This window comes from Astatotilapia calliptera, chromosome 1, assembly GCF_964374335.1.
Source record: "Astatotilapia calliptera chromosome 1, fAstCal68.1, whole genome shotgun sequence".
NCBI lineage: Eukaryota > Metazoa > Chordata > Actinopteri > Cichliformes > Cichlidae > Astatotilapia > Astatotilapia calliptera.
This window is the reverse complement of record NC_137422.1, coordinates 40,559,702-40,622,375: the sequence shown is the minus strand read 5'-3', so window position 1 is coordinate 40,622,375 and position 62,674 is coordinate 40,559,702. Positions and strand designations below refer to the sequence as shown.

The following is a 62,674-nucleotide window of genomic DNA, read 5'->3' as shown; positions in this document are numbered from 1 at the left end:
ACCATCCTTTTTGTTCTTTCCCCCCACACCACCTTCATTTGTTTCCACAGGATGTGTGAGGAGTTCCCACAAACGCCGTTTACTAATCACGAGGACTGTCAGACCATGAGCTGAGCCTGTCCTCGTATTCCTGCCGGTTTTCCAATTTCCTGTCCTGAGATGCTCTGTGATCCAGCCCTCGTCCAAAGAGGTCTTTTTAGGGAGGCGGTCTCGCTCTTTATTAGTTTTGTTTTTTAGTTGAGATTCATCACAAACAGTAAAAAAACAAACTGGAAAGAATCAAACGAGTGAAACTTCTTCTGGGCTGAAACCTCAGCTTGTCTGTAGCTTTGTTGCCTCTAAACAAAATCAGAGCAGCGTGTTCTCTGCTGCACACCGCAGGGCTTTCTGCACATATTTCTGGGTTTGTGAAAGTCACACAAAGAGGTCGTGACCTGTGTGTGTGTGTGTGTGTGTGTGTGTGTGTGTGTGTGTGTGTGTGTGTGTGTGTGTGTTGCTAAATGCAGTCCTGTGTGCATCCAAACCCAGATGGGGTGGTTTGTGTGAAAGTCCGTGGTTTCTGCAGCAGGATCCCTCCCTGCTCCCTCCTAACGTATTGCTGCTCCTCACTCTCGCCTTCCCAGACCTCCCCCAACTATTTCCACATTCCTGGACCCTTAAACAATCACGATCTCTCGACTTATTTCACAATCCCGCTCGTACCCCTGTTCAAAAGTTGCTAAAGAAGCACAGAAGCCAGCTAACTTTCTGTCGGTACACATTAGAAACACACGTCTGAGTGTGAGCACGTTGTTTTTGTGAATCGACAGTCGAGTTTGGAGCTAAACGTCTGACCCCGGCTCGGCCCTTCTGTCGGCTCCTCTCATTTATCAGGATTGGGTAAGAAGGGTTATTTTCATCGGCTTGCATAACGTACAGATGTGTAACCCTGACATCATGCTTCACCAAAACTGATGACAGACACGTTTTCTAACTTCTACTCATGTTCACGGCACCAAAGTTCAAAGTGACCATTTTTCTTCATGAGTCATTTACAGCCGCTCTCAAAGGCGGTTAAACTCAAACCTACTCTTTGTTTCCACTCATGTATCTCCCGTTCCACTGGTGGATGTTCATATTAAACAACACTCAGTTTATCAGGTTGTTTCCACTCCTCGACCTGAGAGATGAAGCCAACTCTGAAACTCGAAGCCTGCAGTTCCTCTGGTGTCCAGCAGAGGCAGCAGTGAGTCAGTCCCCATAGACTCCAATGTTAAAACAAACATGTTTACAGCCTGATACACAAAATGTTTGGTCTCTATAGGTAATTTAGTCCTTCATAACACCTGTTAGGGGGGGTTATGAGCTCGGGTGGTAGAGCAGGTCACCGACTAACTGGAAGGTTGGTGGTTCGATCCCAGTCTGCCTGCCAAGAGTCCTTGGGCAAGGTAAATGGCCTGTATTTATATAGCGCTTTACTAGTCCCTAAGGACCCCAAAGCGCTTTACACATCCAGTCATCCACCCATTCACACACACATTCACACACTGGTGATGGCAGCTACATTGTAGCCACAGCCACAAGGTATCAACCCCAAGCTGCTGTCGGACGCGTCCATCGGAGCATGAATGTGTGTGAATGTTAGAAACAGCACAGACAAATGTACTTGTGTCAATGAAATGTCCAAGCTGTAAAAGCTTTGAGCCTCAGAGTAGGAAAGGGGCGTGGCCTCTTTGACTGGTAGGTGGATGGCTTCACCTGAGTTTGACGTGAAGCAGGTATGTGGTCTCTACACTGCTGAACACTAATCTGTTTTTATTTGGGTTCATGTTTATTAATATTTGCGGGAACGGAGAGGTCACGGGGGCTGCGGTGACGTAAGCGTGTGAGGTCCGACCTCCTGTGTACTGGTTGTCTTGACAGCAGGTGGATTTTAGACCCCCCGCCCCCCACTCTCGGGCCCCGCCCACAGACGCTGGGCTGACGGAGCGCCGTTTCTTTGCAGACACTCGGAGCTGCGCTGCGCACCGGACGGTCCGCTGTTCGCCGGAGTTCGCCTGGAGCCTTTTTTCTTTGTTCGCTCGGTGAAGCGTCAGGATGAATGTGGGGATCCCGGAGGGCTGCTTTCTGTCCGCCCTGCAGCCCAACTCCTCCTGCACCGCTTACGTGGTCCCCTCGGACGGCCCGTCTCCGGACCCAGTGGCGAAAGCTCGGAGGGTCCGGGAGCAGGTCCGGATGCGGCTGGCTGAGAGGAAGTCGTCCTCCCTGAGCAGGCTGGAAGGATCAACAGGTGAGAGCTTGAAAGTGCAGAGTAACGGGCTGAGTAAGTCTCAGTAAAGTACACCGTGGAGTATCTGTTACCTCCTCCTGGAATTCAACCAACACCTCCCTGAGCTCATTGCCCCCACCCGAAAGTAGCGGTCAGGGGCGTTTCCAGGATTTCTTTTCAGTGGGGCCACAGGGGTCCCCACAGAAACATGTAATGAGTTGGCTTCAGTTTTAAAAAGAGCAGCGAGCATAAGAGCAGAGGTGACGATGATAAACACAATATTCCAGCATGTGTTCACACAGAGAGCCATTTAAAGTCTGTCAGTTATTGATGGGGGGGGGGGAGAACTGAAGCAGCGATCGCAGCACAATAAGCCACGGATTTAATGCTTCACATCCTTCTGTCCACGGTCCCGTCGGTTAGTGCGTGGAAGTAAAAACGAGGAGTAATGTAGTGATCGGATCAGGTGGTTCTGGGGGAGTCTGATGTATAAGCTATGACTCGCTTGGTGCTAAAGGGTTAAAAATGTGCACTCACTGGAAAATAGTTGTTGTAGCCAGTGTGAGCTTCACAGTAACCTCCCACGTCAGAGTCATGATGATTGTCAGGCTTTAACCTGCTTTAACTATCATGTGAGTCTCTGCTCACTTTTGTTCTTACTTTTATTCTGAACTTTTCCAAACTTAAGGAAGGAAAATGTGGTTTGAGTTCAAAGATAATAACTCCCCCTGACAGTGATGATCAGACTGATACCAAAGAGCTCGTTTCATGTTACACACATTTATCTCTGTGAGTTTATCCTTCATTATTCATGGTCAGTCGCTTTAATGTTACAGCTGGTTTTAGTGACGCATGTGCCGATGCTGTACGTACAATAACACATTACCACGTATTAGTACCGGGCTTGACTTCCATACTTTGAGTTTGAGGTGAATTCCCCCCACAGGGGTGCTTTATCCTCCGTGGGGGCTAAATCTCGTCAGCCTCACACTCATCCTCGTACCGCTGCTTCACCTAAAAATCACCTCGAGCGTGTTTCCCATCAGCTGCCAGTCCACGTCTCACATCTTTGTTGCCCTCCGTGTTTGCAAGGAGACATCCTGAAACATCAGGGAGAGCTCCAGTTGTTGTCCAGGTCAGAGGTCAGTGCGCGTCACGGCGTCCAGCTGGTCGCTCCACGCCTGTGATTGTGGCTAGAGCAGGGCGATATGACCAAAAATATTTATCACGATATATATTTGAAAATTTGCGATAATGATATAACCGACGATATAATTGAGACGAGACTCCACAACTTTATTAGTAAAAAAAAATCACTGTGTTTTCACTTAAACAAGCAGCTGTTTTTTATCTGCATTAAAGTTATATAAACATTTAACAGTGCAAATGCAAATTCTTTGCTGACAGTTTAACCAAAAAGCATTTCCAGTGGAAACTGGCCGACGTATCCTCAGCATCACCATGTATAATATCCACAACACTTAAAAAGAGGTCATACACACACAATACGGTAATATTATGTTGAACCACAGTACGTATCACTCCGCGAGGCTCCGCCTACGATAGCCGTAACACTCCGACAATCCATCAAGCGGTGCGGCTTCGTAGCTTAGCAAAGTCGTACTGAAGCATTTGACAGATTTTCGAGCGCCGTGCACATAAAATAGTTTCGAGGTCAGTAAACACAACCAGAGTTCATACATAAGGCACACGGGGTTATAAGGGGCTCTGTCGACTTTCAGAAAAATCAAAGGATGATTTTAAGTGCGCCGTATTTTCCAAACAACACGGTAATAACGACGGCCCGCTAGCATGCGCTACCAAAAATAGTGCTTTGTTGTGTGTCTGAGGGACGAAAGCTAAACCAGTTCCACACCAGTGAAGTTGCAGCATTTTTACAAACCAGTTCAGGTTCATTGGTTTCATTCCTATCGTTGCCCAACATTACACCGGTATCACCGTGAACGGTATGATATGGCCCAGCCCTAATTGTGGGAATTTCCTCCACTATCTGATCTGTGGGAATAAATTACCACTGGCCCTGTGCTCAAATCCTCCAGAGCTGTAATCCAGTAGCTTTGGGGGTAAATCATGTCTGAAGGTGTGCTGATGCCACCCTGGTACTCGAGCCCTGGTGAAACAACTGTCATGTGTAGTTTCTCTGAGGAGTGTGCGGTGAAATGAAAGGTCAGCTGATGGTGTGTTTGGACCTGCTGAGCGAGGCTGTGAAATGTTTGGCAGCTTAGACAGAGCCTGAAACTCCTCCAGCTCCTTCCCTTTGTTACATCTGTACAGAGCATACGGCAAACACACTGCTCACTGTCAGCGTTACCAAGAAGTGAGTATCAAGCATATAAAACATGGCAGCCCTAAAGAAGGTGTGACTGTGTAAATACTTTGGGCTGCAGATCATCGTTCTGCAGAGCTGAGACACCAGAAGCTCGTTCAGTGTGGACGGATCGTTTTCCCACCTCAGTATCTGCACGTGTTCAAAGAAGCAGACGCAGAAATCTGCTTTTGGGGCGGCTGTGGCTCAGGAAGTCGAGCGGGTGATCTGGTTGTCAGAAGGTCGTGGTTTGATACCCGGTCCGTACGCTGTCTCTGGGTGAGGTGCTGAACCCCGATACCAGCAGTACTCTGAGTCAGTACTCGCCCACTTTCAGTTACACCGCAGCTTATGAGCTACAGCAGCACGATAATATTAATATAAGAAACCACAGACCCCGCCCCGCCCCTCTGTATGATGCAAATAAACATGGTGAATGTTCATGTTCTTCTTTCAAGCTGAAGGTTTGGCAGGTTTGTTTAATCCAGTGTGAAACATCTGGACTGTGAGCTCATTTCCCAAAACTCTGTGACTTTTGCTTCTAACGGTGTCGTTCTGGATGCGAACCCAGCGGAGGCAGTGGCGCTTCTTTAGAAATCCTGCGTCTCCGAGCTCTTCCCGACACGTTTGAATCTTTGTGCCAAACGGCTCCTTCAGCCTCTAATCGCCTCCACCGTGTGTCTGCTGGATCTTTATTCCATCACTGGACCCGGGCAGGTCCATATGTTCACATGAGCCAGTTTTACTGAGTTAGTCTGAGATCTGAGTTGCAGCACGAGCTCAGCTTTCGCTTTGTATCCAGAAATGATGAGCTGCGTGTTAGAAGAGACCGCAGAGCTTTAACAGACTCGACCTTCTTATCAGGGTCATCAGCAGAAAAGGTCACAACTGGAGTTTAAAAGTGGGACGGAAGTGATGTTTAGGGTGCACAGAGGGACTAATGAACGACGGGATCCAGCTGGCTTTTGGGAAATTGAACATTTCTTCTACTTCTTTGAAAGTTTTTCTCAGGAACTTTCAGGATTTATTCGAGCCTGTGCAGACAGATTGAGGCTAATCTGACAGTTTGCAGTGAACAAAGGAAAGTTTAACATGACGTCAGAAGTGTTGGCGTCTTTTTAGAAAGAAGCAGCAGCCGTGATGGGAAACTGATGCTGCCTGGGTGCAGCAGATAACACTGTTGCTTTAGAGACGACCAGTCTGTGCTGGGTGTTCACAGGGGTGGAGGCGGGCGAAGCTCGCCTCTGTCACGTTGGATGCTTTTCGTTTTTGACTCTCTGGTTCGGGTAAAAACGAGAAGAAGCTCGATGGTGTGCTGTGGTCAAATACAGCAGCAACCCTGCACGATGAAAGCAAAGCTAAATGCTGAGCGGCTGTAATTTGCACTGTGAGCCCAACACAGGCGACATCAGTCTGTTTATTGTTCACAGATGTGAATTTGTGTGAAGCCGTGTGGGTGTTATTTCCACCGTTTCCTGTTTTTTCCCCTCTTTACGGAAAAGTGCAGTGTGACATCACAGATTCCCGACCGGATAAAATGTTAAACATGGATGTTCGACCCCAGAACGTTAATAACACAGAAAGAAGAAGAAAGGCGGGGTGTCTGTTTGGACATCAGCAGTCGGTGAGGAGGGGAACTGTGATGATCCACATCTGTTTTCACAAAGAAGGTCTGGGAGAGGAAGGAGACCCCCCTCCTGACCTCTTGGCTGATAAAAGAGGCCCTCGGTCTGACCCACAGAGTCAGGATGTGTCTGCATGGAAGCACATGTTAAATATTCTCTTATTAGTAAAAAGAGGCGAATCTCCTCATATTTAATATCAACAATGAAATAACTTCGCCTGGTCCGAGCTTACGGGGCTCAAGTCCTCAATATTCAGTAAGCCTGTTTTTCAGGAGCAGCCAATGGGATGTGACTGATGACGGAGCCCCTCCCTGCTCCGTTGGTATTTTGAGCACTGCTTCAAGGAGCACGTAAACACAGCGGGCCTCGTTCACGACCAGCGTGAGCGCACTAATGTGCGATTCATCGCCTCTTTCTCACCTGACCCCGACGTGATCTGGCGGCGTTCACAGAGCCTCTGTTTTTGTTTTGGAGTAAAGCTCCGTGGGGTTCAGGTCAGGGGTCTGTGCTGGAAAGTCCTCTTTGTTCTTCAGATATTGAGGTGTGTTTGCTTTGCTTCAGTTTCCTTCTGCGTAAAGATCAAACTGGAGGCTGGACTGATGGTTCTCCCGCTTCTCCCTGCAGCCACACTTGAACCAAGATTCATCAACAAGCTTCGAACTCTGGGAAAAACCCTTCGGTGTAATTAACGTCACTCAGCGCATTTGTTGCACACCCTGGTTGATCAGGAAGAGGAAACAAGAAAAAGGAAGCTAAAGCTAATGCTGCAAAGGCCACAGATGAGGAAACAATTATTAGCCCACCAATGAAATTCAAAGTTTAGTCTAAATTCTCCCAAGTGCTTTTTTAAGACAGAGGAATTTTCATCACTGTAAAGGATCAGTTATCTCAGTTTGTACATGATAACAAAATCATTTCAGGATAAACTAAAATGACCAAAGTCAATATTTTTAGCCCCTCAAAAACGAGTGGGAGGAGTCTCTGCCGATTCTGCAGCTGAAGCCTCCTTTGGTCCTTCTTTGTTTAACTTGCGCCTAAACACAACAACAGTCGCCTCAAGGAGCTTTATATTGTACAGTAGAGCCTACAATAATACACACAGAGAAACCCAACAATCATATGACCCCCTATGAGCAGCACTTTGGTGACAGTGGGAAGGAAAAACTTCCTTTTAACAGGAAGAAACCTCCAGCAGAAGCAGGCTCAGGGAGGGGCGGGGCCATCTGCTGTGATTGGTTGGGGTGAGAGAAGGACGACAGGATAAAGACATGCTGTGGAGAAAGGCTCCAACAGCACAAACACGGTCCAGTTCAGGGACTCCAGTTAGCTGAGGTGAAGCCTAGCACACAGCTAGCAGCTACAGCAGAACCAGGCTCAGGGTCAATCCCCCGGCAGCCTACGTCTATTGCAGCGTAACTAAGGGAGGATTCAGGGTCACCTGGTCCAGCCCTAACTATATGCTTTATTAAAAAGGAAAGTTTGAATCTTGAAAGTAGAGATAGTGTCTGTCTCCTGAATCCAAACTGGAAGCTGGTTCCACAGAAGAGGGGCCTGAAAACTGAAGGCTCTGCCTCCCATTCTACTTTTAAATACTCTAGGAACAACAAGTAGGCCTGCAGAGCGAGAGCGAAGTGCTCTAATAGGGTGATATGGTACTACAAGGTCATTAAGATAAGATGGGGCCTGATTATTTAAGACCTTGTATGTGAGGAGCAGGATTTTGGATTCTGGATTTAACAGGAAGCCAAAACAGGAGAAATCTGCTCTCTCTTTCTAGTCCCTGTCAGGACTCTTGCTGCAGCATTTTGGATCAGCTGCAGCAGCACGGGGGTCTGAGCCCGTGGACAGCGAGCTGCCACACGACTTCATGTTTGCGGGCTTGGAGAAAACTGTTATATTCAATATTCAGTAATACTCGCCCTCTCTGTCCTATAACAACACTGACCCAGAGCTCTTACTGCAGGGAGCAGGACTAACCTTACGCTTTGGCAAAGAGCCGGTGTTGTTAGAGTCTCTGACCTGTTTGAGAATTTGAGATTTAAAGCATCTGATTCACTGGAAGCTCAGTGCGACATATCAAATAAAGCCTTCAGCGGATATTTACAGATCAGTGAGTCCCAACAGTCTCGTCCTCTTTATCCAAACTCTGTTCTGAAGCTTGAAGCTTGAATCCTTTCACGAGTTTGCCTTCCATAGTTTCAACATGCAACAGGTATAAAGGTGTTGAGGGTCGGTCCTCGATTCTCCTGACCTCCGGCCTTTTCTGATGTATCGATCATCCGGCTCTGAATCCTGATTCAGATGGTTCACAGAAAGAAAGAAAGATGCAGAGCAGCTTTACTCAGGCTGTGAGAAAGCTCTGAGCACTGATGTCATGTTTCCTATTATCACTGTGCTGCTTAGTCAGCAATGTTCTGCTGGAAACTGGAGGCACAGCTGCGTCTCTAACAGGTGGACATGCTGCCAGATTCAGCCTGAGCGAAGTGGAAAGCAGCGATCCGGACGGTTTGAGGTAAAACGTTCATTAAGTTCGACGACCTTCACGCAGTGCAGGCCAAAGAAATGAAAGTAAAGGTCTCTGTGTAAGCTCATGGACCACCTCCTGTGGGGAACATTCCTCTCCAATCTTCACAGCATGTTATCACAGCCTATTTTAGACTGTTGGTCGGCTGCTGCTCTTCCACAGTGTGGCTGGTATTTCTCACTGTGTGAACTTTCCACACACCTTCAAACCAACACAACAGCAAGGCCTGATTTTCTCTGTTTTACCTGTTTTCATTCATCTTCAGTTTGAGTTTGTAATTTGAGTTTTAGCATAAATTCTGTTCACGGCACCACGTTTTTATTTCTGTCATCAGCTCAGGAAGCCTGCAGATTGCAGCCAATCAGCTGAGGCTCAAACCTCTCACAGTATGAATTATTGAAGCTGCTTTTGCCTCCATACAGTTGCTGCATTCTGCAAGCTGCTTTGTAACCCACCTCCACCCCAGCTCCTCGTTTTCGTGGTGTTTCTGGTACCGATGGAGCTTTTTCCACTCTGAGCATTCAAAGCACTGTTTTTATTGCAAGCCTTTTTCAGCCAATCACACGCATTGACACATGGATGCATCGCGCACAGCTCGGGTTCAGCAGACTGGAGTCTGGATCGATCCACCACCTCCTGAGCCGCAGTCGCTGCACACACGATGTCATCTTTCTGTTTGTCAGCTTTATGAAATAACTAAACTGCATTTAATCTGAAGAAAGGTTTATTTTGCAGGAATTTGTCCTTTCAATCAAACATAACAGAATTAAAGTGAGCCCCAGTTCAGGCTGTGCTGCTGCTGCCAAAACGAGAATAAGATTCATTTTGGGATTAATAAGTTTCCATCCTGAAGTCTCAGCTGGTCGAGTTTATTTCCATCTTTTTGCTTTGAAGATGATCTTCTGCAGGTGGATGCAGGTATGAGCCCACCTCAGTTTCATGTGTCTGTTGCTGTGTCATAATTTATGACATCTACACAAACCCATAAAACCTTTGGGTCTTTGCAGGCGCCGTGTGTGTCGGGTACAGACGACCTTCGCTGACCTGCAGGTCGATGCTTTCTGCTTTGATCTGGTCTGGTTTGAGTCCCGTTTGTATGCCGTGCGTGACCGCCGCTCCCTCGTCTCTGACGTGTTGATGCTTGCATGCCCCGCGGCCTGCCCAGCAGCATTTCCTCCCTCCTTCCTGCTCGGCTCGATTGTGTGTGATGTTTTCTGTTCGCTGTTTCACTGCGTCCAGCAGCTTGCATCACGTGTTAGGATAAATGGGCTTTGCTCGGGTTTCGCGTGGCGGCAGCTGAAGCTTGTGTTTGAGGCGTGTGGTGTTTGTTGGACGGCGTATTCCTGCACACAGACGGTCTTTCAGTGGCGACGCTGGTCCACCTTCGGCCCGAGTTGGGGACGTTCCCGGTGCTTCTTCCTCTTGTTAAATGATGACACACTGAGTGTATTTGTGCGCCTCCTGGCCTCCTCTTTCTAACACGTCTCTTATTCTCTGAGTGCCCCTCTGGTTCTTCTCAGCCTCTCCAGCGTTTCATGAGCTCTGGACTGAACTGGTCCCAGAGGCAGTTCCTCTGACTGTGATTGGTGCTCGGTAACCTGCAGCTGATATTATGCACTGCCACATGATTGGCTGATTGGATGAGCAGATGTACATGTGTTCCTAATAAAGTGGCTGGAGTTTGTGTGTGAAGGTTAGACTGATGGTGCATCAGTTGTAATGAGAGTGACTGTCTTCCTTCTCTCTGCAGACCCTCCTGAGATGAAGAGCTACGGCCACGCTCAGGGTTTCAGCTCCAGATCCATGATAAACACGCCGAGCCGCGTCATGGCCGTGAGTACACGCCACACACACGATGAAGAGCTTTAAACACACCGCGTGAGTCACTGTGGTGGGAGCAGCTCCACTGCAACACAGAAGGGACGTCAATAATTAGAATTTGAATGTAAATAAATATAAAAGTCGTTTTCCTCTTTGTGACATGGTGGAGGGGGGGGCTGACATTTCTGTAACATCCAGCAGGGGGCGCCTTTTAAAGACGCCCGATTGGATAGAAGTCTATGAGGAGATGAGCCTCGTGCTCAGAGGAAAATAATAATAATAATAAAACGTTTTTCTTATTATTACTAAATGTGATCTTTTAGGAATCCTGAAGCAGCACAAAGCTTCGGCTGAGCTGCTTCTCCTCACTCCTGGGATTTGAAATAATTCCCAGTTACACACAAGCTGTCGTTTGGAGCGTGACGCTCCGTGTTAATGAGACGCTGCTGTCCTCGCACATTATTATTTAAAAACAGGACCACAGGTGTGCAGTGTGTATTTTAGCCAAAGCCGCCATCTTTTCCATCGCCGAGTAGCTTTTAGTGGCGAAACAGGAGCAGAGGGTGAAAACAAAAGGAGGTCGGCAGCTGACCACGTCAGGCACCAAACAGCGCGAAGATGAGACTGACGATGATTTCTGTTCAAATTCAACTCGGGTGAGGAAGAGGTCCAAGCATCTTCATCAGCCCCACCCACAGCAGTGTCCCGCGGCGTCTCTCCCTCTGAACTCCAACAGAAGCAAAGAGCATTGTTCTGCAGGACGCCACCAGCCGCTCAGACGACCTTTCAAAGTTTACCGGGGCGGGACTCATGAAACCGTGAAGAGAAACGTTCTGAAGAAATGATTTTTCATCCACTCAGCTCCATAAAAAAGCAGCAGGTTACATCTGCCTGCGCCGTCTGGAAATGTGCGGCAGTGTTTGTTACTCGACCTACGTGTGCTGGGAGCACGGCGCTCACACCGAGCAGCCATTGTGTTGGGCTGTTTCCTCTGTGTGTCTGTCAGAGTTCAGAACAATGCAAAGAAAAGCAAAACACAAACAGGACATCGACCCGCTGCTGTGCCTCTGCAGCTTAACAATACAGAGGCTGCACGGCGTTTCCTGCAGATTATAACGAAGGAGAGGAAGAGCCGTAAAATGCTCCTCCCTGCGCCCGTACAGCTCCGTGTCACTCCCTCGCTCTGGCGTGCAGTGATATCTGCACAAACCTTGGTTGCTGTGAGCAGTTTTGATACGACTCTGGGGAACGAAAATAGTTGCGCCTTTAAGCTGCTCGCAGCAGAGTTTGGATTTCTGGAACGAGACATTTGTATTATTACACATTCCTTTTAGCTGCCACACATCTCCACAGCCAAACTCGCTCCGTCTCCAGGCCACCTCCTCTGTCCAGGTCCCATCCTGAAGAACATCTGAGTTCCTCCTGAACGACCGAGATCTTCACCTTATCTCTAAGGAAGAGCACCGACATCCTTCAGAGGAAGCTGCTCGCATCCTCAGTCACATTCTTTCAGTCCCACTCACAGCTTGCGGTCATAGGTGAGGGTAGGAATGTAGATCGACCAGTAAATCAGCAGCTTCGGTGTCACGCCAATCAATCACGCCTTCCTCTCACGCCTCACCCGGGAATAAGACCCTGAGATACTTAAACTTGAGGCTCCTCTGAACTCCAGAGAAGGAACTCTGCCCTGTGAGGCCTCAGACCTCACAGCGAGCTGCAAGCAGCTCCATTGCCAACAGGAGGACATCGTCCACAACAAGCAGCCGTGATCGTTGCTCCTCCTCCAGACTGTGAAGTGGAAGGACCGGGCGGAGTCCAAAACCAACCGGGAACAAATCTCACTGAACACTTTTCATTTTGGGATTTAATGAGCTGTTAACAAATTATTGATCTGGCTGAGACTCTAAGAAAGCCGTTCGACCTCTAACCTTCTTTCTCCCCATGCCTCCTGTCTCCAGGTGCCCACTGTGCCTCTTCCTGCCTCGGGCTTCTCGTCTCGCTCTGCTGTGGACACCACTTCCCGGCTGACCCACAAAGGTGCGGCTGTGCTCCACAGCAGCTCTCAGACCTCCCAGGTGTACAGCAGAAGCAGACGCTCTAAGTCGCTGACCCAGGGCGAGCACGAGGCACTTCCTGTCACTTCCTCCGGCCGTCTAGAGAACCCTTTGCTTTCTCTCCCTGCGCCTCCACCAGGTACCCTGAGGCGCAGCCTCAGTGGGATTCTGGCCCAGGAGAAAGGTTGCTGGCAGGAGGAGGAGCTTCCACAGCAGTACACCTATAAAGGCCCCTCCCACCGCACCATCAGCCGCATCACCAACAGACAGCAGCACTACCAGCAGCAGCAGAGCTCCAGCCTAGGCCAGGAGGGCTGGGTGGGGAACGGCAGGGGCGTCCCCACTGGGGGGGACACCTGGGGAACACAGTGGCACCACCAGCAGCAACAACAGCAGCAGCACGTGTCCAGGACCTCCGGGACCATTCACCGCGCCGCCTCGCTCCGCAGCCTGAGGAGTGTCGGGAAAGGAGTGGACGTCTTCGATGGAGCGTCGATCCACAGCAACGACCCGCTGGGAGAGTGAGACACCTTCCTTTATTTAGCTAGTTAGCTTAGCCTTCATCAGATTCATCTTTAGCTCACTTAAACGAAACAGACGGGCAAATAACCATTAAACTACACACAGGAAGTGGCGACCCATGACCGCGGTAGGTGAACAGCATTCTGTGACACTGTGAGCGACAGGAAGTGCGCAAACGCGAGATGAACCTCTCTCAAGTTTTAAGTTTGAAACGATCGAGTAAAGAATAACACGACTGACAGATGACCTGGTAGTACATATGTTAGAGGGTTACCTAGGCAACCAGAGCCACCAGCTGTCGGTGTGAGCGAATCGCTGCCAGTATGTACGCAGCTTTAGAGATGTGAAGTGGGCGGGGCCAGAATTAAGGTTAATAGAGGTGACTATGTGACTCACATGTGCGGGGCAGTAATTAAAGGGTTACCTAGGCAACCAGAGGCCCAGCCCTACTACTACTCGTGACCAACCGTAAGCCTCAGAGGACACGTGACGATCACTTCATATGTGATCAGGGCAATACACCGTCGTCATAGGAACAACCAATCATGTGCAAGGTGAATTTTGATTGGCTGGGCTTAGCTAGCTGCCGCTACACCGAGGGGTGTAACATGAGGAGCATACTGCTTTCTGACTCGCTGCAGGAAAGTGTTAAAGTGGGCGGGATCATTGAGCTTCATTACAGGTGACCCGGGGCGTGGGAGGAGTTTAATATCTGAAGATCTTTCAGCGAGCTTTCTGTCCAGAGCCCAAAGACCGCGACAGTAAAGTATCTTTATTTGATCTTATAAAAAACAAATCTGTAAAAATTCTGATAAAGCAGAAAAAAGAATGAAGGGAGCAGCATTAGATCGTTGCAGGCTGAGCTGCACTGCTGGTAGGAACCCTTTTAATGCAACTGTGTGTGTGTGTGTGTGTGTGTGTGTGTGTGTGTGTGTGTGTGTGTGTGTGTGTGTGTGTGTGTGTGTGTGTGTGCAGGATGCAAAATCTGGACATGCCCACGGCTGTCAAGTATCTGTCCGAGTCAGACGCTCACTTGCAGGTTGTTGGAGCTGCGTTCGTTCAGCATCAGTGCTTCCACAGCAGGGACGCCAAACACCAGGTACGACCTCAGGAGGGACACGTGGAAACAGTTAGCGTGGAGCCGGCGGTCACGGGGGGAACAAATGACTTACCGAAATAAAACAGGAAGTGACTACAGAAAATGGCATCACACACACATATATAGACAGACACAGACACACACACACACATATATAGACAGACACACACACACACACATATAGACAGACACACACAGACACACACACACACACACACACACATATAGACAGACACACACACATATAGACAGACACACACACATATAGACAGACACAGACACACACATATATAGACAGACACACACACACACACATATAGACAGACACACACAGACACACACACACACACACACACACATATAGACAGACACACACACATATAGACAGACACACACACATATAGACAGACACACACACACACACACACATATATAGACAGACACACACACACACACACATATATAGACAGACACACACACACACACACACACACATATATAGACAGACACACACACACACACATATAGACAGACACACACACATATAGACACACACACACACACACACACACATATAGACAGACACACACAGACACACACACACACACACACACATATAGACAGACACACACAGACACACACACACACACACACATATAGACAGACACACACACATATAGACAGACACACACAGACACACACACACACATATAGACAGACACACACAGACACACACACACACACATATATAGACAGACACACACACACACACACACACATATACACACAGACACACACACAGACACACACATATATAGACAGACACACACACACACACACACACATATACACACAGACACACACACAGACACACACATATATAGACAGACACACACACAGACACACACACATATACACACAGACACACACACAGACACACACATATACACACAGACACACACACAGACACACACATATATAGACAGACACACACACAGACACACACACACACACACACACACACACACACATATAGACAGACACACACACACACACATATAGACAGACACACACACAGACACACACATATATAGACAGACACACACACACACATATAGACAGACAGACACACACACAGACACACACACACACACACACACATATATAGACAGACACACACACAGACACACACACAGACACACACACAGACACACACATATACACACAGACACACACACAGACACACACATATATAGACAGACACACACACAGACACACACACACACACACACACACACACACACATATAGACAGACACACACACACACACATATAGACAGACACACACACAGACACACACATATATAGACAGACACACACACACACATATAGACAGACAGACACACACACAGACACACACACACACACACACACATATATAGACAGACACACACACAGACACACACACACACACACACACACACACACACATATAGACAGACACACACACACACACATATAGACAGACACACACACAGACACACACATATATAGACAGACACACACACACACATATAGACAGACAGACACACACACAGACACACACACACACACACACATATATAGACAGACACACACACAGACAAACAACGAGTCTCAGAGGGACACAGCAGCTGTGACAGTGGGACGTCAGCGTGTCTGCTGTTTCTTTGTCCAATGAAAGCAGAAACATGAAGACACATAAAGGGCAGAAGGCTGACGGCGGTTAGCACTGTTAGCTTCACAGCAACAAGGTGTTGAGTTTGACCCCACCATGCAGGCGGGGCCTCTCCCTGTGGCGTTTGCGTGTTCTCCCCATGTTTGCAGGGGTAAGAGGAAGAAAAGGTCATGAGGTGAAGGTGGTTGGTGACTCGCTCTCTTTCTCAGGTCCGAGTTCTGCAAGGTGTTCCAGCTCTGGTGCAACTTTTCTCCAGCGACAACCAGGAAGTGAAGCGTTACGCTACTGCCGCCACGAGGAACCTCATCTACGAGAGCGCCGAGAACAAGGTGGCTCTCATCGATGCCGGCGGGCTGACGCCTCTCATTAGCCTCCTGAACGAACCTGACGAGGAGCTGCGAAAGACCATCACAGGTGGGAACCCTCTGCTCTCTGAACTAGTGTGAGACGTTAGCGACGTGAACCCGTCTTACAAACTCGCTGTGGCCGTCCGCAGGCGTCCTGTGGAATCTGTCCTCCAGAGATAACCTGAAGGAGAAGCTGTCCCGGGAGGCGTTACCTGTGCTGACACAGAAAGTTCTGATTCCTCTGTGCAGGAGCATCCCGCTAAGTCCATCGGAGAGAGACATCTTTAACAGCACCACCGGCTGCCTCAGGTACCATCAGGTTTTTATAACTAAATCATCTGATGGAGACTAGAAAAGAAGCTCAACATGTCCAGGATACCTTTTATTTATCTGGCTTCTCTTCATTTACCATCATCAGCTGATTATCAGCTTGATAAATCAGTACACAGGTGTTACAGGTACTGTGCTGCAGTGGTTTGTATCATATCTATCTAATAGACTCCAGTTTGTGCATGTAAATGGAGAGTCCTCTTCACACACTGAGGTTAGTTATGGAGTTCCACAGGGTTCAGTGCTAGGACCAATTCTGTTTACATCATACATGCTTCCCTTAGGCAGCATCATCAGAAGACATAGCATACATTTTCACATTTTCAGACCTTCGTGCGATGTGCACTCTGAGGCTTTTCCAGGAACTGATTGGTCAATAATAAAAGGTTTAGTGTGTGGTGATCTCTCATCTGGAACATAATCTGCTCTGATATAAGATGTGACCACCTTCATAACTCTGACACACAGGCTTGGACCTGGTGTTACCTTAATAACCACAAACCCTGCTGCAGAGCTCAGGCGTGCCAGGATTTGGGCCGTCTCAGCATGCAGAGTGAACACAGCCTCGGTCAATATAATGTCGTCCAGGCGTGGACCAAGAGACGCTCTTTCACTCAGAGTGAAGAGATGAGCAACAGCAAAGAAGGTGGAAGACGTTTCACTGGAGGGAGAAAGCTGCTTCTTTCATCCTTTTAGTACAAAGTCTGCAAACCTTTCAGAGGTTTCACTCAGACTGGACGGTTTTGTGCACATGGAAATTAAAGTAAATTTAGATAATGCTTCAAAATAACTGCCCAGAGCTGCTTAATGACAGTGAGACTGGTTCCTAGAAGGATTTTAACCTCAATTAGGCTCTGATGCGTCATTTCAAGGAAATAAAAGATGAACTGAATGGATGTTTATTTAAAGTAACGTCACATAATGCAGTCGCACAGAGCAGCAGCTGCCTTTGTTTCATTGTAGTAATGTTTGATGTAAGTGAAGGATTTGGTCCGGTTGAATGTCTCCGTCTGTGTTGCTCCGACAGGAACCTGAGCTCCGTGAACGAGAGAACGAGGCAGAAGATGAGAGAAATGCCCGGCCTCGTGGACTCTCTGGTGACCTACATCCAGCAGGAAGAACAGGGCGACGAGAAGGTGAGCCACAGAGGCGCGTGGATAATGATGTCTGAGTGCAGGCGCTTTAAAACGTCTGGAGCCGTGAGCACAAACCACAGACGCCGGAGACGTGGTTTGTCATTTACAGCAGAACAGTAACCAGCTCAAGTCTCACTGAGGTTAACCTGGAGTGTAAAGAGTGCACGTTTGCTCTGATTCATCGCTGCCTCGCGTCACAGTTTCAGCATCAGGACTCTGAACTGTGCATGACTGTAGAGGCTTTACTTCTAAACTTGTATAAACGAGGAGTGATCCCACAGATCTGAGAGCCGGTCGATAGAAACCAAAACCAGAGTTCACTTTGGCCGACCTTCGAGATCATCTGCTCGTCTTCATCGTGTTCGCTGCTGCGTTAGTATCAGGCTGATTTTACTCTCAGCTCTTAGTTTCACCTACTAAAGTGACGAGTGGGCCTGGTGCAGTCTGGACTGGTGTTTGTCAGGAAGTCGCTGACTCACCGCCGTCCCACTCAACGGATTTCCCAAAGTGTCCTCGGGCTGGTTGTGCTGGAATGTGTCGCTAAATGAATAAAACTGAAGACATTTCCTGTATGTCTTTGTTCTATTTTTAGTGTGGCCAGTATTCCAGTTATTCCTCTGAAATCGTCTCTGTGCTGTTGTTAAAAAGTGCAAAGATGTAAAACTGCAGCAGTGCATCATAAAGAAGGCTGGGAGAAAGAAAACAGCTGGTTAATAAAAATAGATTTTGTCTGTCCTCGGGTCAGAGCGGGGGTGGGAGCGACTGAAACGGGATATCGCGATGTGCGAGCTTCAAGGACGAGGGCGACAGAATCCTCAGTCATTCCCAGTTTTCGATGGTGGCGACTCTCCACGTTATTAATGGTGCGGTGGTTTGGGTCGCGTGTGAAAAGGGTTCAGACTTCTTTCTGTGCTTTTAGTGTCTGAAGCTCATCAGAGTCGGCACGGTGACTAAGACTCGCTGCTTTGAGCCCGTTTGTTTCGGTCGCTCTTTTAACTGATATCCATTTTTTATTTCCTGTCTGCGTGTTCAGGGTTTGGAGAACTCCCTGTGCGTGATGAGAAATCTGTCCTATCAGCTGTACTCGGAGCTTCCCCCCTCAGTCCAGCTCCGCCTCGAGGGCCCGTCGAGAGCTTCTGCCAACAGAGAGATCGAGACCATCGGCTGCTTCACTCTGTACAGCAAGAAGAACGTGGAGGTACGAGCAGGAGGAGAGGGTGCTGGTGTTATCCACCCGTGTGGTGCTCTGTGTCTGGATCCCCATCACCTCCAAAACCTTCTGCACATTAGAGTAGCTACGGTCTGCTAGATTTCATAGTAATGTGTTCGTTTAAAATCTAACTTAAATGTGAAACTGGAAAACAGCAGCAGACAGACGTAAGCAGTTTAATCACACGAGCGCCTGAAAGATAAATTCATAACAATCTTTGTTTTTATTGAACGACTCAACTTGATTCTCACAGTTTATCAATTTAGTACAAAGTCTGCAAACAAGTGCTACTGTAACTCATGAAAGTAGTTTCGTTTAATGTTGGGTTTGTTTAGTCTGGTTTAGCTTAGTCTGGTTTAGTTTAGTTTAGCTTGGTTTAATTAGCTTGGTTTAGCTTAGTCTGGTTTAGTTTCTTTTGGTTTAGTTTAGTTTAGCTTAGCTTGGTTTAGCTTAGCCTGGTTTAGCTTAGCTTGGTTTAGCTTAGTTTAGTTTAGCTTAGCTTGGTTTAGTTTCTTTTGGTTTAGTTTAGCTTAGCTTAGCTTAGTTTGGTTTAGCTTAGCTTGGTTTAGCTTAGTTTGGTTTAGTTTCTTTTGGTTTAGTTTAGTTTTGTTTAGCTTAGCTTAGCTTAGCTTGGTTTAGTTTGGTTTGGTTTAGCATGGTTTAGTTTAGCTTAGCTTAGCTTAGCTTGGTTTACTTTAGCATGGTTTGGTTTAGCATGGTTTGGTTTAGTTTGGTTTGGTTTAGTTTTACGTTGAGTTTACACTCAGCAGATTTTCTTCAATTATGAATTATTTGAATAAATCAACTTTTTGTTTTATATATTTTTGCTACTTTTGACCCCAAATTCTGTATTTGTACTTGATTTCTCTCTTCTCCAGCAGCAGAATCACCAGAACCTGCCCACCCTGTCTCAGCCTAAAGGGTCCGAGTGGCTGTGGCACCCGAAGGTGGTGGGGCTCTACAAGCTCATCCTGCAGAACAGCGACTACAGTTCCTGCAGCCGCGAGGCCGCCATCGGAGCCCTGCAGAACATCACCGCGGGAGATGCCAGGGTAACGCCTCATCCCGATCGTCAGCTTTAATGCGAGGTGCGGTCTCTGCAGGCTCACGTGACCTTTGCTCCTCTCTGTTAGTGGGCGTCCGTGCTGAGCATGGTGATTATAGAGAAGGAGCGGATGCTTCCCATCCTCCTGGACCGGCTGGACACCATCAGCGACACGGAGCTCAGGCCTCTGAGCGGCCTGCTGAGAAATCTGGCCCGGCACGCCACCGACAAACAGCACATGGGTAAGAGCCTTGCTGGGACAGGTGCAGCTCTGCTTTTAAGGGGCTTCAGTGCATCCGCCTTTTTCCCGTTCTCTGGACCCCAAGGTCCAGGTCCGCTCCAGAGTCTTTCTTATTCAAGTCCTTCTTCTGTGTCGTGGCAGCTAAGAACATGGTGGGGCTTCTGGTGTCCAAGCTTCCCGCAGACGGCCTGCAGAAAATGCCATCCAGCGACGTGGTGGTCAACCTCTGCGGAGCCCTCAACCACCTGGTCACCTGCAGCTCCTCGGCAGCCCGCGACGTCTGTCACTTCAACGGCATCCCCAAACTGGTGGGCATCAAGACGTCCCACGACAGCAGGTACGTGTAGTCGCGCTGATGGTCGCCGGCTCTGCCGCCGTTTCTCTTCAGACTCTTCATGTTTCCGCTGAAACAAAGCTGTGACCCCTCTGCGACCTTTGTTTCCTGTTTAGGACTTCACATGTCTGTTATAACCTTTCCTTCACACTGCGGGACATGTTTGTGATGAAGCTCGTCCCTGCTGCTCTGGTATTTCCGCCTCATTAGTCCTCCTGTCCTCTCTCACTCTCTGCTGTCCTTCACTTTTAGCTCCGGGAGTCAAAAAGCTGCCCGAGCAGCCTCGACCGTCCTCTGCAACATGTTCCAGTACAAGAAGCTGCACAGAGACTACAGACTGGTGAGTTTCATGTGTAATCTTCACATGCTTCATCCAGAACACACTCTCTGTTGATTCACCCGCTAATTATTTCCAGCAGCGGGGAGTAGATTTCGTCACAGTAGATGTTTTTCTGAAAGTGCTGCAACTGAGTTTGAGGATATAAGTCACCTGCTGTTATCTTATCTTGTCAATCATTTGACCTCCTCACTGCGTACGACTGTAGCTCCTGTGACAAATCAGAAGTACCTGACTCCGTGGTATAATTCTCAAACACGCACCCTAAAGCAGACGACTCGTAAGCTGGAGAGGAAACGGCGTGTCACAGATTTAGAGGATCATCATTTAGCCTGGAGAAATAGTTTGCTGCTTTATAAGAAAGCCCTCCGCAAAGCCAGAACATCTTACTATTCATCACTGATTGAAGAAAATAAGAACAACCCCAGGTTTCTCTTCAGCTCTGTAGCCAGGCTGACAAACACACCATTGATCAGCAACCAGAGACTGTTGATCAGCCTGAAGGCTCCTAAAGACGAGAAGAAGGACAGCTGCTGCCTGAAAACCTTTAGTGAGCCCTTATGTGTCAGGAGCATCAGGACTCAGTGATGAGGAAGTACACATCCTGGACAGGGAGGAACGCTGGTTTGAGGGCGGAGTCAAGGAGACCATCTCTGAATCGAGGAGGGGGCCTAAGGGTACATCTGTCACCATCTTATAATGCTGTGATTGCAGCCGTTCCCCAACTCTCTGTGAACGGGACTCATGGCCAATTGGTCAATTTACATATTAATGGTCATGACCTCGTAGGCCATTGTTTCAGTCATTGTGTAAATGTCCTGTTTATAAGGTTGGAAACCTGCAGTCAGCTGCAAACATCCAGATGAACAGAATCAGCCTGTTTGGATTTCCTTACCTGGATGATTGAGCGATAATGCAGAGACATCAAGCGCGCACCGCTTACGAGTGTGACAATAACGCATCAGGATCACGTGTGTGTGAGGACGCGGCAGCGGGACTCGCTTTGGCACAAGCAGCGAGCCGCTGTGCCAAAAACAAACCAGCACCACATTCACCAGGTTTCTCTCTCTGCGTCTTCATCCTCAAAGGCTGAAGCAGCAGAGTGAGGGCGAACAGGACGGGTCTCAAACGTGTCGTCGAGGTGAAGACAGAGGCGGCGTGCTTGTGGTGACTTTGGGAGCCTTTGTCACATTTCTGGTTGCAGCTATGTTTAAGTCAAAGAGCCTGAACCCGTCCTGCTGTTTTATTTCCTGCAGCCTGAGCTGGGGAGAAGCTGTGGGCGTGGGCTGTCATTGTGCTCCGTTTGTTTCCACCAGATGGTTTTCTCGTCTGCATCTGGCTGCATCTGTTTTTTATCTCACTTGACCTCCACTTCTCGTAACTCCTCTTCCTCGCTGCCTCCCTCCTCTGCTCTGCACCCGAGCCTGGCCCTCATTAGTCTGTGGACGTGCTTATCTGGAAGTTCTGCAAAAGCAAATATTTTCTCTGAAGTAAGCAGCAGTCAGACTGGAGACTTGCTAAACTCCGTCTCTGAACTAAAAATGAAATTAAACTTGTTAATGATTGGGCTGGCAGGGGCTCACTCTGCCCCAGAACACCACATGATGATGATGATGATGAAAAGCTAAATGCGAGTCTGTCTGTAGCCTCCCCTCCTTCTGTGGAGGCATTAGCAGACCCCCCACCCGCTCCTGCTGTGAGAATCCTTTCCTCGTGTCTGCTGAGCTGCAGCAGGAATGTGGAGAATCTGGCTCAGACATTTTGGGTTCGCCTCTGTGTCTCTGCTGAGGTGAACTTGGCGGTCCTCCTCCCGTAAATCCGCGCAGCACAAACAAACCCAGGCCTTTATCTCCCTGCACTTTCACACAAACCCAGTTGTGCAGATAACACATCTGGAACACAACTGTGCAGAAACAAAATGACAGGATGAATATTTCTGGTTTACAGATGGTGAAACTTTTTCTCTGCAGTCAAACTGTCGACAAACAGCTTTGTTAGGTAACGCTGAGTGTGGCGGCCCAGCTTTTATAGCCCAGGCTCCGTTTATTGTGCAACTTCTCTGAGTTTATGGTGCTGCGCTGTGGAAACGGCTCCGAGCGCCTGATGAAGGCTGACAGATACATGGGCTCCTTCATTCTTCTGAGCCTGCAGCAGGCGACCAGGAGACGGCTGCAGAGGAACCTGGAGCACAGCTAAAGTTCAGTGACACACACAGGGACACACACAGGGACACACACAGGGACACACACAGGGACACACACAGACACTTTAGTTTATGACAGAAAATCTAAACTTCCAGTCCTTCAAAAGTACACCGTGCACGGCTGCATGGCATTGTGCCGATGTCCACGTCAGGATAACGCTCAAAATTCCTGATAGATCACAGAGCCCTCAGAAGCTGCTCCTCTCCACATCGCTTATAATAGTGCTGCTGTGGACTGAAGCTGCTGTGGGCTGAAGCTGCTGTGGGGAAGCTGCTGTGGAGAAGCTGCTGTGGGCTGAAGCTGCTGTGGGCTGAAGCTGCTGTGGGCTGAAGCTGCTGTGGGCTGAAGCTGCTGTGGGCCGAAGCTGCTGTGGGCTGACGTTTGTAGGTCTGTGAGTTCTGAGGTCCGAGGGACATTTCACCATCACACAGCGAGGCTTCGTGTGGGCGTCTGTCTGTGGGCGACGCAGGAACCCGCCCTGCACGGCGCTGCAGCAGTGGAGCGACGGCCTGTGGAGTGAGCTACAGGCTGTAATTCCACTGAGCTGCGTCTTCAGACACTTCATCTTTTAACGATTCACGGTTGCAGCATCTTTCATCACTCCTTTGATGATTTTTAAGCTGCACTGCAGGATCTTACCGCCTGATGGGCTCAGTGTTAGTCGTACTCTACTCTGGACCTGCTGCTTATTCTTCATTTCCTCTAAAAGCTCCTGTAGTACTCGCGTGTTCTGCTCACCCTACACTGAAGTACTTTAAGTATTTGTACTCGTACGCGGTAAAAAAAGAGGAATTCATGCTGTAAACTGTGGGTGTGTCTCTGTTGCGACATCAGCTGTGTTGGGTGGGTAGGTGTGGGCACGTAGTCGCCCACTAGAGGGCAGAGCAGGACTAAGTTGTACCCTCCTCCAAAGATTCTTTTAATCACAGCGTTTTCTTCATCAAACATAAATCATTTTGTTTTAGCACAAATTACAGAATGATTTCTAAACATGACCAGAGTCCGTGTTATTATTACTGTTACCCTCTGAGACACTGAGCTTTTATTGGAGCACAGCTCAAACCACTGCTGTGCAGTGATGTGCTTTCACTCTGTAATGCTCCAGTGGAAGCTGAGGGCCCCGCCCCTCCCTGAGGCTGGTCGCCAAAGTGCTGCTCATAGGGGGTCATGTGATTGTTGGGTTTTTCTCTGTATGTATTATTGTAGGGTCGACCTTACAGCGCCTTGAGGCGACTGTTGCTGTGTAAATAAAAGTGAGCTGAGTGTGAGACAAACATCTGCAGGCTGGTGTCCAGCAGGGGGCAGCGGGTGAAATCATGCAAACATCCAAAGTAAAACTGGGACGTTTTTTGTATTACGAACGATGATGATGACGGTCGAGTCGCTCTGTGGGGACACTGGGTGAGTTTCTGTTTGTGTCTTTTTCCAGAAAGGATTCGGCAAACGAGACTTCGCAGACGGATCCTTCTAGGCTCAGCGTTTGACCTCGGGACCAAGACGAAGTTGACCGAACCCGTTATGTGACTGCGACCGACTTCCAGGAAGGCGATAGTGACCCGGAGCCACGCAAACGCACGTGGCCTTTGGCAGCTGTGCGTTCGCTCAGCCGCAGAGAGTCTGACGGGAAGCTCGACACGGACACACGTCAGAGTCCGACTCCACGCCTTGGACGTGTTCGCGTTACGTGCGGTGCTCGTAGAGTTTAGCTTTGGTTGCCGATGCGTTCACTTACCGTTGTAAATATTGATGCACATGTGTGTCTTTTAGGGTGTGTTCACATCAAACATGAAGGTTTCACCTCATGTGACTGCAGTCACCGTGGAAACCGGAGCATTCACCCCTGTGATGCCGATGGTTCAGTCGGCGTCCACGTGGCGCTGGAGGAGAATCCCGGCTCTCCCGTGTGAAGGCAGATTCGCCCCCGTTTGTATCGCCCAGCATGAACTTGCCTCATTGCATGAACTTTGTATGTAATCACGCTCCACGTTTGTTGTGAACACACCGTTGAAGACCTGCAGGTCACCACTCACTCATTACTTTTTTTAATCCAAAGGTCAGAGGTCAGATCTTCAGACTCTAACGACGTCTCACAGGTGCGTTCTGGCAGGTGAGCGGCGTCCTGGGGCGTGCTTAAAGGTTAAAGGATGATTCGGTTTAGTTTAGCCTGACTTGTTTCCGTGGGCGACGGCTGTTGGGATGATTTTGTCGGAAAGCCGCGAGCAGATCACGCGCCGCGAGCAGATCACGCGAGGTTTGCTCACCGATTTCTGCAACTTCTGCTTCTCACAGCAGAGGTGTGAGTTGAGTTAAAGGGAAGCACAGAGGGTCGAAATGTAGACGTGATGATTTCGTGTGTAGGAACATTTTCTAACTGTTAATAAAAGGTAATAAAACTGAAGTGAATACTTTAACTCCTGTATCTGAAATGAAGATTAACAACGATTGCTGGTTGGTTGGTTTGTAAACCATGAACGAACAAATGCGTGGATGTTTCTAAACTGTGTCAATAAATACTGTGCATTAACAGAAGTTCTCTGGATGGTTCTTATTCGACCGGCCGTGTTAGAAGCTGCTGCTGAAACGAGCACAGTGCAAACATTGTTTTTGAGGAGGCGTGGCCAGAGAACGCAGCCTCGCCCGGCTCATTCCCGCCGCGAGAAACATCTGCGATCGTGTTTCCCCAGCAGGTCATGTATGAACATCCAGCACAGCAGCCGGCGTGGGAGCTGTCCACTCTGAGACCACCCACAGTGGAACAAGAGTTCCCTGAGATGGAAACATTATGCTGCTAAAGTCAGTGATTCATGTCAGTGTGCTCCACATCACAGTCACACTATAGAGGGCATGTTTATGGAGTGTGTCGTTTCCTGACACCACCCACAGGTGGTGCTGTTTACTGCATCTCAGCCCTGCTGCTTCACTCTGCGTGCAGCTGATATAAATCCCAGTGATTATTAGCATTAGCAAACATAACCAGTCTCACCTACAGAAGCATTTTCACACATGACGCGACGTGGGTTTTACCCCTGCTGTTAAAACCGCGCACAGGAGGAACACAGGGCGAGTGTTGCACCATAGGGGGCGCCCTCGAGCTCACCCGCAACGAATGAACAAAGAACAAAACTGTAAATTTCAGGATGTGAACACTTTTCTCCTGAAAACGTTCAACGTGTTTTTGATAGAAGGGCTTGTTGTCATAGTTCCGTTTAGGGCAGGACGTCCTTCACCCGTGAATGAGTCACAGCCTGTTACAGTTAACGGGAGGATCAGACACTGACAGAGCAGCACGGTTCCACCAGTAGGAGCGTTTAGACGTCCGTCCACCTGCAGAGACTCACAGCGGTAAAGTGAGCCGTCATTTGTGAGCCGCGGTCAAGCCAGCCGCCTCTTATCCGCCGCATAAATTTCCTTGCGCTTTTACACCAGTCTGTACGGTAGCGCCTTTTCGCTTTATATCCCGATTGAAAGCCTATACCCGCGCGCGAACAGTCGCACGCGCGCACACAAATTTAAATGAAACAGCCCAATACAGTCAATACAATTATGGAAATTTCAGAAATTCATTAAAAATCATCCTGAGTAGTTGAGGTCCAACTTTCAACACATCCCTCCTCCGGGACACCTACTGTACCTGTGTGCCAAGTTTCATCTCAATTCACTGTAATCTTTATCAAAAATTGAAAGAACAATTATATGTCAATGCTGGATGTGTGTCCTTTCAAAGTGACACTAAATAACAGAACTCAGGCACATCAGGGAATAATCCAAAAGGCGGATTTATTAAACAAAAACAACATACAAAATATCTCTAACCCATACTACATAACCTAAAAAGAAACAAAGGGACACTTAGAAGCACAAGAAAACAATACTGAAAGGGCAAGAGACACAGCCCAAACATAATCCACAACTAAAACGCCAAAAGAACAAGTCATCCCACATAGCAGACGGGTCTTGCCTGGATCTGGTGTCAAGCCGGCACTGCTGGCTGACTTCTGGCATGGTAAGATGGCACTGTTTATGTGATGGCATGCCAACATTTGGCCTGATTGGGTGAATGTGACATGTTGTATAGAGCACTTTGAGTAATATGGGTGAGTAAAAAAGCGCTGTATAAGAATCAGTCCATTCACTGTCTGAACAGAGTTTCGTCATGTTACTTTTGCACTATTATGTTCCAGCACATGTTGTTATTACATGGCTTACATGGCTAAGGTACACATTAGGCTGACATCTGGGGCCAGAGCTGAAACTGTTCTGGGCCAGCACAGGGCCAGCAGTGTGTCTGCAACTGGCCTTGTGCTGGCGCATGTGTGGGCCACCTCTGGTAAACCAGATCTGGGCCACCAGAGGGCCATCATTCTTTGCGGTACGCAGGCCATGTGTCAGCACATTGTGTGGGACAGATCCAGGCCATACCAATTATGCTATGTGGGAGGAATTATGTAAAAGTAGAAACATCATAAAAATGAAAATGAACATGAAGTAAAATGTACTGAAAAGAACAAAAAAAGCCCCTCTGGCCATCACCAGTAGGTTTTAGATGAAGTGTCTTGCCCAAGGACACAACGACCGAGACTGTGGGAGCCGGGGTTCAAACCGGCAACCTTCCAATTACAAGACGAACTGCCAACTCTCATTATGCAATGTACTGTTTAAAAGAAAAACCTTTTTTTTTGCCTTGACAACATACATTCATCTTCATTTCAAATAAGTAGTTATTTTTCACACAGAGAGCAATACCACTCTCCAGCCTCTGCTGTCCAAAACTCTGTATTCATCTGGAGGCACTGTGTGTGAAACCACTTTAAATAGCTCTCATGCAGGAACAAAGCAATTGTATAAAATGAAGTGAGGGAATGGAGCTATAAATAGATTAATATAGAGATATGAAAATAAACTTATATATAGACATAGGAACACAAGTTTTAACGTTAATGTAATATAAGCATACAGGTGTCTAAGCAAACATTGTGGCATACAAAGTGAGAGTGCAGTGAGTCATGTTTATTCCTGTTCAGTATGTGTCTGACACAAGTGGATGAATGAAAAAGTCTGACAGCAGCAGCAACAACAGACTATGCCTTCCTGATGACTTTCTATCTGTTTACATCTTTTTCTCTGATGCCTGTATCCCAGCTTGAAGAGTCCTGGACCCTTTTTCTAGTCAGTGGGTGTGTGGGCAGACAACTCTGGCTTGTCACCCAGTTGGATTTCCTGGTATTTGTAAGATGGCACTATCTACAAATCAGGACACATTAACTATGATATTAAAAAATGACATGATGACATAGTCCTAGGTCAGTTTACCAAGCATTTCTCAGCTTTGTTCTTTATAGTTCTGTTCATCATATCATTGCTTGTGAGTCCTGGATTATTTGATGATATGTTTACATTATGTATTCTTTTGTTTTCAGTCCCATGTTGCTTTTAAGTGTAGTTCTTCTTCAGCGTTCCACAAGTGGATGGAAGACTTGTGAAAACACTCTAGTGTTAAAGCCAGTCTTGTCTTCATGTCTGTTGATGCTTTTGTCTGTGTCAAGCTCGTGTGTCTTAGTCTGTGTTTTAGTTTGGTGGCCTCTTGTCTCTTGTGTTGAGTCTTACTTCCACTGTCTTCTTATTCCCAATGTATCCCTGCTGTGTTACACAGCTGTCTCCAATTCCCCTAATCACCATCCTATTTATACATTTTGCCAATCTCCCGGTCTGAAGTACATTATTCTATTCTATTCTATTTATACAGCACCAAATCGCAACAACAGTCACCTAAAGACACTTTATGTTGCTGGGTAAAAACACAACAATAATACAAAGAAAACCCCAACAATTTAAGTACCCATATGAGCTAACATTTAGTGTGAGTGGGAAGGAAAAACTCCATTTGAAGAGGTAGAAACATCTGGCAGAAACAGGCTCAAGGAGAGACAGCCATAGGACAACATATACACTGTGCAAGAGATACATACTAACTAATGATGAAATGCAGAGAGGTGTATAAACACAGAACGAGCAAAGAAGGAAAAAATTCATACATGATGGGAAGCCAGCAAGAGCCTAGGCTTATTGCAGCACAAATAAAGGGAAGATTCAGGGTCACCTGATCCACTATAACTGTATTATTTGTCAAAACTGAGGGTTTTAATGCTAAGCTCAAAAGCAGAGACGGGTGTTTGTCTTCTGAATTAATATAGAATAGAATTCGACTTTATTGTCATTGCACATGTCACAGGTACAAGGCAACGAAATGCAGTTTGCATCCATCCAGAAGTATATATTGTAATAGATGTATTACAATATATATTAGCAATAATATAGGTATGTAAGTATATTACAGAAATGGGTCTATTATGGTATGTTATAATGTACACGGTATGAAGTAAGTTGTGAATATTCTATAACTATAAGTATGTACAGGCTGTAGTGAGTACAAGCTATGTACAGGATATAAATATGAAAAACTATACAGAATATGAGATATACAGCTATACAGAAATGTGAACTATGCAGGTTATAAACAGTTGTAGAATTAAAAATGATCGTATTGTACAGAATGATGTGAGCTGCATCCACAGAAGAGAGGTCTGAGAGATGAAGACTCTGATTCCTGTTCAACATTAAAATTCTATAGGAACCACAAGTACACCTAATATTCCAAAATTAAAATCTGGATTTCAAAGCGAGTCAGTGAAGACAAGCAAATATGCTGTCTCTTTATAGTCCCTGTCATGACTCTCTCAGCAGCACTTTTGATCCATCAATATTAAACAATTATTGATGCAGCAGATTGAGATGTAACTTGGCACACAGGTACGGTAGGTGTCCCGGAGGAGGGATGTGTTGAAAGTTGGACCTCAACTACTCAGGATGATTTTTAATGAATTTCTGAAATTTCCATAATTGTATTGACTGTATTGGGCTGTTTCATTGTAATTTGTGTGCGCGCGCGGGTATAGGCTTTCAATCGGCACATAAAGCGAAAAGGCGCTACCGTAAAGACTGGTGTAAAAGCGCAAGGAAATTTATGCGGCGGATAAGACGCGGCTGGCTTGACCGCGGCTCACAAATGACGGCTCACTTTACCGCGGTAGAGACTCACGGAGCCCGAGTGTTTGTTCTGAGACGTTGTGGCCTCAGTCAGAGACCAGGACGTCACTGAAATAAATCACCAGCTGGAGAGCCGTTATTGTAAATGCCACCTGTTGAAATCGTACACGGCATTGCTCCACTTTCCAAAGAATCAGGCAGAAACTTCATCAGCCTGTTGGCGCAACATCCCTGCAGGATTGCTTCAAAGGCGCGACTGCATCCAGGAGTGATCTGCACGTCGCTCGGTGCAGCTGCAAAACTTCACCGAGCCTCTGTTCCTACTGTCAGCCTCTCTGCAGCTTCTCGGCCTCAGACATCAGGACGTCCTCGGTTTCAATCAGAAAGTTCTCCCAGAAATAAAAACACAGACTGACATTCGGGGGTGAATAAACAGTGGCTCACATCCAATTTGAAGTAACACGGCAGTGAGTCAACTGTATACATGACCCCCTCATTAGTACGAGAACTTTGAGGGCAGGATTGGTAAATGGCGTAGCGCTTTACACAATCATCCACTGGTGATGGCAGCTACGTTGTAGCTACAGCCACCTGACAGAGGCGAGGCTGCCGGACACTGGCGCCACCGGGCCCCCTGACCACCACCAGCAGGGAACGGGTGAAGTGTCTCGCCCAAGGACACAACGACCGAGACTCGAACCGTCAACCTTCCGATTACACGACGAACGCCCAACTCTTGAGCCACGGTCGCCCCGTTATTATTACAGGACTGTGGATCATATAGTTTTATTTACACCCAGAGGAGGAACCGCCCCGTCAAGCGTTGCGGCTCCGTCGAGCCATCATGTAGTTACAGATTTATCAGGAGATGCACGTCAGGTCACACATAGGTCACATGAGAAATGTCTGTTTTTCACAATTATCCACATAAAGAAAAACATCCATATGTAAATGAAACAATAAACTTTATGTTTAGAGGACAGCCCGGCCAATCAGCTGCCAGCTTCCTGTCATTGTAAACGTTTCCTGCAGTCGTGCTGACAGATTTCTTTACTGTGTAGAAATGTTGGAAACTTGTTTTTCTTATTCTGACACCTCAGGAATCAAACGTGTGGTGAAACTGTCACACTGACAGCAGGCCGCTTTCACTTCAGATCACAGTGGGCTGCATGTGACCCTCGACGCTTTACGCCCTTCCACGCGTCTCTGAAGGAGAAGCTCGATTTTCTCTGGAACAAAGTTACACGTTTGATTTCCTTTCTGTTGAAATCTTCTTTGGGAAAGAAGAAGTGAAGGAGTGTGAGAGCTGCTGACCACGTGTTTGTAAAACTGTCGCTGTCATCGTTTCCTTCTTGTTTATCAGAAATCTCAGCAGCGTGCTGCGCAGGAGCCTCGCTGGTGAACGTGCATCCATCACACACACACACACACACACGCACGCGCGTAACTGCTGTAAAATCTATATTCATGTAAACTTTAAAGCTGAGGTTGAATATCCGTCATTTCCTGTTTGAAAGTAGTCCACGGCAGTAAACCCACTCCCGTTACCTTTGATGGCGTGTTGCCATGTCGTCCGTTTCCCACATGCAGGAATTATTTTTATTTTTTTGTAACATCATCATCTGCATCTGTACAGCTGTGCAGAGCAGGGAGGGCCACGTGCAGCACGTGCAGGGGTGTCAAACATAAGGCCCCTTATGTTTGACACCCCTGGCTCCCAGTTTGGCCCAGTTTAACGGTGTGAAAGGTTTAATTGGTTTCAATAAAGCACAGTTAGACTGTCGGAGTAAATCTGCAGCTAATTCTTCCTCCTGGTTCCTTCCAGCTTTGCACCGTTTAGTCATCCAGCTGTTCCAGAAACAGACAAACCGGTTTGACGGTTCGATCCCAGCCTCAGCTCCGATTTTACCGCTCACAGCCTCAGCCCACAAACTATTTTTATTTCTCACTACAAAGTCTCAGGGGAATACCAGTTTGTAACAGAGATCTATTCTGATCTATTCACATGGGGAGGATCAGTGGAAGTGTGGCTCTGCAGGAGGTCAGAGTTCATGTTACGTGTACGGCTGTTTTAGTGTTTCTGGATTTTTACAAACTGTAGTATTAACCACATGTCAGAGGCTGGATCGTCTTGGTTTCAGTAAAGCCTCCTTATTAAACAGAACTGTATCAGATTACTATAGAAACTGATCTTTATATTAAGTATACTGAAGCAGTCTGTAAGTCAGTTTAAATAATGTTATTTTTTAATTTCATGGAGAATCAATATTTCCCCGTCTTACGTTGTATTTTTGGGGCGTATTATGGGGATTATAACTTTTTAGATATTTTTCATTATTATTTTACATCGTTCGTTATGTTTTATGATGGATGTTCCTTAATTCAAATGTTTTATTTCACCGATCTAAATGCGATAAAGAAAAAAAAATTCTACATTTATGTATTTGTAGTTAAATAATTTGCATTGAAATAAAAAAAACACTATAATTCAGTTTCACTGCAGAGGCTGTGTTATAAAGTTTTACAACTTTATTGCACAAATGTTGCAGAAATGCATATTTTCACTGCTTATAGATCAAATTCAGTGCTATTAAAACATTCACACTCAGGCTGTGCTGAGGCTCGCCTGCTCCACACTCTTCAGACGGTCGAGTTTCCCACTGAACTAAGAGACGTTTCATTTTCCTGAAAACGGCTGATAAATGTCAGCTGTGCCATGAAGCTGGGAACTGTGGACAACAGCTGCTCAGCTCAGTTATATTCAGTTTAATATTGTGCCAAATGACACCTCAAGGGCATTTATAAGGTCGAGTTCTACACTCGTACAGAGAGGACCGGGCAGCCGTCTGAGGAAGGCAGGGAGGTTAGACTGGATAGACTGGAACCATTAAAGTAGGTTATTGGCACAAACTGGTGCCCAGGCTCAGAAAAGTCCCCAGAGTGGATGTTACGCACCTTTCAGCCCACAGACACCGCCTGGAGCTGTTTTGGTAAACGCCACTGTTCCGCATCGTTATCGCTTTGTTTAACCGTTCTTACAAGTTCAGGCTTTGATTGCTGCGCGAGAGCTGTTTGGATCATGTGGGTGAAAAAGCAAACACAGAAATCTCCGGGAATAACCTGACGGAGCGATAGCACGCAGGTTTCACCCACCTCACATTTCCCCCAAATATTTAACGAGCATATTAGAAACTGTGTGTGTGTGTGTGTGTGAATGAGGGTTGTAGTAAAATTGAAAGAGTCGTTGCTGAGGAGAAACGGCCCACAGAAGCTTCAGTCTGTTCACAGTGTTAGAGCGCTCTCCATGTGCTCTGTGGGTCTGAGCTGTGAACTGTGCCAACAGCAGCACGGCCTCACTTTGTACAGACAAACCTCAGAGCTGCAACCTTTAAACTGTGTTTACACGTTACTGCAGTGATCGCAGCACTTTTACAAACACATCTGCAATCAGCCACACTCACTTCCTCTTGTACAAATTCTTGTCTTTCTCCAAATTCAAGTGAAGCTCTGCCCCCTTTGCTTCTTACAAAAGTCTTGTTTTGGAAAGCCCCATGACGTCACCAGAGCATTCAAAAGCAGCCTCTGGGCTCCTGACCTCATCAGAAAAACGAGAAGCCCTTCGAGCTCACACCTACAGAGGCGTGGAGCTGCCGGTACGAGCGCTCTGACTGCTGAATTTAACGGCGACTGCTGACATGGATCAACTGTCTGATCAAGAGAACTGGGACCGGGTCCAGGCTGTGGCCAACTCCTTTGGGCCAGCGGGGAAGTTGTTGCTTCAGTCAGGTCGGGTTCTGGTCGGAGAGGGCAAGCTGGTAAAGCAGAGCCGCAAAAAGCGGCAGGCCAAAGCCTTCTTCCTCTTCAACGACGTGCTGGTGTACGGCAGCATCGTGCTGAACGGCCGCTGGCACAAAAAGCTCAAGGTTACCCCTCTAGGTGAGCAACCGATCCTCCTCTGCACATCGCTGAATCCAGCTGTGTGAAAAGCAGACAGCGTGGCGGGCAGAGACAGGTAGATGCTGCAGGTGGAGCAGGAGGTGCTGCACCGCCTGCAGTCTGTCTCTGACCGCTGCAGCAGGCTGCAGTAAACACTTTTCTTTTCGTTCAAAGCGTGCACACCTTTGTTTCCCGCACTAACGTGCCCTTCTTCTTCTTCTTCTTCTTCAGAGGACATCCTGCTGGAGGACCTGGAGGACGGCGTCAGGATGAAGAACCAGTGGCTGATCCGCACGCCCAGGAAGTCTTTCTACGTTTCTGCCGCCTCCTACGAGGAGAAGCGAGCCTGGATCGAGCACATCGAGGAGTGCAAGGGCAGAGTGACGCAGGGCGGTGACCGGAGGCTGGACTTTGCCAACACCTGGATCCCAGACCAGGCCTCCGCCGTCTGCATGCGCTGCTCCAGCAAGTTCACCGGGACCCGCCGCCGACACCACTGCAGAAAATGCGGCTTCCTGGTGTGCGGCCCGTGCTCCAGGAAGCGAGCGGTCATCGCACACATCGACTCCACTAAGCAGCTGAGAGTCTGTAAACCGTGTTACTTGAGTCTGGGGGTGGAGCTCCCCGAGCTGACCCGTCAGAGGTGGGACAGCGGCGGGAAGTCGGACGAAGACGAGCTGGAATGCTACAGCGAGGAAGAGGAGGCGGAGCACAGCCTGGAGGAGGAGGACCCCAGCAGGTGGATGGACTCCTGGTCCCCTTACACCTACATCAATCCAGAGCACATCAGGCCCCAAACATAGAGCCACGCTCGGCGCTGGACTCTGGGCCTTTGTGTCACACGTGGACTCAGTGCTGCGCAGCTGCGCGTGACACGCTCTGCACGCACTCTATTTATGACACCATGTTATTTATGTTTCATGAAACACCTGCTGCTCTTCTCTTTGTGCACAAACACTACTGTGAAGCTGTTCTCGTCTCTCAGACGTCGCTCTGACCTGCTGCGTTTCCCTCAGCCGTCCAGTGTGTGTGTGTGTGTGTGTGTGTGCGTGTGTGTGTGTGTGTGTGCGTGTGTGTGTGTGTGCGTGTGTGTGTGTGTGTGTGTGTGTGTGTGTGTGCGTGTGTGTGTGTGTGTGTGCGTGTGTGTGTGTGTGTGTGTGTGTGTGTGTGCGTGTGTGTGTGTGTGCGTGTGTGTGTGTGTGTGCGTGTGTGTGTGTGTGCGTGTGTGTGTGTGTGTGTGCGTGTGTGTGTGTGTGTGTGTGTGTGTGTGTGCGTGTGTGTGTGTGTGTGTGCGTGTGTGTGTGTGTGCGTGTGTGTGTGTGTGTGTGTGTGTGTGTGAGAACATGTGAACCACTGAAATAACAACGAACAATAAAGAATTCAATAAGAGAATCTTTGTCTGTGCTTTTCTCTCAGGATGGTTAAACGACTCTGAAATACTTGAAGACGTTTGAACTTTACACTTATTCTCGTCCCAATCAGCACATTTACACAAGACTTCCTGTTAGTCAAACTCTCACTGTGCCACAGATTGATCCTACACAAACATCTGCAGACAGATGGCCCAGTGAAGATGGGATTGATTATCCATCCATCCATCCATTCGCTTCCGCTTATCCTTTTCAGGGTCGCGGGGGGCGGTGGAGCCTATCCCAGCTGTCATAGGGCGAGAGGCGGGGTACACCCTGGACAGGTCGCCAGTCTGTCGCAGGGCCAACACACAGGGACAGACAACCATTCACTCGCACATTCACACCTAGTGACAATTTGGATTATCCAATTAACCTATCCCCACAAGCTGCATGTCTTTGGACGGTGGGAGGAAGCCGGAGTACCCGGAGGGAACCCACGCAATGGGATTATTCATTAGAATATTATTTTGTATCTCCAGGTTGATCATTTGACCCTAAACCATGAAAACATCCTTTGGCTTCAATTCAGTTTTATTCATTCAGCGCCGAATCACAACAACAGTCGCCTCAGCGTGCTTCATGTGCTAAGGTAACACCCCGACAATCATACAGGGAAACTCCAACAAGCTTCCGGTTAAAAGATGAGCTTCCCAACATTAGGTATTAGTTATGTGTCCCCCGAGTCAGGGTTTAATGGGGCTTTATAATTACAGTGTACTTATATTTACCTACAAGTATTTACAGTACTTTAAAGATCTGAATCATTTCATGGTAACTTTGTGGAAAAACAACAATATTTCCGCGTCTTACATCATAAGCACGCTGTACTTTTTCACGACAATGGCCGTATTATAAGTTCAACCATGTCGAGCTTCCAGGTAGTTTAGCTGAACGGAGACGCTCTTCCTGAAAGTTTGAACAATGATTATGAAAGAAACAAATGAGACGGTATTTATAGTTTCCTTGTAAGCTGATAAGGGAGAACAGTCCTTATCACATTATGTTGTTCTTTCACATCAACATCAAAAATTAAAGATGCAATAATGAATCAATAAATAAAGATATAAAAATGCAGGATTAATATGGCCCACACCCTGACAGGCACATAGTTACAAAGTAACTTAAGGAGAAATTGTTTCTCTGCAACATCACTTAGAATTACTCAAGCAGTATCTAAAGTTACTTACAACATAATTGTAACTGCAACCGAGCTCCTAATGCTCGTCATGAAAAACCGGTTGAACAACAGTTTTACACAGTGCTGCCCATGCACGCCGCTGGCGTTTGCTTTGTAGAAAACATGTTTGCAGGCACGACCATAATCGAAGGTTTTGTTTATTTCAGTAGATCTCAAAGTCGATGAGATTTCAGGGAAATACCAGGATGTTAAGAGGAACTGCTGGCTCGGTGAGTAACACCCCGACAATCATATGAGCGACAGTGGGAAGGAAAAACTCTCTTTTAACAGGAAGAACCAGGCTCAGGGAGGGGCGGGGCCAGCTGTTAGATTTAATGCTAACTTTGCTTGAAACCATGCAGGTAAAATAAAAGCAACACAAGCTCTAAAACCAGTGAAGAGTGAAGGTCCTGCAGGTAATGTGAGCCCTTGGCAGTCAGCTGTTTGTATTGTAGGTGAAAGGTTGTTGTCGTTATTCACAGTCGATTGGTTTGGTGGTTTCACCGAGCCAGCAGTTCCTCTTAACATCCTGGTATTTCCCTGAAATCTCATCGACTTTGAGATCTACTGAAATAAACAAAACCTTCGATTATGGTCGTGCCTGCAAACATGTTTTCTACAAAGCAAACGCCAGCGGCGTGCATGGGCAGCACTGTGTAAAACTGTTGTTCAACCGGTTTTTCATGACGAGCATTAGGAGCTCGGTTGCAGTTACAATTATGTTGTAAGTAACTTTAGATACTGCTTGAGTAATTCTAAGTGATGTTGCAGAGAAACAATTTCTCCTTAAGTTACTTTGTAACTATGTGCCTGTCAGGGTGTGGGCCATATTAATCCTGCATTTTTATATCTTTATTTATTGATTCATTATTGCATCTTTAATTTTTGATGTTGATGTGAAAGAACAACATAATGTGATAAGGACTGTTCTCCCTTATCAGCTTACAAGGAAACTATAAATACCGTCTCATTTGTTTCTTTCATAATCATTGTTCAAACTTTCAGGAAGAGCGTCTCCGTTCAGCTAAACTACCTGGAAGCTCGACATGGTTGAACTTATAATACGGCCATTGTCGTGAAAAAGTACAGCGTGCTTATGATGTAAGACGCGGAAATATTGTTGTTTTTCCACAAAGTTACCATGAAATGATTCAGATCTTTAAAGTACTGTAAATACTTGTAGGTAAATATAAGTACACTGTAATTATAAAGCCCCATTAAACCCTGACTCGGGGGACACATAACTAATACCTAATGTTGGGAAGCTCATCTTTTAACCGGAAGCTTGTTGGAGTTTCCCTGTATGATTGTCGGGGTGTTACCTTAGCACATGAAGCACGCTGAGGCGACTGTTGTTGTGATTCGGCGCTGAATGAATAAAACTGAATTGAAGCCAAAGGATGTTTTCATGGTTTAGGGTCAAATGATCAACCTGGAGATACAAAATAATATTCTAATGAATAATCCCATTGCGTGGGTTCCCTCCGGGTACTCCGGCTTCCTCCCACCATCCAAAGACATGCAGCTTGTGGGGATAGGTTAATTGGATAATCCAAATTGTCACTAGGTGTGAATGTGCGAGTGAATGGTTGTCTGTCCCTGTGTGTTGGCCCTGCGACAGACTGGCGACCTGTCCAGGGTGTACCCCGCCTCTCGCCCTATGACAGCTGGGATAGGCTCCAGCGCCCCCCGCGACCCTGAAAAGGATAAGCGGAAGCGAATGGATGGATGGATAATCAATCCCATCTTCACTGGGCCATCTGTCTGCAGATGTTTGTGTAGGATCAATCTGTGGCACAGTGAGAGTTTGACTAACAGGAAGTCTTGTGTAAATGTGCTGATTGGGACGAGAATAAGTGTAAAGTTCAAACGTCTTCAAGTATTTCAGAGTCGTTTAACCATCCTGAGAGAAAAGCACAGACAAAGATTCTCTTATTGAATTCTTTATTGTTCGTTGTTATTTCAGTGGTTCACATGTTCTCACACACACACACGCACACACACACACACACACGCACACACACACACACACACGCACACACACACACACACACACGCACACACACACACACACACTGGACGGCTGAGGGAAACGCAGCAGGTCAGAGCGACGTCTGAGAGACGAGAACAGCTTCACAGTAGTGTTTGTGCACAAAGAGAAGAGCAGCAGGTGTTTCATGAAACATAAATAACATGGTGTCATAAATAGAGTGCGTGCAGAGCGTGTCACGCGCAGCTGCGCAGCACTGAGTCCACGTGTGACACAAAGGCCCAGAGTCCAGCGCCGAGCGTGGCTCTATGTTTGGGGCCTGATGTGCTCTGGATTGATGTAGGTGTAAGGGGACCAGGAGTCCATCCACCTGCTGGGGTCCTCCTCCTCCAGGCTGTGCTCCGCCTCCTCTTCCTCACTGTAGCATTCCAGCTCGTCTTCGTCCGACTTCCCGCCGCTGTCCCACCTCTGACGGGTCAGCTCGGGGAGCTCCACCCCCAGACTCAAGTAACACGGTTTACAGACTCTCAGCTGCTTAGTGGAGTCGATGTGTGCGATGACCGCTCGCTTCCTGGAGCACGGGCCGCACACCAGGAAGCCGCATTTTCTGCAGTGGTGTCGGCGGCGGGTCCCGGTGAACTTGCTGGAGCAGCGCATGCAGACGGCGGAGGCCTGGTCTGGGATCCAGGTGTTGGCAAAGTCCAGCCTCCGGTCACCGCCCTGCGTCACTCTGCCCTTGCACTCCTCGATGTGCTCGATCCAGGCTCGCTTCTCCTCGTAGGAGGCGGCAGAAACGTAGAAAGACTTCCTGGGCGTGCGGATCAGCCACTGGTTCTTCATCCTGACGCCGTCCTCCAGGTCCTCCAGCAGGATGTCCTCTGAAGAAGAAGAAGAAGAAGAAGGGCACGTTAGTGCGGGAAACAAAGGTGTGCACGCTTTGAACGAAAAGAAAAGTGTTTACTGCAGCCTGCTGCAGCGGTCAGAGACAGACTGCAGGCGGTGCAGCACCTCCTGCTCCACCTGCAGCATCTACCTGTCTCTGCCCGCCACGCTGTCTGCTTTTCACACAGCTGGATTCAGCGATGTGCAGAGGAGGATCGGTTGCTCACCTAGAGGGGTAACCTTGAGCTTTTTGTGCCAGCGGCCGTTCAGCACGATGCTGCCGTACACCAGCACGTCGTTGAAGAGGAAGAAGGCTTTGGCCTGCCGCTTTTTGCGGCTCTGCTTTACCAGCTTGCCCTCTCCGACCAGAACCCGACCTGACTGAAGCAACAACTTCCCCGCTGGCCCAAAGGAGTTGGCCACAGCCTGGACCCGGTCCCAGTTCTCTTGATCAGACAGTTGATCCATGTCAGCAGTCGCCGTTAAATCCAGCAGTCAGAGCGCTCGTACCGGCAGCTCCACGCCTCTGTAGGTGTGAGCTCGAAGGGCTTCTCGTTTTTCTGATGAGGTCAGGAGCCCAGAGGCTGCTTTTGAATGCTCTGGTGACGTCATGGGGCTTTCCAAAACAAGACTTTTGTAAGAAGCAAAGGGGGCAGAGCTTCACTTGAATTTGGAGAAAGACAAGAATTTGTACAAGAGGAAGTGAGTGTGGCTGATTGCAGATGTGTTTGTAAAAGTGCTGCGATCACTGCAGTAACGTGTAAACACAGTTTAAAGGTTGCAGCTCTGAGGTTTGTCTGTACAAAGTGAGGCCGTGCTGCTGTTGGCACAGTTCACAGCTCAGACCCACAGAGCACATGGAGAGCGCTCTAACACTGTGAACAGACTGAAGCTTCTGTGGGCCGTTTCTCCTCAGCAACGACTCTTTCAATTTTACTACAACCCTCATTCACACACACACACACACACAGTTTCTAATATGCTCGTTAAATATTTGGGGGAAATGTGAGGTGGGTGAAACCTGCGTGCTATCGCTCCGTCAGGTTATTCCCGGAGATTTCTGTGTTTGCTTTTTCACCCACATGATCCAAACAGCTCTCGCGCAGCAATCAAAGCCTGAACTTGTAAGAACGGTTAAACAAAGCGATAACGATGCGGAACAGTGGCGTTTACCAAAACAGCTCCAGGCGGTGTCTGTGGGCTGAAAGGTGCGTAACATCCACTCTGGGGACTTTTCTGAGCCTGGGCACCAGTTTGTGCCAATAACCTACTTTAATGGTTCCAGTCTATCCAGTCTAACCTCCCTGCCTTCCTCAGACGGCTGCCCGGTCCTCTCTGTACGAGTGTAGAACTCGACCTTATAAATGCCCTTGAGGTGTCATTTGGCACAATATTAAACTGAATATAACTGAGCTGAGCAGCTGTTGTCCACAGTTCCCAGCTTCATGGCACAGCTGACATTTATCAGCCGTTTTCAGGAAAATGAAACGTCTCTTAGTTCAGTGGGAAACTCGACCGTCTGAAGAGTGTGGAGCAGGCGAGCCTCAGCACAGCCTGAGTGTGAATGTTTTAATAGCACTGAATTTGATCTATAAGCAGTGAAAATATGCATTTCTGCAACATTTGTGCAATAAAGTTGTAAAACTTTATAACACAGCCTCTGCAGTGAAACTGAATTATAGTGTTTTTTTTATTTCAATGCAAATTATTTAACTACAAATACATAAATGTAGAAATTTTTTTTCTTTATCGCATTTAGATCGGTGAAATAAAACATTTGAATTAAGGAACATCCATCATAAAACATAACGAACGATGTAAAATAATAATGAAAAATATCTAAAAAGTTATAATCCCCATAATACGCCCCAAAAATACAACGTAAGACGGGGAAATATTGATTCTCCATGAAATTAAAAAAATAACATTATTTAAACTGACTTACAGACTGCTTCAGTATACTTAATATAAAGATCACATGGAGAGTGCTCCATGAAAGACCTGTGAGCAGTTTACGTGGTGGAATCGAACTCAGGACCTTCTTGTTGTGAGGTAACAGTGCTACCCACTGTTCCACTGTGCCGTACTATTATGCTATTAGCAAATTAGCATTTTGCTAGAGAACATTTTTAAAGAACTTTTTTTTTCTGCACTATCTGGTCGTTAAGTCTGACGTCACTAGCCGTGTCTGGGCCTAAACAGGGATAGCTCAGTAGGTAGAGTGGTTGCCCCATGATCGGAAGGTCGGGGGTTCGATTCCCCTTAACAGCTACCGTCCCTACACACTGCTCCCCGGGCGCCCAATGGCTGCCCACTGCTTCACTGAGTGAATGGGTTAAATGCAGAAAGGAATTTCCCTACGGGGCTCAATAAAGTACAATAAAGTACACACTTTCTTCTTCTTCTTCTTCTAAACTCCGCTGCAGGTCCATATATCAAACGATCACTGTGGCATTACTGAGAGTTGAAAAACTGTCTAAAGTCTTTCATCTTTAATAAAATGATCAGCGTTCTGCTCTACCAGGTGTAACAATTGAGTTTAACATCCAGGCATCCATGAAAACGGAATTTATGACATTTAACGGAGTTAGAAGTTAGCAGGGAGTTAGCTCGCTAGCTTCTATCTAAATACAATATAGCATGTCCTGACTGCGGGGTTTTGGAAACAAATTAAAACGTACAGCTCTGTTATCACTTTCAACATAAATGAAGACAGAAAACTAAACAGCAGTGACGTTTGTAGGGTTACTGAAGTTTGGTTAGCTGGTATATAATGATGTGCTAGGTGACCGCTAGCGACACAGCTATGTTAGCATAATATAAACAAGCTAACTTTTTTTCCACTCGATAAAAGTTAACGTGAGTGTTCTCGGTGGTCAGGAACAAATGTAATCGCATGGCAGGATGCTGTAAAAGGACCAAACTTCAGCCAGGAGAACAACTGAGATAATCCATCCACAATACGAGGTTAGTCATTCATATACTGCTGCATGGGCTGGGCTGTAGCTACATCCTAAGGTTTTAAAAACTGAGCTTAAATAAATGATTAGCGGTAATAAAAGCCGAGGGAGGTCAACAGGGATCACTGACTGTTTTAGGAGCTTTTTGAGATTAAATAGAAGAAAATACAAAACATTAAACATGTTAACAACACAAAAGCCATATTAAACGCAGACTACTTTAGGCCCGGAAGTAGGATTCGTCGTGTCATCACTGAACGACCGGATAGTTTTACATTCATGCATCACATTTGTTGGCATTTTCCCGCCTGTAGCTGGCCTGCTGCAACTAAAAGCTATAAATCCAGTGAGCTGACGGGCACGCCCGCCTCGCACAGCAGCAGGTTACAGTCAGACCGGTCGAGCGTCTGTGAAATGCTGTCAAACATCCCCTTCACTGTTTATCTTTTCATCTATTTAATTATTCTTCCTTCTAGGACGCGAGACGTATGCAGGTCAGCAGAGTTACGGTAAGAGCAAAACAAAGAGCAGCGGGAAATCTTCCCAAACTTCCAGAGACACCTTCATGGGTTTTTGGCAGCATGAAGAAGAGGAAGAAGCTAAAAAAACACCACCTTTAATCTTCCTGCTTCCCTGAGATTTGAGATAATTAATAATCTTTAGTATTAGTCAGCAGAAGCTGCAGCAGCACAGCGTGCGACTCTGCAGGCCTCCTTCACTCATTCTCCACTTAGTTTTTATTTCATGCTGTTTATCTGAAGCCGAGTCATGTCCTGCTTTGTTTTCTGTCACACTTCATGAAGCTCTTCTTTTATTTTGTCACTTGGCTTCTTTCCAGTTTCGGCTGCTTTAACGCAGGAATTTCTCAACTTTTGTGGTGAATAAAGTCTCAGTTTGTGTTTTGGTGTCTAAGAACAGGAAAGCTGTGCAGTGTGTTTTAGGATCCATGAAACACTGAGCGTAAAGCAAAAGCACAAAGGATCGTGGTGCGCTGAGGCCGACCTGTGCGCGTTAAACAAATCACCTACTGAAGACTCTTACATCTCTAACAGCTGCACCTACAGTTCACATGACGCCAGCCCATGTGAACCTTGTGTGCATGTTATCATGTTCTCTGGGAGTCAGTGATAGAGCGCCCTGCAGCTCTATGAGGGGACTCGGCCCTTTCCTCAAAGTGAGCGTCAGGCTGAAGGAGGTTCTGCAGAAGCACGAGCGCACGACGTCACAGCACAACTTAAAGGAAAGAAACTGTAGGCGATCAAAATATTAGTACCGGTAGTAGTATTTAAAAATGTCAACTCTGCAAGTGATCAAACGCTCAGGGACACATTAATATTAAAAGATATACATCAAGTAGTGTTTAATTACATCTTTCACAAAGTGGATGCACCCTCATAAATTTAGAGTTAATTCATTAAAAATAAATAGCAATGAGTTTTATGTAAACTACCAGGCAAAGGTTTGAACTCACTGTAACATTCAATGGTTTTTCTTTATGTTCATAAAATGAAATTTCATAAACAAAAACCTGTGAAATATCATGTTTTACATTTCAGAGTTCTTAAGAATAGCTGCCCTTTGCTTTGCACACTCTTGGCATTCTCTCCATATATGATCATAGACATGTTCATTTATTTCCAATACTGATCAGATTAGACGTGTGACAGCTGATGATTAGCCGGCTAAAGATAACAGTAGGGGCCATCATAGCTCAAGAGTTGGGAGGTCGTCGTGTAATCGGAAGGTTGCCGGTTCGAGCCCCGGCTTGGACAGCCTCGGTCGTTGTGTCCTTGGGCGAGACACTTCACCCGTTGCCTACTGGTGGTGGTCAGAGGGCCCGGTGGCGCCAGTGTCCGGCAGCCTCGCCTCTGTCAGTGCGCCCCAGGGTGGCTGTGGCTACAATGTAGCTGCCATCACCAGTGTGTGAATGTGTGGATGACTGGAGGTTCCATTTGTAATATTACGTTTATGAACTAGTGGTTTTATATATAACACGTTTAAAATATTTCGTGGATTCATCTTATTATTATTATTATTTTTTATTAGGAGTTGGAGGTATTTGCATTTTTTAAAGGTGATGGCTGTGATAAAGTTTTGACTTTATATGACAGAACAACAACAAAGAGTGTGAAGGAAACTTTTCTTGCTGTTGTGCAATATTAAATTATGTTTAACTCGTCCTTGCAGAAAGAAACATAAGAGGTTCCTGATAACATCGACTCGGCAGAGCGACGCTCAACAACACAAACACCGCCCCACATCAGGGACACAACACAACAGCTGAGTCATTCAAACCCTGACGTGATGGTGTTTAAAGAGAAGTGGTATCTCATCTCATGTGTGTCTTAATCACGCTTTCTTGCTAAGTCGTTCTGTGACTCAAGCGTTCAAATGAAAGTCACTCCCAGCGAGAAACACTGTAAATGTATTTTACTGTAAACAGGACAGAAGTGCCGATGCCATAAACCTGAAGGTCGGGACTGTCTTGATCTGGGTCAGTGATCTGAGCTGAGTGAAACAAGCCTGACTGTGCAGAGACTGCTGCAGCTCACAAACGTGCACGAGCAGCTCTGGCGAGGACGCGTGATGGCCAAACGCTGCTTCAGTCACAAACATCAAAGTTCTTTTTATACCTTCAAACATCTTTCAGCGTCTTCAAACTTTTGTCATGTACATGCTTCAGTTAGCTGATAGGGAGCCAACAATCATTTGACCCCCTATCAGCAAGCACCTGGCGACAGTGGGAAGGAAAAACTCCCTTTTAACAGGAAGAAACCTCCGGCAGAACCAGGCTCGGGGAGGGGCGGGGCCATCTGCTGCGACCGGTTGGAGGTGAGGGGTCAGTCGACCTAAAAACAGAGCCACTAACGTTGTTTGGATTATTCTAGCCTTTATGTTTTAAAAGCATCTCGATTTAGTCGTTTTTCCCTCAGCCGCCTGACACAAACGTGAAAATGCTGCCTGTCGTCTTTGTGTTGTCACACTCGGCTGTACAGATGAGTACAGATGTCTGATAGAGACGTCACCTGATGTACTCTGATAAACTCTATTATATAAAGCAAGATGTAAGAATCAGACACCAGCTGTTAAAAACAGAATCTTCAAATAATGATTCCAGATGTTTACGTTCATTTAATCCCTGAAAACGTGAACGGCTCTGCTCCTGCTCGGCTCCGACACCGGGACGTTCATTGGCTGCAGCGAGCAGAAGGAAACTTTCTGCACCTTTAACCTCCTAAGACCCGAACTCTTTCATTGCATGCATTTCATACACACATACATTCATCGAGTCCCAAAGAATTACCTGATTTTTTTGGTTTTGAACCTGATTTTTGTTTCTGAGAAAAATGAGATCCACATGAGAGGACATTTGTTTCAAATTTTGATAGAACAGCGGCAACATTTTGTGTTTTAGTCTAAAGGTTAAGAGAGAATCCAGCCCGTGGTTTTTAGGAGCAATGATCATCTCAGCCATGTTACTGTGACTGAAAACGAGACACAGGTCACACTGATGGTCGTATGAACTGGATGAAAAGTGAGGAGGCGGTACATGTCCTCTGAGTCCACGTCCCCTCATGAACTTTTCCACAGCTTCACAGAAAAACAGACGGCTGAATAAAAACTGTCCTGAATGCTGTCAAGCAGGTTTTCCTGCGAGTTACCTGTGCAGCCGTCACGACATCACACTCAAAATGCTTCCAATCTTTCCCACGACCCACACGGGATCTCCTCCCCTGGTAAAATCAGCAGAGCAGACACGGCTGATGTGTGCAGCTGTGTGTCCACGGGACAACGGCTGCTGAGGTTAATGAGGGTCGACACCAATAACAGGCCAATGATTTTATTCTGTTTAAATGAAACAAAGAAAACTTTGTGTCAACGTCAGATAAAACTCAGATCGGCTCGCAGCAGGAACGCCGGGATCAGTTTACAGGAAGCGTTCCATTTCTTTAATCCCGGCGCTCTGCACAGGCGGCGAGCGTCTGCACTCAGCTTCTCACAGGTATGGTGACGCCAAATCAGCTGCAGGGTTTACATAACAGTTCCTATAACAGCAGATGGGGGAGGCGGCGTCTCTCTGACTGCACACCTGCAGCTTTGTGTGAGACACCTCAGTCCAAACCTCAGTTTTTCCTCGAGCTTTGTGAAGCTGGAGCGGAGCCGAGGTGTGCGCATTTACTCTGGCCGTCGCTGGCTGCAGCTCCTGCGACGGCCTGTGGGAGCGGCAGCTGTAAGCTCTCACAGGTCGATGGTTCCTTTCACTTTGAACTTCTTGGCGGCGCGTTCGCCGGCTCGATACTCAAACTTGCTGCCGTAGATGTGCGAGACGAAGCCGTTGATCTCCACTGCAAACACGCTGTTCCTCTTTGGGATCACTGAGGGGCCGAAGCAGGAAACCACGTTTAAATCTGATGAAGCAGATTCATTACTGCACACTCACCTTCACTTCCTGTCTTCAGCCGTAACACATCCTCTTCCAGACCACATTCAAACAATTACACCATCGTATTCATCTGTAACAGTCAGCCCGCCACTGTGTGTCACTGACTCACATCCACACAAACCAACACACGGAGAGACTCACACACTCCTAACCTTTCAGTTTGTCGTCTCTGGTGATGATCTTGAAGACGTGTTTGAACTCTTGCAGCAGAATCCCAGACGTCCCCACATAAGACGGACACTTGGACCGCACCACTGCAGCGAGGACAAGAACAGACTGTCATGTTGCACGAGCCTGCACGCGTGTTAGTAGGTTTCAGTCTCTGCAGCAGCAGGAAAACCAGGAGCTGGGGGGGCTGCAAAGAGGCTTGCAGTGAGCAGCTCAAACAGTTCAAACATGCTGCTGCAGTAAATACTATATCAATTTAAACTTCCAGATGATTTCATGCTAAGCATCAAAACTGACTCGGCCTGTTTGGAGAGTAAAGAAGGAAACCAGGAGCTTCAGGTACCACAGCGAGCGCGCTCACAGCTGTTCACGCGGTTATGAACATCTGAGAACAACAATGTTCCTGAGAAGACTCGTGTCCTCAGGAAAGCAGTGAGTTTAAAGAGCACTTCCAGAGGAGGCCAGCACTCTTATGTCCTCTCGAGGCTCCAGAGGTCAGCACCTCTGGGACTCATGGCGCTCGGAGAGGAGCAGACTTACTGACGTGAACGAGGCCAAAAGTCGACTTAACCACAAACTTCATTTCAGACCAAAACGATGACTGGGGATGGCACAGGACGCCTGGAACACTGACTTTACATTCCTGAGTTTTCTGCTACAAATGAAAGAAGACGAAGAAGAAGAGTACCTGTGAGGATGGCTCCGTGGAAATCCGCCTTCAGGAGCTTCTGCTGCACGACCTGTGGATTGCTGTGAAAACATCAGGATGAGGACTCAGCGAGAGCAGGACAAACATCTGGACAAGCAGCTGTCGAGGACGCCGATTTACCTCGTTGGCTTCAATCCCCCGCACAGGTCGATGATGTATCGTCTCCAGAGTTCATGCAGAGGAAGGAAAAGCTCGTATCTGCAGCGAGGAGGACAAAGACAGTGATGCAGGAGGAGGAGCAGGTGGAGGAGCAGGTGGAGGGTTTCTCACCAACCTCTGGTGTTCAGGCTTGATCTGGAAGACCTTCAGCTCCCTCTTCTGCCGTGCGTTCAGCCCTCGGGCCTTGGCGCTCTTCCTCCGCTCCTTCTTGGGCCGGCGGTAGCCGAGGATCACGGCTTTATGCCTCAGCATGTTCTGCAGGTCGTGGCGTCTGGGCTGCTGAATGCTGTTCTTCAGGAACGCCTCGGTGAAGGCCTTCGCTTTGAAGCTGCTCTGAGGCTGACAAAGATATTTGACGTCAGGTGATTATTAAAGAGTCACGAGGCAAACGGCGTGTTTGGCAGAGCCAGCACGAGTGAAGTCATCGCTCAGCACAGAACATGAAGGACAGTTTGCTGGCTTTTATCTAAAGGACGGCTACTGGCTGTCCCATTAAATCCTGAGGGCGGAGCTGCAAAACCTCCTCGCTTTCTTCAGACAGCGTGTGGATGAAACACCCGAGCGTCCGCTTACCTCAACACCAAGAACGTCCACCAGCTCACGAGGAATAGGGGCTCGAACCAGACCTTCTGTGGAGAGGACACAGACACGCGTCACTGAGGCGCTGAAGCACACAGAGGGGCGGGAACGACAGAGGACACGCCTCAAGGGGGGGGGGGGGAAGAGTAATGGACGCATATAAAAATGTTTGACTAAAATAAAAAGATGAAGCTTCTGCGCCAGTTTGGCAGAACCTTTGATTCCTTCATGAATCAGGTAACTCGAGCGTCTAACCCGCCCACTTTCTCACGATGCCGTGGGATTTTATTTTTATAAAAGGTGACCTGTGACCTGACTGAATCCACAGGTGGAGACGTTCAGGAAACGTTCCTGTAAAGGTGGAGCTCACCTCCCTGCAGTTACATAAAACAGGTTTAGTCCAATTTCGCTGTGACAGTCCGTTTAGCCTGTGATGTAATCACACCTGTCACACCTGGAGGCTGACGAGTGGATGATAGCAGGGAGGAACACGCAGACCCTCCTCCGCTCCACACACAGGTGGAGACCCTCCTGACCTCCACCTCCTCCGCTGGTCGCAGCTGGAGCAGTTTTAGCTTCATTAGAGAAAAACATGAGTTTGGTTTTGATCCCGTAAATGTGAGGAGAGCTTTTTCCTCGGGGGCGGGGCTTCTGTGGTCAGCACAGCTGCATTAAGGAGGAAATGGTGGATGTAAACACGTTGTTACAGGTCTCCACGTGCTACTCAAAAGTGATGACGTCACATTAATTACACGCGAGCCTCTCCTCAGGTAACACGCCCCTCCCCCCCCCCCAGAGACGCAACCGACCGGACAGAAGCGAAGCTCGGACCGGAGGAGAGCCCCTCCTCCCACCGAGTCCGTGTCCAGGTGTGTGCTCACGCGCTCAGCTCACTCACCCTCCATGGTCGCAGACCTGAGCAGATCTTCTCTGAGGATCGACGAAGAAACTCCACGACACGCGTGTTTTCAGCACTGCCCGGCTCACTTCCGCGTCGCTCTTCTTCGTCACGTATTTAGAGGATGAAGCGGCCGCTGGCGCGCGCACAGCGCCCCCTGCTGCTCAACGGTAAAAGTTCTCGGACATTTTTTCCGGTTATCGCAGTTTTATTTATTTTGTCTATTAAACTTAAATATTTCCTGTTTTTTTGTCATCTCGCTCGTTATTGTGAAAATATGACGTCACGGTCTCCGTTTTACCTCTGCATCAGCGGCTTTTCCTGTTTCTTAAAGCTCCGTTCGTCCTTCTCGTTCACTGATCTTGCTCCGTTTTTCTGCTGTGACACTTCCACAGAAACCTGCAGCAGATCTTTGTGGAGCTGGCAGCTGCTGAGTGTGGAGCAGATGTTTGAGAGCTTCAGCAGGAGGCAAACACTTCTGGTTTGCCTCCAGCTGTGAGACCCGAGGCCGGATCGCTTCCACACATTTGTTGTTCAGTCTCTGTGCGGACTGAAGCCCTCGTTGTTCATACGCAAACATTAAAGAGATTTAATAACAACAGAACTGCAGCAGAAGCTCTTTGTCCCGTTTTACTACATGCAGCTCTGTGAGAGCAGGTGGAGCTCACAGAGAGGGTGGAGGGGACGTTTACAGAAACACATCAGAGTTGGGAAAGCTGCAGGTAGATGCTGACTATGTTCAGACGCTTCCACCAGAAACTGATGCAGAAAAGAGCATTTTACAGGATCATTACAATAATAATTGTAATGATCGTGGCTCAAGAGTTGGGAGTTCGCCTTGTAATCAGAAGGTTGCCGGTTCGAGCCCCGGCTTGGACAGTCTCGGTCGTTGTGTCCTTGGGCAAGACACTTCACCCGTTGCCTACTGGTGGTGGTCAGAGGGCCCGGTGGCGCCAGTGTCTGGCAGCCTCGCCTCTGTCAGTGCGCCCCAGGGTGGCTGTGGCTACAATGTAGCTGCCATCACCAGTGTGTGAATGTGTGGATGACTGGATATGTAAAGCGCTTTGGGGTCCTTAGGGACTAGTAAAGCGCTATACAAATACAGGCCATTTACCATTTTACCATAATTGTTATTACTGAATAAGTGTCATGAGATTCAGAGGACATAAAAATATTGAGCTGGACACTACAGCGAGCTGATGGAGTGAACGGAAACACGAGAGACGTCTTTGAGTTTCAGAAAAATATTTATTTCAAATCTGTTTCTGGGACATTCATACAAAAAGTGAGTTTTTCCCTTTTTACCCTCAGAGGTAGCAGCTCTGCACCACTAAACTCTCAGAACACGCTCGTCTAAAGCCGCGGCACGCCCTGAACGCCACATACAGCAGAAATCATGGCTCGGTCGTGTGTTTGTCCGACGTCAGGTTTCAGGGAAAACTCTGCGACGCTCAGCCTCGGGCCAGAAACACAGCAGAGATCAGATCTGGTGTCGTTCCAAGAAAAACAACTTTTTTATTTCCTGACAGACAAAAAGTCTCAGACAGGTCACTGCTTTCAGGTGTTTCCTGGTTTCTGGACAATTTGTCCTTCACATGAGGGGAAACCCCACAAACGTGGCACCGACGAGTCGAACGAAGCGGAAACCTCGAAAGAACGACGCTGCAGCTCGGGCATGATGTCCTTCCTGTGCACACGGCAGCGCTTCTGTGTTAAACGTCTCGATGAACCCGAGCTGCAGGCGCCCAGTGACTCCAGCCGACCTGCAACATTTTCCTCTGATGTGTCTGTCGCTGCTGATGACGAGGTCAGAGCAGGAAGTGAGGAAAGCTTCAGCAGCTCAGGCTGCGAGTGTCCACAGACGACACGCATCGCTAAGACAGTCAGGAAACACGGACCTGTGGGACGAGCCGGTCCCTGCAGCTCGCGTCTCTATGTGCAGATTAAGAGGGTTGTAAATAAACGTGCTCCCGTAGCTGCTGTGTATCCAGTTTGGCAGACGTCTCCCTCCTTTCTTAGAACAGATCTGAGACACTTGGACCTTCACAAAAACCCGAGCACTGATGTTTCTGTCCACGCGTGGGGACATGGCGTCCTGACATCTCCACAGCTGGACTCACAGCAGAGATCAGCCCAGACGTCATCACCATCTGCTCGGCGTCTCGCAGTGATGGAGACATGTCTCCGTCTAATGTTTGGCTCAGAAAGAATAGAAAGACGTGCTTTTGTCAACCTGCAGTGATCTGTGATGTCATCATCCTAACACGTGAAAGGTGTCAGCCTCTGGCTCCGCCCTGAACTCGATGAGTGAACAGCGCTGCAGAGCAGACGTGCGGTTTGTGTTTCCCTAAAGTGACCTCTGACCTGAGCCTGCGCGCGTCGGCGAGGATTTCACACTAAAGTCTGAAGTAAAGCTGAATGTGTGCGCTGCGTAACTCCGTCAGGTGGTTTCAGTCTGCAGAGAACGGAGACCCGCGTCTCCTGGAGGCTACAGCGCCGGTTTGATGAGACGGTGTTCTTGGATTTGATTGGCCGTTTGTCTGCATGCAAATCTGATGGACTCGCGCTGCCGTTGGGTCTGTGCTTTCAGCTCTGCTCAGCGCCGCTCCGGTCGGCCAATTAAAAGCCGCAGCTGCTCACGCTTCAGTTTGTTCTGGCAGCTTTTAAAGGCGAGCCGCAGCTTTTTGTGATTTCGGTTTGATTTAAATGAACGCAGGTGTTTCTCAGAACAGGACGGGACTGCAGGGCTTTGACTTGGAAATACTCAGAAGTGGGATTCCCGCTGGACTCAGCGGACGTTTTGCATTTAATGTTTTACAGGAACTTAAAAATGAACTGGCGGCAGAGCCTCGCAGGGCGCCGCCGTCACCACTGCAGCTGTAAGTGTGGATGCTGGTGCAGCTGGCACACCAACTCCTCCTCTGTGGGCTCCTGGATCTGCTCCCTGCAGAGACACGGGACCCACGGCAGGCAGTGAGCGTGGACTCAGGTTTGTCAAGCACTGAAATGCAATAAATAACAAATTCCCACCTGAATATGAGCTGAACCGAGGTTTCATATCTGATCCTCTCCACATCCATCACAGAGCAGCTGTGACTGCGGTCCCACTTGTAGATGAAGTTCTGTTAGGACAGAAAGACACACGTCAGAGCCTCAAAGCAAAAAACTGGAAAACCGCGAACAAACGTTTACAAGCGGCCTGTGCAGATCACAGCGGGACACGTGGCCTCAGGCATTTAGAAAGAATCAATCTGATCGTCACCAGGAAGAGAAGCTCGTTTAAAACGAGCTCCTGCAGGCGAAACAGGAACATTTAAACTGCTGCGGCCGTGTAACCTGAGCTGTCTGAAGAAACGAGGATGTCCAACATTTCTGAGCTTTCTTACAGAAGTGTCACAGTCGGGAACGCCGCCGATTCCTTCTCATATACGTCAATGTTGTTATTATCAGGATGTCCTAAAGACTCTTTCTGATTAAGAAGAACGCCGAGTGGCCCTGACACTTTCAGCTGGCTCTCTCTCACTTCCTGCCGCCGACCTTCGTATCTGACACCTGGTTCAGGGGGCGCCTGCATCGAGCGAGTCTCTCACCTCTAAGATGAGCGCCACGAACAAGTTGACCCACATGACCGACGAGATGAGCCACCAACACACGAAGTAGATCTTGGACCACCTGGGAAACAAATCATCATCATCATCATCCTGGCAGTAACCACCATAATTACGCCGCTGGGCTTAAACCGGTTTCTTACTCTGTGGTGTATCTGCTGTAGGCGTCGATGAAGGCCTGCCAGTTGTTGACGATCATGACGTCGTAGAGTAAAATGATGGCAGCCTGAGAGAAGGAGGACAGATGCTTCAGCACGTTTTAATCCCAGAGCCTCTAACTGAGCCGTGAGCAGGCTCACTGAAAGAAAACCGTTTTTATTTAAACACAACAAGTTCAGAGAAAACTAGAAATGCAGTCCCAGAATCCTCAGAGACATCCTCGTCAGATAGCAAATCCTCTGACCGAGGACAGAGACGCTGAACCTCAGGTTCAGGTGAGAGGCCGTCTGCACTCATCCAGGTGTGACTCACGCCAAAGTCGTCGAAGTTGTTGGGCCAATACTCGAGCTGCTCGTAGGTGCCGCACGCCACGCTGAAGTTGGAGGTGATGTTCTCCATGGAGGTGTTGGTCAGCACACTGACACGCAGAACGACACGAAACTGAACTTTACGATTTATTCATCAACACGTCCCAGTTTACGTGTCAGCGTGCTCAGACAGAGAAGACTTCTTACCTGGAGTCAGGAGGTTTAATGGCGCCCTCGAAGAGCCAGATCCCAAACACAGCAAACACGTAGTACACCACCTGCACGCAAACAGCACGTCAGCAGCTTTTAGATTCACAGCACATCAGCTGACCCGCCCACGCTGACATCACTCACCACCAGGATCCCCGCGAACGCTCGCAGGTTCTTCACCAGGTCCAACAGCGTGCTGGCAACCAGAGCCATGAGCTGCAGAACAGAGCAACGTGCAGACTGAGTGGGAGGAGTCACTGCGTTTGCTGTTTCCTTTGTGCAGGAAGTTCATGTTTTAAAGCTGCCGCGTGTGGAACGCAGGACGATTATTTGAAATCGCTAAAAACTGTTGTTGATTCTCAGACTGCTGGCGTTCACAGCGGACATGGACGCTTCTTTCACTCTTTAGAACCGTCCTCTCTGTCCAACATGTGGCGTCCTCACACCAGTGTCCACATGTTAGACAGAGAGGACAGTTGGTTTCATTTCATTTATTTATAAAGCACGTTTAATAACAGGGAGCTGACAAAGTGCTGCACAGAGTAACAGTTAAACAATGACATTGACAACGACGACAGGTAAGAAAATTAAAAGAAAAGTTTCGAAAGCCAGAGTAAAAAAATATGTTTTAAGATGCGATTTAAACAGAGTGACAGTCGGGCCTTTCTAACGTGGAGAGGTACAACCACAACCGCAAATGCCCGATCTCCTCTATGAACCAGCCTAGACTTATGTGAGGTAAGGAGCAGGCGATCGCTTGATCGAAGGGCTCTAGAGGGCGTGTAAAGCTGCAGCAGGTCAGACGAATAGTCCGGCCAACCAGCACTTTATACGTCAAAGATTTTGACTTTAACGGTAAAACGCACTGGAAGCCAATGAAGGGAAGCAAGCACGGCAGTGATATGTTGGCGTTTCTTCACACGAGTCAAAATGACACCAACTGTGTGCCATCTGAAATCTAGCCTGAGATCCTTCCCAGATGTGGCAACGCCCACTCGCATCCTGGGCCATGTGACCTCACTAAGTCACATGATAGGGTGTGGTTAGGTTTCACCTGAAACCCTGGCTGATTGTGACCTGCACCCGTTTTCACACCTTGGCTCGTGTGATTAGGTAGAGCAGGGGTGGGCAACTCCAGGCCTCGAGTGCCGGTGACCTGCAGGTTTTAGATGCGTCCTTGATCCAACACAGCTGATTCAGATGGCTAAATGACCTCAACACCTCCTCAACATAACTTGAAGTTCTCCAGGTGTGTTGACCCAGGGTGAGATCTAAAACCTGCAGGTCACCGGCACTCGAGGCCTGGAGTTGCCCACCCCTGAGGTAGAGGATCCACAGGGGGTCCACGGCCCTCTTGGCGACGCCCACAGGGCTTAAATCTGTGACTCTCCACCAATCGCTGCTCTTTGAAGTGAAGAAACGTATTTAAGAAAGTTAAAGAGGTCCGGACGCTTCTGTTTCCGAGCTCCTTGGACTGCGATGAGCTGGAGGACTGAGGAGCTGCACAGACTGGTTTTGTTCCAAATCGGCCTCCAATTCAAAATGAGCTCTGATCATTTTCTTAGTTTCTCTGTTTTCTGTGTTGCACTGTTAATAAAACCTGAGTTTATGGGAGCGTCCCAACGTTTTGCAGCTGGGACTGGATTTTTCTCACTTTTTGAAAAGCTGATGAAGCTCGATGGTGAAACAGGTGATGTAAGGATGTAAGAAGCAGCGAGACTCTTGCTGACGCTGACTCACACATAAACATGACCTGACTGTCACACATAAAAGCATTTATATATTTTTCTCCGACCTTCCAAGTGAAACTGTGAAAACAGTGTTTGGATATGATTCGTCAAACTCTGACAGACGACGTGTTTGAATCTGGGATCGTACCTTGATGTCCGGGATGATGCGCAGGAAGCGGAAAACAATCAGCAGGTTGACCAGACGGATCATCTCCCACAGCGACAGCACGCCGTGAGCGGAGGGCTCCCTGCGGTCAGAGGTCAGCATTTCTAAAACACGCGTGTCTTGATATGTTTGATAAGAGTGTTACACATGAAGAGAGCCGCTGGAGATGATTTTCACTCATTCGCTGGGACTTCCCCCACAGAAACACACAAAAGGCACAAAGCTGAATTAAACAGACATGAACTCACCACTGAGAATACGGAAGCCTGTAGGTGATAAAAATGGTGATCTGCAGGGCCTGAAAGGAAGCAGGGGACACAAATTACCCTCCCAGTGTGGTTCCTACAGCGTCGTTACTAATGAAATTGACCAATCAAATGACTGCGATGTCATAGATTTGGAGAATAGACGGCAAACTGCCAAATACTGTGTTTAAAAAAAGCTGGAAAACTTTAATCAGATGAGTTTACCAACAACAGGACGGTGAGGAAGCCGTCGAAGATGTTGTTCCTGTAGGACAGGTAGCCCTGCCAGCCGAACGCAAAGATCTTCACACACATTTCAAACAGGTAGTAGAGGATGAAGCACAGGTTGATGATCTGAGGGGAGATCAGGGAGAGTCACATCCGCTCATTGCTGAAGTTTGAATAACTCATCCTTTGGAGAGGAAGTCCAAACTCTGACCCTGTGATGAAAGTCCTGCAGTGTATCTGTAACTATACTAACTTAGCGTCCCTTAAAAATGCAGTTTTAGATTAATGCTAATAACAAGTCGACTTAAGCGATGGCAGCAAATGTCTGTCAGTGAGTTCACTGCAGTCACGCATCCAAAACAATCTGCAGTGAGACGAGATTTCAGGTCCTTGTGACAGTCTGACCTCTGCAGCTGAGCAGATACTTGCTAATCAATAACCTTCAAAATAAAATCCTAGAATTTCTGGAGCTCCGCCTTCATGGGCGGTCTGTTAGTACAGTGACCTCACAGCTGCCATATTATTGGTCACATGATGTCATTAACAACGCTTACATTAAGTCATTCACACAGTGAGTGCGACTGTTTCACCTCCAAGACGAAGTTGTCTCTCTCTGCTGTGGACTTCTCAGAGTTCAACACCAGGACAGTCTGAAACACACACACACAGAGTTGATGTTACAACAGGCTGACCCGCTCAGTGTGTGTGTGTGTGTGTGTTACTTACACATATACACACTACATTGGCCAGAGCCACAGCGTTTCCAAACAAAATGAGATAGTAGTGACTGAAGATCAGCTGGAGTTTCTGCAGGGTGGGAGAGCTGTACTGAGGCAGAGGAGGGTGCTGAAACACACACACACACACACACACACACACACACACACACACACACACACACACACACAGTCAGACACAGTCTCTGAGATGTAATGCTGAGCACGTCTGGGCCCCGCTTCTACCTCCTTGATGCAGTCTTTATCAAGTTCATCAAAGATCTTGGTGAATTGTTCTCGATCCATGAAGCCGACGTCTTCGTACTGCTGCGCCACCTGAAGAGGAAGAATACATGGAGACATGTTAAAGGCTTTCAGGAGGTCCAACTGAAGACAGGCTGAGAGGGTCTGCACGTGTGCAGAGGAGGGAGAGGGGATATATCGGCCCAACGATGACGAAGATGAAGCTGCTGGCAGGAGGAGGAGAGGAAGACCTCAGAGGAGGTTCGTGGATGTAGTGAAGGAGACATGCAGAGGGTCGGTGAGACAGAGGAGGAAGCTGGGACAGGAGGAGGTGGAGGTTCTTCTTCTCCTGCATAAAATAAGGAGCGGACTTCCTGTGAGTGTGTGTCTGCCTGTGAGTGTGTGTCTGCCTGTGAGTGTGTGTCTGCCTGTGTGTGTGTGTCTGCCTGTGAGTGTGTGTCTGCCTGTGAGTGTGTGTCTGCCTGTGAGTGTGTGTCTGCCTGTGTGTGTGTGTCTGCCTGTGAGTGTGTGTCTGCCTGTGTGTGTGTGTCTGCCTGTGTGTGTGTCTGCCTGTGTGTGTGTGTGTCTGCCTGTGAGTGTGTGTCTGCCTGTGTGTGTGCTCTGACCGTAGTGATGGCTGCTCTGTAGTATCTCTTCATCTTGACCCTGGACATCACCTCCAGCACAGCGTCGACACGAGCGCGCTCCCTAAAACAGAGACATGTGTGTGTGTGAGATTACTCCTCGTATTGAAGCGTTTCCTCTGAAGCGATGACAAAAGCTGCGCCGGCTTGTGCGAGTCTTACCCAGCAGCCCGTCGGGCTCCCTGGCAGGTGAGGACCTGGAAAGCTGCCCGGATCCCGAGTCGTCTCCTGAGGAATGACGTCTGGACCGACATCTGGACAAAAGCAGCAGCGGAAAGATTTTGTGAAGATCTCTGCTGCAGCTTAACGGCACAAAGCTCAGAGCGTGTTAGACAAACGTGGACGCTCGGTATCAAAAAGCAAACGTGCAGACTTCCCTGGATGTCTGAGAGCTTCTGTGGGATTTTTCTGCCACTCTTTGTTTCTGCAGGGCGATGAGGTGACTTACAGGCCTGAACGCTGCAGCTTTAAAGTCCACTGAGACGCCTCTAATCCTCCAGCAGGTGGCAGTACTGACTCACCTGTAAAAAGCGGCGTTTCAAGAGCCTCGTGTCGGGCTGCGAGGGGGATGGTCCTCCTGCTGGTTTCTGTGTGACGCTGGAGTCAGGCGTGTGACTCGCAGCGAGCGAGTCAGGATTACTTTGAAAACTCTGTGCTTCTTCACTCGCTGCACATTCACGTTTCCCACACGTGATTCTGCAGGATGTAAACTGCAAACATCTGTAAGGTCACCTTACAGATGTGGGGAATGGCACTCTGCAGCGTGCAGCAGGGCCTGCTGGTTACAATGCATTGTTCTGCATTAGAGTCAGCTGCTGACGTGCATGTGTTTCAGCAGGAGGACAGTTATGCGTCAGGAGTTTTTAAGTCTGGCTTGCTGATCAAGGTTTGAGCTTTGGTCTGCACAGGCGCGTATTCACAATAAAACAAATCCTGGTTTTGATGTGGGTCGGCGCTGCCGCTGCAGCAGAGCCTTCAGCTGGGACAAATCCAGAAGAACAAGTTCTACAACACAGAATTACTAAACTGGTCCGAGAGCTTTTAGGAGACGTCATTGTTGAGGCCCCGTGTTCAGCCTGCCCACCACCCGCCCGGTGGGGTGACAACAGAACTGCAAACCTGTCAGGCTGAGGAGTAAGTCAAATCTCCAGGTGTTGGAGGAAGTTTCACAGTTTAGATCAAACGTCCTGACGTGGTTGTGGGCGTGCAGCGGTCCACATGCAGACCTGTGAAGGCCGTTAAAGCCACACTCGACATGACGAATGAATAAACGATGGATCTGCGCAGCCCTTGATGCGATTCTCGCTTCCTGTGCGGTCGTCACTGAAACTGAGTTTGAACCACCGACCCAAACCTACCGAGTCCCGTTCGCTGCACAAACCAAAGAAGGAAAGAATGAGTGAACACGAAAGGAGGCAGTGGAAGAAAACACGAGTGAAGTGTGAAACGAGCGGAGGTCTGGTGTCGGGGCACACGCCAATACAAACGAGACCTTTCTGTGAATAAAAAGCAAAATCCAAGAGCACGAATCAGCAGATTAAAAAGTGCTTGACAAACCGTAGTGAGACTGTGCTGTGCATTGTGGGAAACGTAGGCGTCAGCAGCCTGAGGTCGTGGGATCGTCCGCGTCTCACGCCAGCCGCCTCTCGTAACGAGAGCATTACCTCACAGGATGAAGTGGCCCTCAGCCCATTCCCCGTGACTACTTCCCACACTCCGGGCTTGTTTTTCCCCGTTTCCAACACAAAACCTACATCACAGCTCGTGGACACGCCCACTTTTCCAGCTGGGCGCAGCCGCCGCGTCTTGAGTCAAAATAAATCCCTGAAGCAAAGACTGGAAGAGCTCAGTCATGTGTGAGTGACTCACCAGCAAATATCCCCTGAACTGGTTGTAGATGATGGCTGTCAGTAGGTTCATCAGACAGTAGGTTCCTGCGGGACGACAAACGTTCCTGTGAGCCTGACTGTCAAACACCTCAACGCTGGGGTCATAACTAACGGCTGCTTACCGATGACGCTGAAGGCCACGAAGAAGATGGCGTAGCATCTGTTTAGGGAGTAGGCGGGGATCATCACTGTGACACAACAAAAAAAGACGATGGCATTAACATTAAACTGTCTGTGGCCATGGCGTGACCGTGGCGTGACCGTGGCGTGACCGTGGCGCGACCGATCGTGTACCATCGGGGTTGTTGGCTGTGGTGAGCAGCACCAGCAGAGACGTCAGGGAGCTCGGCAGGTTTCTGAAGTGTAGCTCCCACTCGCCGTTCTTCTTCGGGTCCTGAGCACAAACACAGACAAGGAGCGATGAGCCGACACCAAACCTGCAGTTCCTCTAACGTCCAGCAGAGGCAGCAGGGAGTCAGGCCCCATAGACTCCCATGTTAAAACTTCACAGCAGAAATACACACGTTTACAGCCTGATACACAAACTGTTTGTCTCTGTGGATGTGTCTGCACGGGGGGAGGACGTTTCTGTAACTCAACTCTTTAAACTGATTTTGCATTATTAGGGGCGTGGCCTCTCTGACTGGCAGGTGGATGGTGACACAGGCGGCTGAAGCTGCTAGCTTCACCTGAGCTGGACCTCTGCATCGTGTTTGTGCTGTTGGAGCCTTTTGGAGCATTTTAATGACATCATGTGACCAATAACATGGCTGCTGTGAGGTCACTGTACTAACAGACCATTAAAGAAGGCGGAGCTCCAGTTTTCGGATATGAAATCCTGAGCACATGTGGTTAGCATTATGGCTGCTGTGAGGTTAGTGTCATATTTTATTTAAACTACTTTGTGTGTCCACACACACACACACACACACACACACACACGTCTGTACAAAGCCAGTGTGTTCAGTTTAACAGGGCGTGTTCATGAACACCTGAACTCACCTCATTTTTAGCAAACAGCAGCATGCCGATCATAGTGAAGAGGCAGAGGTGGAGAGCCAGCAGCAGGATGACACTGCAGAGACATCACACACACACACACACACACACACACACACACACACACACACACACACACACACGATGTTTAACCTTTAACCCACAGCTGCTCCTAAACTCTGATTAAAGCTCATCATCATCATCGTCCAGCTGACACCAAACGTCATACTGGGAGATGCTCTGACTCTTAAAGAGTGAATCAGCCTCGATTCAAACGTCGTCTCGGTCACTGACCTGTGGTCACAGTGTCGTCCTTTTAAATATTTCCTCATAATAAACTGAGTATTAATCATGTGAAGATTATTCATCCTATTTTCAGGATTATAACAGACGTAGTCTGAGACTGAGGATTCCCTGTGTGCCCACTGAGCAGCATCATCAGTGGGCAGCTCAGCTGTGTGGGCCAATCATACGGCACCAAATCTGTTCAAAGGAGGAAGATGGAGGCAAAAATCCTGAAGCAGTTTTATGGTTTTCAAGAATAAAGCTGTAACAGTTTAAAAAGCCAAACGCGAGCAATCATTTATCAGTTCTAGAGTCGCTGCTTTGCTCGATGAGCAGCCTGCGGCCACCGGCTGAGGAAGCAGCGACAGAAGTGAGAGTGCGCTGATGTCTGTGGCGGTGTTTTTATTCAACGAGTCAGAAGTGAAATTAGAAATAACAAACCAAGTGAGAGTTTCATTCTAGTTTCAGCACAGATCACAGAAAATACCGACCAGCGTGCCGCTCTGTGCCGGCTGACCTCACCACACAGGAGGAGCTGTGGCGGTCTGACCGAGAGCTCGCACAGGTGAAGCAGGTGAGGTTCACTCCTGACAGTCAGCTAACACCCAGCAACAAACCCTCTTTGAATCTTTCATTTATTCTGCGATGGTCAGAGGAGACTGAGATCTGCTCACACTCTCTCCATCTCACCGCTGGCGTTTGGATTTAACGCGACGACACAAACGATGTGGGTGAGCTGTGCTTCCTGAACAGCAGAGCACGTCCCAACAGGCTGACGGGTTTGGGATACCTGGCGATCTCCGGCAGCGTCCTCTTGATGCACTTCAGCGTCTTCTTCATGAGCGAGGAGTTCTGCAGGAGGAAGAACGGCCGCAGGAGCCGCCGCACCCTCAGTTTCTGAAGAAGGAAGGAACATCAACCCGGGATTTTATTTTGACAGGTTTACGTCCCCTGACCTTTGACCTTTCTGTATAGCAGAAAAATCAAACCTGGACTGATCCTCACCTCATCACACACCATGCTGACGGACAGCACCCAGTCCATGACAGAGATCAAAATGACCACAGTGTAGCCAATCAGCCATTTGCTCTTCCCGAACTCCTCCCAGCCAATCAAATAGCTCTGCGGGAAAAAAACACATCCAGAACCGGCTCGATGGGAACGTTTACTCTGATTTAATGGGTTTTCCCGGGTTTTCCCCGCTCACCTTAACAGCGACGTCTACAGAGAGGATGATGAGGCAGATCATCTCGATGCTCTCGGTGAGGCCGCAGGGAGGCTGCCAGGCTGGAGAGCGATGCCGGGGGTCCGAGGAGATGGAGAAGGAGGACGGGCGCTCCGCGAAGGCCAGCAGCAGCACCGCCGCAATGGTCAGACCCAAACCCCTGAAGGCGGAGAGAGAGGAGGGCTCTTTAAACTCGTACCACAGAAACACCGCGAGCGCTCTCAGGGCGACCTTTAAACATCATCTGCAGATTTTCATCAGTGCAGCTTTAAAGCACAAACACGGATCCTCAGCTCTTCCTACCCTGCACCCTCAGGCATGATCAGCATGCTTTAAAATCCTCAGCCTGTCGCACTACAGGCAACAAGTTCTTCATTTGTGGCTGAGAGAAGCAGAAACATGACTTTTAATAAAAAGCTTGTTGGCTGCTAACCAATCAGCAGCAGCTGTTCTCAGGTTCCCACACGGCCTCATTCACTTGGAGATTTACTCATTTTTCCCTTTTTTGGATTAACTTTCTATTTTAACATTTGGTAAGGAG

General features: G+C 48.0%; 5 protein-coding genes and 1 long non-coding RNA gene across 11 annotated transcripts in view; 3 read left to right on the top strand and 3 right to left on the bottom strand.

Annotated features, from left to right (window-relative positions):
* The first annotated feature begins 1,960 nt into the window (after positions 1 to 1,960).
* Positions 1,961 to 25,649, top strand: LOC113027635 (plakophilin-3-like). 3 transcript variants are annotated; one of them, XM_026177295.2, is made up of 14 exons: positions 1,982 to 2,269; positions 10,474 to 10,556; positions 12,503 to 12,581; positions 12,738 to 13,119; positions 14,096 to 14,219; positions 16,146 to 16,350; positions 16,433 to 16,592; positions 17,641 to 17,749; positions 18,783 to 18,947; positions 19,838 to 20,011; positions 20,093 to 20,246; positions 20,387 to 20,582; positions 20,832 to 20,919; positions 24,550 to 25,649. In XM_026177295.2, the coding sequence occupies exons 1-14, from the start codon at positions 2,077 to 2,079 to the stop codon at positions 24,589 to 24,591; spliced, it is 2,154 nt and encodes a 717-aa protein (XP_026033080.1). In that variant the 5' UTR covers positions 1,982 to 2,076; the 3' UTR covers positions 24,592 to 25,649. The 3 variants fall into 3 exon arrangements, with proteins under 3 accessions (XP_026033073.2, XP_026033062.2, XP_026033080.1); XM_026177288.2 differs by having other exon boundaries at positions 1,961 to 2,269; positions 12,503 to 13,119; positions 19,841 to 20,011; XM_026177277.2 differs by having other exon boundaries at positions 1,961 to 2,269; positions 12,503 to 13,119.
* An 8,113-nt stretch (positions 25,650 to 33,762) lies between these two features.
* Positions 33,763 to 35,212, top strand: LOC113026083 (pleckstrin homology domain-containing family F member 2-like). The gene is made up of 2 exons (XM_026174547.2): positions 33,763 to 34,100; positions 34,332 to 35,212. Exons 1-2 carry the CDS (start codon positions 33,860 to 33,862, stop codon positions 34,901 to 34,903), a joined length of 813 nt encoding a protein of 270 aa, XP_026030332.1. The 5' UTR covers positions 33,763 to 33,859; the 3' UTR covers positions 34,904 to 35,212.
* Positions 35,213 to 38,676: 3,464 nt separating this feature from the next.
* On the bottom strand, positions 38,677 to 40,146 carry plekhf1 (pleckstrin homology domain containing, family F (with FYVE domain) member 1). Its single transcript, XM_026174430.2, has 2 exons — positions 39,789 to 40,146; positions 38,677 to 39,557 (listed from the first exon to the last, which is right to left on the bottom strand). The coding sequence occupies exons 1-2, from the start codon at positions 40,027 to 40,029 to the stop codon at positions 38,986 to 38,988; spliced, it is 813 nt and encodes a 270-aa protein (XP_026030215.1). The 5' UTR covers positions 40,030 to 40,146; the 3' UTR covers positions 38,677 to 38,985.
* Positions 40,147 to 46,346: 6,200 nt separating this feature from the next.
* pop4 (POP4 homolog, ribonuclease P/MRP subunit) lies at positions 46,347 to 49,619 on the bottom strand. 4 transcript variants are annotated; one of them, XM_026177257.2, is made up of 7 exons: positions 49,479 to 49,619; positions 48,575 to 48,630; positions 48,117 to 48,340; positions 47,963 to 48,040; positions 47,822 to 47,883; positions 47,118 to 47,219; positions 46,347 to 46,897 (listed from the first exon to the last, which is right to left on the bottom strand). In XM_026177257.2, exons 1-7 carry the CDS (start codon positions 49,483 to 49,485, stop codon positions 46,761 to 46,763), a joined length of 666 nt encoding a protein of 221 aa, XP_026033042.1. In that variant the 5' UTR covers positions 49,486 to 49,619; the 3' UTR covers positions 46,347 to 46,760. The 4 variants fall into 4 exon arrangements, with proteins under 4 accessions (XP_026033042.1, XP_026033023.1, XP_026033032.1 ...); XM_026177238.2 differs by lacking the exon at positions 49,479 to 49,619 and adding an exon at positions 49,026 to 49,332; XM_026177247.2 differs by lacking the exon at positions 49,479 to 49,619 and adding an exon at positions 49,035 to 49,332.
* Positions 49,511 to 50,079, top strand: LOC145428611 (uncharacterized). The gene is made up of 2 exons (XR_013908910.1): positions 49,511 to 49,648; positions 49,874 to 50,079. It is a non-coding gene; the product is annotated as an uncharacterized LOC145428611 (long non-coding RNA).
* Positions 50,080 to 50,706: 627 nt separating this feature from the next.
* tpcn2 (two pore segment channel 2) overlaps positions 50,707 to 62,674 on the bottom strand; it is an 18,957-nt gene continuing 6,989 nt past the window's right edge. The window contains exons 4-25 of the mRNA XM_026177225.2: positions 62,116 to 62,293; positions 61,914 to 62,030; positions 61,699 to 61,805; positions 60,627 to 60,699; positions 59,919 to 60,018; positions 59,747 to 59,812; positions 59,605 to 59,669; positions 57,898 to 57,989; positions 57,718 to 57,799; positions 57,095 to 57,184; positions 56,859 to 56,978; positions 56,723 to 56,782; positions 56,130 to 56,258; positions 55,908 to 55,957; positions 55,642 to 55,741; positions 53,908 to 53,979; positions 53,761 to 53,831; positions 53,558 to 53,663; positions 53,230 to 53,312; positions 53,069 to 53,150; positions 52,509 to 52,600; positions 50,707 to 52,422 (exon numbers count right to left, since the gene is read on the bottom strand). Of these exons, the coding sequence (XP_026033010.1) occupies positions 52,344 to 52,422; positions 52,509 to 52,600; positions 53,069 to 53,150; positions 53,230 to 53,312; positions 53,558 to 53,663; positions 53,761 to 53,831; positions 53,908 to 53,979; positions 55,642 to 55,741; positions 55,908 to 55,957; positions 56,130 to 56,258; positions 56,723 to 56,782; positions 56,859 to 56,978; positions 57,095 to 57,184; positions 57,718 to 57,799; positions 57,898 to 57,989; positions 59,605 to 59,669; positions 59,747 to 59,812; positions 59,919 to 60,018; positions 60,627 to 60,699; positions 61,699 to 61,805; positions 61,914 to 62,030; positions 62,116 to 62,293 (2,014 nt within the window). The 3' untranslated portion in view covers positions 50,707 to 52,343. The remainder of the gene's footprint in view (positions 52,423 to 52,508; positions 52,601 to 53,068; positions 53,151 to 53,229; positions 53,313 to 53,557; positions 53,664 to 53,760; positions 53,832 to 53,907; positions 53,980 to 55,641; positions 55,742 to 55,907; positions 55,958 to 56,129; positions 56,259 to 56,722; positions 56,783 to 56,858; positions 56,979 to 57,094; positions 57,185 to 57,717; positions 57,800 to 57,897; positions 57,990 to 59,604; positions 59,670 to 59,746; positions 59,813 to 59,918; positions 60,019 to 60,626; positions 60,700 to 61,698; positions 61,806 to 61,913; positions 62,031 to 62,115; positions 62,294 to 62,674) is intronic.

Excerpts from the sequence above, each read along its gene's own strand:
- pop4 (XM_026177238.2), bottom strand. The coding sequence starts at position 49,161 with ATGAAGCTAAAACTGCTCCAGCTGCGACCAGCGGAGGAGGTGGAGGTC. Across the intron at positions 48,041-48,116 it reads ATCAAGCCTGAACACCAGAG|ATACGAGCTTTTCCTTCCTC; the intron begins GTTGGTGAGAAA and ends TCCTCGCTGCAG. Across the intron at positions 47,220-47,821 it reads CCACGGAGCCATCCTCACAG|TGGTGCGGTCCAAGTGTCCG; the intron begins GTACTCTTCTTC and ends TCCTCGCTGCAG.
- LOC113026083 (XM_026174547.2), top strand. The coding sequence starts at position 33,860 with ATGGATCAACTGTCTGATCAAGAGAACTGGGACCGGGTCCAGGCTGTG. Across the intron at positions 34,101-34,331 it reads GCTCAAGGTTACCCCTCTAG|AGGACATCCTGCTGGAGGAC; the intron begins GTGAGCAACCGA and ends CTTCTTCTTCAG.
- LOC113027635 (XM_026177277.2), top strand. The coding sequence starts at position 2,077 with ATGAATGTGGGGATCCCGGAGGGCTGCTTTCTGTCCGCCCTGCAGCCC. Across the intron at positions 10,557-12,502 it reads CGCCGAGCCGCGTCATGGCC|GTGCCCACTGTGCCTCTTCC; the intron begins GTGAGTACACGC and ends TCCTGTCTCCAG. Across the intron at positions 18,948-19,837 it reads ACAGCAAGAAGAACGTGGAG|CAGCAGAATCACCAGAACCT; the intron begins GTACGAGCAGGA and ends TCTCTTCTCCAG.
- plekhf1 (XM_026174430.2), bottom strand. The coding sequence starts at position 40,029 with ATGGATCAACTGTCTGATCAAGAGAACTGGGACCGGGTCCAGGCTGTG. Across the intron at positions 39,558-39,788 it reads GCTCAAGGTTACCCCTCTAG|AGGACATCCTGCTGGAGGAC; the intron begins GTGAGCAACCGA and ends CTTCTTCTTCAG.